The following is a 72,089-nucleotide window of genomic DNA, read 5'->3' as shown; positions in this document are numbered from 1 at the left end:
TTTTGTATGGTATCAATTGTTTAGGCTTAAAAATTTTTGGTGCAATTGCGGTGCTTTTAATGTCTATGTTGTTTCAATTGCTTCCGGTTGAGGTGAATAATTATGCAAGTTGATTTATTTTGGTTTGTATGAATTATTTATGGCTTAACGAAATAAAAAGGTGTACGAGATGAGTTGTTTAGTCCAATTCGATTCCGGATAAGAGAAACTAAGTTAATTCTGATCTTAGTTAGACTTATCGAAGTGAGGTTTCCGTTATTCAAGTCTAATCGAATGCCTTAACAAGAAATGATAGCTAACTAACCTAGTACTTGTCTTGTTTAAAACTGAAAGGTCTAAGTTTATGGATAATTAGAACCTGATGAGAAAAATAGAGTTTATCTTTATTTTGGACTTATCGAATTAAGCAGTTTTTTTTGAACAATCGGTTTAGCAAAGGGTCTAAAGTGCTTAGTTGATTTTTGGTTTGCTAAACTAAATTAGAAAAATTATTTCGTACAATTGTTTCCTTGATAACATATCAAAATAAAACTACTTGTAGTTTCGGTTTTGATATTGGTTATCAGAATATGATGTGTGGAACCCTCGTGCCTAATTTTACAGGTTTGCAAGTCTATTTTGAGATTTGTAAGATTCTTTTCGTGTTGTCCTTTATTTTTTTTCGTTTCTTTGTCATTTTTGTGAAAAAAAGGGGGAGAAATATATGGAGTAAACATGTGATACTTGCATTGATTTTATATTGATTGGTATCGCTAAGGAAAAGAACAATGGTGCTTGAACGTTTATCTAACGAAAGAGTGAAATCACAGAGTAACATGTCATATGAATTGGTATAACAAAGACGTGCGGATTGAATATCTAAATATCTTCCTTAGGGGGAGTAATAGTTTTGTTATTATAATGTCAACAACGACATTTTCAAGGATTTAATGTAAGCAGTTTTATTGTGTTGTTGAATCGGGAATCAAGCGGATGTGTAATGAATTGTTGTAATTTGTTTATCCATATGATGGAAGAGTTTTGTCATTAAAATTGACAAAGGGGGAGATTGTTAGAGCATGGTTCGGTTGAACCCACCAAGCATTGGTATGTCAAGGTTGGTTGTCATATTTTAGTGAATCAAAACTCATGTTAAGAGTCGCTTGATTATGTACTAGAGTCAACTTCGTATAGATTAGCTTGAAAGTATTAGGATATGAGACATTACAAGTATTGCGAAGTCTTGAAGATGTGAAGAAGCAAGGAGCTACAACGACAACAATCATCCTTCCACTTGAGGTTAGTGATATTTGACTTGAACTGTTTCATTCCCTAACGTATCTTTCAAGTCGTGCATATTGAAAACATAACTGCGAAGCATATTTGAACTCAGATAGACATAGTATTAAAGATTACAATACGAGGTTTATTGCTTAACCATAATCATTTGAATGCTATTGTGATTATGTATGGGTACGAGGTGAGGATTTCATCCTAGGGAACAATGTTTACATGTGTTCTAAGGAAGTAAGTTCATAAACTTGTTTGTGAACCGAAAAGAAAATTGCCAGGTGTTATTGGTTTTGTTATTCATTGCATATCTTATGAACAACCAATATGTGAGATTGAGTATAACCGCTCACAACTTGTTTGTGTACTTGGTAGAACTATTCACAAAGGCCTGACTTACGTATTGGTATGACTTTTATTAGTGAAACCGATCTTAAGTAATCACCTGAGATGGTATGATCGGGTTTGTGTTTTGTCTGACCAATTATGGGAAAGGGGAACCGATCCTAGTAAGAGGTGCAGTACATCACAAAGGGGAACCGATCCTTGTATATGGTTTTTTGTGGGTAAAAACGGTTTCCGTTGTTTTCGGTAATTTCGTGTGTGTGGATGAGAAACTAGTCTAAACCCAAAACAATGTACTGCATGTGAGTACTTTTGATTCGAGAGATAAATCTGTACTATCCTGGCCTAAACCAAGAAATGGCCGTTCCAGGCTTGCTTCGGTCACAAAGTGAAGGAGAAGGGTTGGTCTTAGGGAGGGAAGCGAAGAAAGTGTTGAGACCAGAATAGTTGATTCTGGAAGTGTGGGTGCTTCGTGACTTGTACCAGAAAGTTGAACTGGCTAGCTGGATGAAAAGCTATCAGATGATTTCTGGATGTTGTATTGTTCTCCTGACCAAAACTTGTTGTCTGGTGGAAATAGGTGAGACATATTTATACAAGTCGCAATAAAACGTACCCTGGTCTCGTAGAAGCGGAAACGTTTGAGTAATGGAAGAAAGGAGTAACGGGTAACGCCTGGAATTGATGTTTCCACAATGAAGGATGCGTTTTCACCATTACTTCTTGCCATTACTAACCGCCCCGCTTTATGACACTTTCTTGTAACGGGCGTATTGCACACCGCGTGCTGTAAACCGCCAGACCAATACCCTGATGAGTATCCCCCTGTTTGTGACATGTTTTGATGTCTCGAGAGTTTTCGAGGAAAACATGTAGCACTTTTCTACGTTTGGAAAGTTAAAATTGAGAGGCTTGCCGTAGGTAAATAGCATATGTGATGCAAGGCTTGTTTTGGCTAGTAGTTGTGGCATAGTGGCATGCCAGTGGCAGTGGCATAGCGACGTGCTAGTAGTTGTGGCACGGTGACATGCCAGTGGCCGTGGCATAGCGACGTGCTAGTAGCTGTGGCACGGTGGCATGCCAGTGACCGTGGTATAGCGGCGTGCTAGTAGCTGTGTCATGGTGGCATGCCAGTGGCCGTGGCATAGCGACGTGCTAGTAGCTGTGGCATGGTGGCATGCCAGTGGCCGTGGCATAGCGACGTGCTAGTAGCCATGGCATGATGGCATGCCAGTGGCCATGGAATAAAGACGTTCTAGTAGTTGTGGCATGCCAGTAGCCGTGGCATAATGACGTGCTAATAACTTTGGCATAGCGACGTGATAGTAGATGTGGCATGGTGGCATGCCAGTGGCATGCCAGTGGCCGTGGCATAGCGACATGCTAGTAGCTGCGGCAGGGTGGCATGCCAGTAGATGTGGCATAGCGACGTGCTAGTAGCCGTGGCATGATGGCCAGCCAGTGGCCGTGGTGTTGTAAGTGGCGCGTTTGGCATTTTTGGCATGCATGTTTGTCATACGTGTTTGGCATGTTTTGGCATGCGCGTTTGGCATGTGCACCTAGTATGCGCGTCTGGCATGTTTTTTCAGGTTTGGAAAGCCATTAGCATGTGGGCAAGGCAGGGTGCGTTTGGCCTTTAATGTACGGTGACAAGATTAGAGCAACTTGATTGGCCACGAAAAGGGGGGCGGCCAAACATGAGGCGTGACCACACTTATGGTAAGAGTGTGGCGACTTTAGAGAAACCTGATTTGGTCGATGGGAAGTGGGGCCGGAAAGCTAGGGCGTGGCCACACTTCCAGTGCGCTGTGGCGGATTTAAAGCGACCTGATTGGTCGATGGAAAGGGGGCCGGCAAGCAACAGGGGGACGGCATCATTCGGAATGTGTGTGGCGCATTTAGGGCGACATGATTGGTCGATGGGAAGTGGGTCCGGCAAGCTAGGGAGTGGCCACACTTCCAGTGCGCTGTGGCGAGTTTAAAACGACTTGATTGGTCGAGGAAAATAGGGCCGGTTTAGGATGGGGCGTGGCCAGTGGCGCCAGCTGGCCTAAAGCGTGGCCACGCCTCTCTTTGATGTTGCGGCTCCCTGTTTTTTCTGATTCTGGGCGAGGTTTTGCACCTGCTAATCCATGGCGGATTAATTACCTAGTTTGCCTAGGCTTAATTTTTGACAAGCAAGGTCTAGTATGCTGCGCGAGGCGCGAAACCCTAACTTTTGCAAGTTAGTAAGGTCTGGTATATTGCGCGAGGCGCCAAAACCATAACTTCTGCAAGTTAGTAAGGTCGGGTATAATGCGCGAGGCGCGAAACTCTAACTTCTGCAAGTTAGTCAGGTCTGGTATAATGCGCGAAGCGCGAAACCCTAACTTCTGCAAGTTAGTAAGGTCTGGTATAGTGTGCGAGGCGCGAAACCCTAACTTCTGCAAGTTAGTCAGGACAATTGATTGAATTCTATGTGTTACACAAAATTCTTTTAAGTTCATTGCTAGAGAGAAGCATGCTTTTCTGATTTGAATATTTTATGCAAAGACCTTATCCTTGATACTTGAAGATTCGTTTTACTCTGCTGTGAGTGAACACAAATCGTTATATATCAACATTAAAAGTTCAGCCGGAGAACATAGCATAAAAGGCATTCAGAGGAACTTATATTAAGTGAATATACGCGAGGCGCAGAAATTTACAGAACATCTGGGATGGTTGCTACATTCGCCAGTCTGGATAAATTTCATGTAAATACATTGAATGGCTCAATAAATATGTCGATGGAGAGTTTAGCACTCGCGATACCGTTTCCTTGCAGAGTGACGTCACATCAGATGCAAGGTTTTACGATTTTAACCCTAAGCTAAAAACCACCATCAAAATTAAGTCCCCTTCTTAGTACGTAATAGTGGCATTGTTGTGGAGTAAGCATGAGATGGTGACAGACAAGAGTAAAATCGAAAGAGCAAGACGTGAAGATATTGCGAAGGAAATTCAACTAACCTTTGGTGGAAGGCACGAGGAATTCATGATCCTTGTGTTGGCGGCTCTATGTAATTCTGACTTGGCCATAGGGTGTTGGCGTCAGCGCTGAAATTTTGGATACTGATTGGCAGAGATGGCATTGAAATTTGGTCCGCGAATCGGTGAATGTCACTAGCTGGCTAGGTCACAAAACGTATGGAGATAGTGCTGCTTTGAACGAACAAGATAGAACTTCCTTGGCTGGTGGAGATGGCGCTGCTAGATGGAGTAGAGGATGGGCGCGACTAGCTTGGCAGGGCGGATGGCGCGGCTAGCTAGAGTAGCGGATGGCGCGGCTAGCTGGCGTTTCCTTGGCTGGTGGGGATGACGCTGCCTTGAACGGCTAAGATGGCGCTAGCTAGGTCATGGAATGGTGGAAACTGGCTTCAGTCCATGGAATGGTGGAAACTGGTTTCAGTCCATGGAATGGTGGAAACATGGCACTGGAACTTTGGTTTCGAATGGTGATGGTGCTGCTGATAGCTTTGGTCCGTGGAAATGGCACTTGGAAGGCTTGTTGGCTGGATCACAGAATGTTGGAGCGTTGGCGCTAACTTAACCATAGAGTGCTGGAGTCATGGAGAGTTGGCTCGACCACGGAGTGTTGGAGCCATTGAGAGTTGCAGGTTGAGCGACTGGTGTTCCTCGTGCTGGCGCGCTGCTGGTTCGGTTATGGAGCGGAGATATTGGCACACTACTTGTTCGGCTATGGAGCATGAGTGTGGTGCGCCCAATCATCTATTCACGTTCATGGAACAGTAAGGAATCCTTATTCTGTTCAAACTATAGAAACTGCGTTCGTATGAAAAGGGGTATCGACCATATTCTGTTTTTGTTGTTCGTCCAGCTCCATGCTTTCATCTGTAGTATCTGCTGCTCTCCGTCATCTGTTAGCGGTGGTAGAGCGAGTATTAATGGTAACAAAGTAATCTCCAATAGTTATAATCAGCAACAAGGCGATCCAGGAGAACTCAAGGTAGGTGCTCTCGCATGTATCCACCCAACAATACCATCGATCTTCTCCAGAATGTGTAATAAGGTTCTGACTCCAGGAGAATGAGTATCTGAACTCTCCAGTGGATTTCAAAAATTTACCAAAATCTATTGCACTCTTGGGATGGATGGATGAAATAATGTAAGGGCTAATCTTGGAGATTGTGGTTGCATTGTTGGTTCATCCTTTACTTTAGGTTATTTGGTACCTAGACTTTCTGATTGAGATGATGATATGCCGTGGATGCTTGCATGGTCGAAATCTTCCGAGACCATTGGGTGAAGTAGATGAGTTAAGAGATGTTCCGTTGCCGATGTGCTGCTATCAAGTCCTCAAGGACTTCGTTCCAAACGACATCCTTTGAACCATCTTCTGAACCTTGGACTATTGTATGGAATGGGATGCAGTGAGCAGTTCCCGGAAATACTTATGTTAGATCCGATGGTGTAGCCGGATATGTGAGTGTATCTTTGTGGCGTGCTTTTGGATTCTTTGATGCACGTGTACGGCTTCATGTTGAGAAATTCTTGCGGCTCGTAAAACTTCGACAACGATGATGTTGAAATCGGGAATAACCTGGTTGAGGCCAGTGAAGGCATCCCATTTTGGTGGTCCCCATGTGTAATTATCCTGAGCCTATTTTCTCGTGGAAGAAGCGCTTCTATTGCATTCACTGGTAAGGTGGTGACTGCGTTTAAGCTTCTAAACATGAAGGAGGCTTCAGTCCCCAGGTGTAGTCCACTTTAATTGCATCTCCTTGAATCCACGCCTATGGGATTTGATACAATCTTATCATACTCTCCTGTATGTGATGCCGAGATGCTTGGAATATCACATGAATGAAACATTCTGGATAACGAAGAAGTAGAAGTGAGAGAGTCATGTCGTTAATCGTGGCTTCCTCTGTCTCTTCAAGAAAAATGTTTCAGCCGCATCTCTGGAGTTATCTCATGAATGCTTGATTGTTGTCGGGGATGGACCGTGATGTGCAGTCCCCAGTCGCACTTCTCTTTGGTTACTGAAGTTGTTTTCTCTGAGTAGGCTTGGGATCCGCAGCGGCCTCGTAAAGTGTTGCAGGCGCCTTCTAGACAGAGAGGTGATGATATTCTTACGCTACACCTTTGATGGGTGGATGACCTTGTCGTGGCTATGACTTTTTGGTTGACGGTGAAGGGACCCCGTGTAGAGCCTCAGTCCCCAAGTGTGGTTTACATGTTTCTTTGTGGTGATCGTTGCTACGGTAAAGCTCTGACTGGTATCAATAAAAGAGCATCAACAGTTCTTGGCAGCAAACGTGATCAGAAGAGACTACATTGTCGTGGAAACAAAATAGATTGGCAGGAATTGCATGGGCATCCATGGAAGCAAAGGGATTGGCTGAATGCGTAAGCGAGTAAACTGTTCACGACCACGAGCTTTGGGGAAATGGATCAAAAAGTGGCCACAACTGCGAACTTTGGCTGGCTGTGATCACGATCTTTGACAGGGAGGAGTGTGGTGGATACGGGCACGAACCTTGGAAGGAAGGAGTGTGGCGGCTACGACACGACCCTTGGCAGGAAGGAGGCGTTGAAGCGGATTCGGCTATTGGAGAGGGCGTTGAAGCTTATGGAGCAAAACGCTGAAGCTTCGGCTTCGGATCCTGGAGCATCTTATGGAGAGAATGCTGAAGCGGAGCGACTTCTGGAGAGAACGTTGAATCGGAGCCGCTGCTGGAGAACGATGAAGCGGAGCGACTTCTGGAGAGAACATTGAAGCGGATCCGCTGCTGGAGAACGTTGAAGCGGAGCGACTTCTGGAGAGAACGTTGAAGCGGCTCCTGGAGAGAAACGTCGAAATGGCTCATGGAGAAAACTCCAGTGAGGGCGTTATTAACCCTTGACTTCGAAAAAACGACTTGATACGATATGGCACATGGGAAGACGTCACAAATAATGCTGGTCAGTAAGTCGTGTTTTTCTCCTCATAGAAAAGAATACGCTTCTTCTGTTTGATTTTCCCTTGCAACTCTCAGAGCCTTGACGGTTACAATGTTGAAGTCGGAGGCCGCGTCAATCAACGTGCTGTCAAACTCGACATCCTTCAAGTGAACCGAGTCCCCATTTTCATCTATCAATCGTGCTTTCCAAGAGAGGTTGGGGTTTGGGAACAACTTCCGTGGCTGGAAACAGCTGCTTTCCTGATGCAGTGCGGTTGACGACTGCAAATATGTCTTGACGCTGCGCCTTGGAGAAGTACAGAATCTCACATGAATGTTTCATCATATATAGACTGCACGATTTTGTGGGCTAAGTCCCCAGAAATCATGCAGCTCCTGACGGGAAGAGGATCTCTGTGAACTCAGGAGGGTTGCTGATTTTCTTTGCCTCGATTTTGGATAAGTCATTCCTGATCTTCACGTGTGATGAAATTGGATTGCTGATTCCTTTCTACTGGGCGTCCAAGAGCAACGCGAGCCTCTTCATCTATAAAGGCACGTCCTGCTGAAGTGTCTGCGCCGGATGTTCAAAGTATTCCTTGTCAACTCCATCTGGGGTTGACGTGACTCTTGTGGCAGCCGCTCCGATAGTGTCTTGAGGAAAATAGGCATCTCTTTCGGAGTTGTAGCCATGTCTGTCTGAGCCTTACGAGAACCTCTTGTCTTCTTCTGGCTCCTCCAGTCTCTCGTGTTGATGGCGGAGCAGCTGTGGCTCTAGTGACGGTTGGAGGTACGAAACGTTAGGAGTGGAGGCACCAGCTCTGGCTCTGGTGATCGGCGGTGTAACACCTGAAGGAACACTTTCCGCGCCGCTGGTATTGGTAGGTGGCGTATTAATGCCACTGGAAGGAGTGTTAGTACCAGGGATCATTTCAGCGCCGGTGTTCTCAGGGTTTGTTGCTGATCCGGACCTGAGTTCTACCATCTTGAGATCAGAATTGAAAAATAAAATCGGGATTTGAGAAATTGATATTGTAACCGATAGATTAATCTCCCACCGTGGTCGCCAATTGTTTGTGTGTGAAAACGGTTTCTGATGTTTTCGGTAATTTCGTGTGTGTGGATGAGAAACGAGTCTAAACCCAAAACAATGCACTACACAGGAGTACTTTTGATTCGAGAGATCAATCTGTACAATCGCCTAAACCAAGAAATGGCTGTTCCAGGCTTGCTACGGTCACAAAGTGAAGGAGAAGGGTTGGTCTTAGGGAGGGAAGCGAAGAAAGTGTTGAGACCAGAATAGTTGATTCTGGAAGTGTGGGTGTTTCGTGACTTCTATCAGTAAGTTGAACTGGCTAGCTGGATGAAAAGCTATCAGATGATTTATGTATGTTGTATTGTTCTCCTGACCAAAACTTGTTGTCTTGTGGAAATAGGTGAGACCTATTTATACAAGTCGCAATAAAACGTACCATGGTCTCGTAGAAGCGAAAACGTTTGAGTAATGGAAGAAAGGAGTAATGGGTAATGCCTGGAATTGATGTTTCCACAATGGAGGATACATTTTCACCATTACTTCTTGCCATTACTAACCGCCCCGATTTATGACACTTTCTTGTAACAGACGTATTGCACGCCACACGATGTAAACCGCCAGACCAATACCCTGATGAGTATCCCCCAGTTTGTGACATGTTTTGATGTCTCGAGAGTTTTCGTGGAAAACATGTAGCACTTTGCTGCGTGTGGCAAGTTAAAATTGAGAGGCTTGACGTAGGTAAATAACATATGTGATGTTAGGCTCGTTTTGGCTAGTAGCTGTGGTATGGTGGCATGCCAGTGGCCGTGGAATAGCGATGTGCTAGTAGCTGTGGCATGGTGGCATGCCAGTAGACGTGGCATAGCAACGTGCTAGTAGTTGTGGCATGATGGCATGCCAGTGGCCGTGGCATAGCGATGTGCTAGTAGCTGTGGCATGGCGGCATGCCAGTGGCCGTGGCATAGCAACGTGCTAGTAGTTGTGGCATGGTCGCATGCCAGTGGCCGTGGCATAGCGACATGCTAGTAGTCGTGGCATGATGGCATGCCAGTGGCCATGGCATAGCGACGTGCTAGTAGCCGAGGCATGGTGTCATGCCAGTAGTCGTGGCATAGCGACGTGCTAGTAGCTGTGGCATAGCAACATGCTAGTAGCTGTGGAGTGGAGGCATGTCAGTGGCCGTGGCATAGATACGTGCTAGTAGTTGTGGCATGGTGGCATGCCAGTGGCCATGGAATAGCGACGTGCTAGTAGCTGTGTCATGGTGGCATGCCAGTGGCCGTGGCATAGCCACGTGCTAGTAGCTGCGGCATGTTGGCATGCAAGTGGTCGTGGCATATCGACGTGCTAGTAGATGTGGCGTGGTGGCATGCCAGTAGTTGTGGCATAGCGACGTGCTAGTAGTCGTGGCATGATGGCCTGCCAGTGGCCGTGGTGTTGTAAGTGGCGCGTTTGGCATGTTTATCATGCGTGTTTGGCATGTTTTGGCATGCGTTTTTTGCATGTGCACCTGGTATGCGAGTCTGTCATGTTTTGGCAGGTTTGGAAAGCCATTAGCGTGTGGGCACGGCAGGATGCGTTTGGACTTTAATGTACGGTGGCAAGTCTAGAGCAACTTGATTGTCCACGAAAAGGGGGGCGGACAAACATGAGGAGCGACCACACTTATGGTAAGAGTATGGCGGCTTTAGAGCAACCTGATTTGATCGATGGGAAGTGGGGCCGGCAAGATAGGGCGTGGCCACACTTCCAGTGCGCTGTGGCAGATTTAAAGCGATCTGATTGGTCGATGGAAAGGGGGTCGGCAAGAAACAGGGGGCCGGCCTCATTCGAAATGCGTGTGGCGCATTTAGGGCGACCTGATTGGTCGATGGGAAGTGGGCCCGACAAGCTAGGGCGTGGCCACACTTCCAGTGTGCTGTGGTGAGTTTAAAACGATCTGATTGGTCGAGGAAAATAGGGCTGGTTTAGGATGGGGCGTGGCCAGTGGCGCCAGTGGCCTAAAGCGTGGCCACGCCTCTCTTTGCTGCTGCGACTCCCTGTTTTTTCTGATTCTGGGCGAGGTTTTGCACCTGCTAATCCATGGCAGATTAATTACCTAGTTTGACTAGGCTTAATTTTTGACAAGCAGAGTCTAGTATGCTGCGCTAGGCGCGAAACCCTAACTTCTGCAAGTTAGTAAGGTCTGGTATACTGCACAAGGCGAAAAAACCCTAACTTCTGCAAGTTAGTAAGGTCTGGTATAATGCGCGAGGCCCGAAACTCTAATTTCTGCAAGTTAGTCAGGTCTGGTATAATGCGCGAGGCGCGAAACCCTAACTTCTGCAAGTTAGTCAGGTCTGGTATAATGCGCGAGGCGCGAAACCCTAACTTATACAAGTTAGTCAGGACAATTGATTGAATTCTATGTGTTACACAGAATTCTTTTAAGTTCATTGCCAGATAGCAGCATGTTTTTCTGATTTGAATACCTTATGCAAAGAACTTATCCTTGATACTTGGAGATTCATGTTACTCTGTTGTGAGTGAACACAAATCGTCATGGCATATCAACATTAAGAGTTCAGCCGGAGAACATAGCATAGAAGGCATTCAGAGGAACTTATATTAAGTGAATATACGCGAGGCGCCGAAATTTACAGAACATCTGGAATAGTTGCTACATTCGCCAGTCTGGATAAATTTCTTGTAAATACATTGAATGGCTCAATAAATATGTCGATGGAGAGTTTAGCACCCGCGGCACCGTTTCCTTGCAGAGTGACGTCACATCAGATGCAAGGTTTTACGATTTTAACCCTAAGCTAAAAACCACCATCAACAGGGGTGCATCAAGGTTTATAGCAGAAAGGGGAACCAATCCTATGGGCATGTGCAACACGTTTTTAGGCAAAGGGGAACCGATCCTATAGATATGTGCAACATATATATGTTAAATACCATATATATGTGGGGAACCGATCCTAGTACCTAGTCAACCGAATTTTGGAAAGCTAGTGTGACTATGCACAGTACTCACATGGAGGTAGAACCGAAACTTGTTTTGGTAGAACTGTTAAACCCATGATTGTGAATGGATGTTGGTTCGATCAATCACATAGTTCTTGAAAGTCAGATGAACCAATTCTAAACTTGTTTGGAAGTGTGGCAAATCGGTTTCAAGGTTGTAAGTGTGAAAGAGAACTTACAAAGTAAGGATGTCGACATACTTTGAAAATGTGTTTTGAATGTTTATTTCTTTAATTGTTCAAAGATATTCCTTAACGTCTAAAGGAAGAGAATCCCAGGATCGAAACATAAGTAAGTTAAGAATCTTTTAATTAAGGTTATTAATTTTATTTTATAGGGAAATTCCAGAATTAGTAATGTGCATTTACTAATTAGATTTTTCGAGAGATTTCGATCATTATTTTTGGACAGAACATTTCTAGGAATTATGAAAACCGAATTTGTGCTTTAATGAATATCTTGAGAATATTTTCGGTTTTGGAAATTCCTTGGTGTCCAAACTTCCTTGTCTATAAATACTTGAAGTTTGCCTTTTTAGCAAACTAATCCTTCGTAACAACAGACTTCCTCTTTTGTTGATGTTAATGGTGTAGCCGCCTATTCGGAGAGGAGAGTAACCTAATTAGGCGAAATCTCTTACGGCCGCTCAGTTTAAAGTCTTCTTTGGGATTGAGAAGCTCTAGCGTGTACCGTTGGTGGGAAACTAGATAATTGCGGTTTATCTTTTACTTTTGATTGATTTGATTTACTAATGGTGGTTGAAATATAATTGCACCTAGTTTGTTTATTCTTGAGAATCTTCTCTCCTGATATAAGATTCACTCAAACTAGTTCAGAGTTTCGACATGGATCTTTAGACTGTTGTGAGTTCTAAAGACGATCTTGTGATAATTCATTATTAACAGACTCCGTTTTGTGCGTGATTGATCATAAGAGTTTCAAGTGATTGTGTGCAGGTTTTTATTTAAGATTTAAGAAGATTTGAAGAGAAAGAAGATATTGAAGATCTGACTTGGATTTTATAATCTTTGGTGTGCACAATACTTGTTTTGGTAAAATAGGATCCAATTAATAATCGGTTTATCCTTGTGGTAGATTGGATTGATTAATTGAGTAGGTCGGCATCAACACAATTCTTTGGATTAAGAGTGTTGTTGGCTTAATCTTAAACGATTACTTTGGTAATTGAACATAAGATAGATCTAAGGACCTGACGAAGGAGTTTATGTTAAGATAAACGGAAGAGCCTTTGTTTGACTCATATCACTTGGTTGAAGAGAGTTGATACCAAACAAATTTTTTGTTCCTTTACTGTTTGGAATACAAACCAAAAGAATTGTTCCAAGTACGTGACTTATTTATAAGTTGGAGGCGTAGGAATACAGATGGAACTAGGTGAACTATAGGTTTAGTTGCTTGGTCTCAACTATACGAAGTTGGTGTAATTTTGTGTAGCGGCTTAATCCTGAGAGTATTCAATTCTGGACAAGGTCCCAGGGTTTTTTTGTATTTGCGATTTCCTCATTAACAAAATCTTGCTGTGTCATTTACTTTATATTTCCGCATTATAATTGTTTTATTATAATTAAAGTAAATTTCGTAAACATTAATTCATATTTACTTGATAAGTAATCCTATTGTGTTTGGTTAAGTCCGAACTTTTGTATCAAGTAAACATACTTCGTTGTGTATTGTCTCGATCTCGGATCCATAGACAATCACACAAAGTGTGAACCGATTAGTTGTATTTCCTCGACTCTGTCCATAGACAATCACTTTCGGAGAAAGGACTTATAGGTAGGAAAAGTTTTAGCTTGAGGTATATTTGGGTACGCTCGCCTTTTCAATTGGTATCAGAGTAGGCAAACACGAAAAGATCTAACAATCTGTGTTTGGTGCGACCCAACCTATAAGAATTGAATATAATGAATGATTCAGTTAACGTAAAGCAAGACATCAATAGTTCTGAATTAACACTTAATGATGGCATATACGATTCAATATCTGAAGAAATCATCTCTAGAGATTCTACGAGACAAATTAATCTTGTTAATAATGTAGAAACCGATGACGACTGGAAAATACGTCTACAAGAAGGGTTAGATGAAATTTCCGCTGATGATGACTCAGATTTTGAACAAGAAGTAGAAGAGGATATCTCAGAATACTCTAAACTGCTGGAACCTTTGAAAAATGAAAAGCTGAGAACTTCGGTTTTTCTTGGTTTTATAACTCCTCTTTGTCGTGAGAACAAGAAATTGAAGAAGGTTTTTCAAGGATATTATATTGGTTACCAAAACAATGATTATCTTCTTAAAGATCGTACAAACGATCTAAATTCTAAGAAATTAGAATGTGAAAATTTTCGAAGAGAACTGTTTTTGTCGGAAAAGAAACGTACTGAATCGAAAGCAATGTTTAATTCTCGACAAGTACTGGGTCTTGAAGAAAATGCCAGTGCTAGTCTCTCTCAAACAAAACTGTTAGAGAAAGAGCGTGATGTTGCTCTTGAAAAATTCACTCATTGTAAGAGAAACTTGTTGAATCTAATGCAAGAATTAACTTTCAACAAAAGAATTTTGATGAGAAAGAAGGTGAATATCTCTCCCGAGAAAAACGCCTTGAGGCTGATCTAGCTAGTGCTCTTGATAAAATCAAGATGTTAGAAGAATAAATCTTGGACGTTAAAAAGTTCAATTTTAGTTCAGACAATTTAACCTCAATGTTAGAAGCAAGTAGAAATCATCGTGATTCACGAGGATTGGGCTATAAGGGAATAGTTGCTTCAAATATTAGCAAAGAGGTAAAGTTTGTTAAAGCTACAAATTCTTCTAAACTAGAGGCTTTCACTGATGACAAAGATGCTCATATTTCTTGTAAAGAAGAAAAGTCTGTCAAGCCTAAGAATAGTGTTCAACCGGCGGTAATCAAAGAAGGCACTTCTGCTAATGTCAAGAAAGCAACAACGTTAAACAAGGAGAAGAAGAAGAAGAAGAAGAATAAGAAGAAGAAGAAGAAGAAGAAGAAGAAGAAGGAGAAGAAGAAGACTCGTCGAGCTCCAATGCAAGAGGATCTACAAAAAGGTAACATTAAAACTCATACTTCGTATATTTATACTAAGCATTGTTATTATTGTGGTAATAAAGGACACTTTCAATGGGGATGCAAAGTTCGTAAGATGCAACTTGCACTTTCTATTATATCAAACGAATTGGCTAAGTTTTCTCCTCATAAGTATTGTCCTAAGTTTAGGTAAAAGAATTATTATAATGATAATTCAAATTTTGCATATCACTCGACAAGGTCGTTTCATAAAAGGCTCAATTATAGAAAGAGAGATGACTTTTTAAATGCAAAAATAAGATTTGATGTTCCAAATTGGAGAAAGGGTGTTTTGCAAAATACTGAAAAGGACAATGATCCTAATGGTATGAAGGAGAAAGCTGCTCCTGCGAAAACCAACTCTAAATGGGTCCCGAAGTCCTCCAGAGCCAAGAAGGGACCAAAATTTAGTCACGAGAATGACTCTGAACTGCTAATTGTTGATGACAATAATTACAAAAGTTTTCTTGAAAGACTAAAGAGAGACATCATGTCTGAATTCTCTTGTACTAGTGGACGTTATGATAATGACACTCTTCATCACAAGTCAAAGAAGAAAAATAAGAGATGGAACAAGAGAAAACAAATCAAGCAAGAGGTCAAGAATGATGATTCTATCTTAGTCACTCGTGACGAACAAGACAAGGATCAACTCAACACAACCTAGTTGTGTTGGAATGTGCATGATCACCTTGGTGCTCAATCTTTTGAAAGGTGAGGAAGCACATGAAAAACTGAGCACATGATCTCTCGGTTATTATATCACTAATTAACATCTTTAGAGAGATTGCTTTACTTATATACTCATACCTTATCCTTATATATTTGAGATCTTTATAGAATCGGTAATTGTGAGTTTATGACGTTGATATCTACTGATCATATATGTGTAGCTATTGTTTTTACGGTTAAAACGAGCCAAAAATCACTGAATTCGGACATCGTATGCAAAAGTTATGTCGAAAACAGTTTAGTATTGTGATCTGTCACAACTAACTCTTGGGAACCGATCCTAGTACCATGTCATGGTGAGGGAACCGATTCTATTGAGAGGTCCCCTTACGAAGAAGTGTAAAAACTGTTTTGCGCATAACTTTTTCGTCCGAACTCGGAATGACCTCATTCTTTTTGCGTTGGTTTCGTAGTTAAATTTCCTACAAGAATGTGGTGATTGCAATACTTGAGTTTATGTTGAACATTTATGGTGTATTGCAAAGTAGTTTATGGGATGTTTGATTTCGGTTTTACTACCTTAATATTCGATCTCATATATTGTGAACCCTTATGGTTTGGGTGACTTTTTGATTTAGCAGGATTAAGTTCTATCCCATGTTGGTAGGCTTTATCAAAGAATCATGAGGGGTTCTGGTAGAAACAATATGTGAAAAAGTCACAATATGTTGAATCGGTTTTGGTTTAGCATAAAAGCACATGTGTTTCGACGGTTTTCAACTCTTGCTTGCAATTGTTAAAACCAGGTTTCAACCTTTCTCTGGTAAAGGTTGAGGGTTCTTATTCTTTTGTTTTGGCATAAGAATGACAATGTGATGATATTTCGATATCAATTCTCCCTGGACGAAGATGCAAACATATTGGAGAAGTGGATGCGAAATCTGAGGTAACAATCTTGTTAGTTAATTGTTTTCTTGTTTGAGAAAAGCCTGAGTTTATATTATATATATTTGTTGCTTTTGCTTAACAAAATTTCGGTACAAATGATGTTTATTCCATGATGTGTGTGTGGATGTGTGATTCAATTGGTTTCGGTCTCGACAAAAAAACTGCAAAAGAATTCTATACAACATGAACCATCGTCTTCAAGATTGGCACAACAAGATTGTCAATCAAGCAGGCAGAACAACTCAGGTAAATCATGTTCTCAGTTCCATGGGTATGTATCAGATGCAAATATTTAAGATTCCTGACTTTACCGTTCATCAAATGGATAAAATTCAAAGACAGTATTGGCGGAATGCTTTCAACAGTCACTCATAATGTTTCTCATTTTATTTCTTGGGATAAAGTTAAAGTTCCTAAACGCCAAGGTGGTTTAGGACTTAAAAACTTGAGTATAATGCAGTTTTTTTTAGCTAATATGGCATTGATAGACGCATTTATGTGTCTATTTTGATCTCAATTATCTATTTTGTTAGAGCTCATTTTATACTTATTTTGGCTTTTTATGTTTTTGTAGGTGTTTTCGGAGAAATAAGCTCTTGTGGAGAAATTGGCTCGAAAAGTGGCATTTGGACCTCCGGAGAAAATTACTAAAGGCACCTAAGACATGTGTTATTTACACCCCTCAAATGGATAAGGGGAACCCTGTCGATAAGGGATAAGCCATCGTTATTTGCACCCTAGGGCATCCCCAAAGGCGTCTGCTAAAGGCACCCCTACTCTGGTTAGGGGGCCACCCTTTTCTTCTTCGTACAAAGCCTATTTTGGCGGGAAAAAGTTCATTTGAAATTTCAGAAACAGCGAACTTTGCTGTATTGAATTTGGTCGAGTTTTTATCGAAAATTGACACGAAGTTGGATTGGTTAGGCCCTGTTTTGTCTCAGGGCAGGTAGTAGGGTTTGTTTCGAAAAAGGAAAAGATTTCCTAATTATCTCGGTAAAACAGGGTATGTGAGAATCTTGGAAAATCCTTGTTCTTAAATTGGAAGTTACGGAGATATTCTCGATGGATTTCGTTTGAGATAAACTAGGAAAGATTTAAGCAATTGAGTGGACGCGTAAACAATATAGGAAAGGGTTGTTCACGATAAAACAGAGGTGGGAAGTAATTCTCGGATATTTTTGGAAGTTACGAGCAAGATTTTAAAGGAGAGAATCTCTCTCTGGGATTTCTTTATATCGAGTATGGAGAACTAGCAGCTGCAGGGACATGTTGAAAAGGAAGGAAGATCTCGTACAAGAGATAAACCCGGGATTTGAGTTGGTTCTTGGTATTTACGTGGGAATGGAAGGAGATAGTATCCATTGTTAGCATTGTATCCATTTTTAGAGCTCGGATAAAGCAGAAACGGGTGAAGTAAAAAGGGAAGTAAATATCCCGTAACTTGGGTGGAAAGGCAGAGAGAAAGATTGGGAAGAAATTATCAGAATTTATTTGCCCTGACAGTATAAATATAGGTGTTTCGAGTCCAACAGGGATATCGGGAGTTTTGGGGACCGAACGGAGGGTTTGGAAGACCTGCAGAGCAACAACTCAACAGTTGCAGGCGAGTTCATCATCAACAGAGAAGGAAGAAGAAGAAGCACAGAACCGTCACCATTTCTTTCGAATTTGTAGCAGTTTTGCAACAATTATTTGTTTCTGTAACAGTCGGCTCTGTAACAATTATATCTGTTACAAACTCAATTTTTCTTCAATAAACCACTTGTTCAGCTATGCGTTATTATTTTGAGCGTGCTTTTGATATGAGGGGCTAAACCCCAACACTGGGACAACGGAGGAAGCCATATTTCATGCATGTGGTAATTATATGTAATTCTTTTACGACTACTTGCACTATTATAAATCGTTTTATGGTTTTTCTTAATTGATTGTGATGTCGTATGATGATGTATGCTTGATCTAAGTGCTTTTGATGCGTTATGCTAGTGATTTACAGTCAATTTTTTAAAAATCTACCTTGTCAAAGAATTACAGTCAATATTATTTGAGCTATAATTGTTTGGAATAAATATATGAATCGCATGAATGAGTTTATGGGGGAATCCCGAGTCTCAGTACCTCTCGATATTGTAACAATCCTTTGCATATAAGTCTAAAATCAACCTCAACAAGTTCGTGAATCGAAACTCTTTTTACCACTATCTACAAATCACATCAGGCATGGAATTTGATCCACAATCAGGATGCTCTGTATGCTAAAATCTTATAAAAGGGAAATATTTTGCTTTCTTTTGATCTGAAATACTCTCATCCTCCTGTGACAGAGAACTCAAGTTAGCTGTGGCAAAGTTTATGTTTTCGTATTCAAATAATAATGGAAAATGCTAAATGGCGCAAGTGGGTGATGGATCTACTATCAACATTTGGACTTCAAACTGGATACGTTCGATGTCTTCTGTTATTCAAGAGTAGGATGATCTGCATATTAACGACTTACAATGGGTTTCTCAATTGATTGACTTACCTGCAACTCAATGGAATATAAATCTTCTGCGACAACTTTTAAAAATGAAAATCTTATACATGTCGTCTCTGAGAAAGGTAACACTTCATGGGTCTAGATAGGAGTAGAAGTAGAATTATCAGTGCTTCAACAAATTATTGTATGGAAGTGAACAATGGAGAGAAGACTAGAATCTGGTATGATAGTCGGATCATTGGTCCAGACATTAAGCCTCATCTATCAAGTCCTTCTCTTCTCAATTATGTGTTTGTAAGTGAAATGATTATTACTAACCCTGCTTCTTGGAACTTCTCTCTGCTTGGCACTTTATTAGGTGGAGGCTTACTGTAGATGGCATTTTCATTGTCAAAAATGCCTATAACAAACTGGTAGAAAGAAGAGTTAACAGTCAAGCTACACTCAATACTATTCTTAAATATACTTGGAAATCTTTATGGAAAATGAAGCTGCCACACGCAGTCAAGTTATTTACATAAAAATGTCTCTAAAGTTATGTTCCCACATGACAAAGGCTTGCTCTATTCAACGGGATTCTGGAAACTCACTACAGTATTTATTATCATGAAGAAGAATCTTTATATCATCTTCTCATAAGCTGTGATCATGCTAGTGATCTTTTAAAAATCTACCTTGGTAAAGAATTAGAGTCAATATTATTTGAAGTATAATTGTGGAATCCCGAGTCTCAGTACCTCAAAAAGATAGAATTAGCAATATCAGATCATACAACTACGAGAAAGTAGTATCGGTCTGGCTTCACAATCTCAATGAAGTCTTTAAGTCGTTAACCTGGTTTTTAAGAAGAAACCAAAGGTTAAAGGAGAATCGACTCTAGCGAATACAACTAGTATCACACAGGAGGTGTGGGGATTAGGTTTCCCAGTTGCTAGAGTTCTCCCTTATATAGTCTTTCAAATCAGGGTTTGCAATCAATGTTAGCTTGGTAACAAAGCATTCAATATTCAGCGTTAGATGAAAACCTGATTAGATTCAAGCTAATATCTTTCAACCGTTGGATCGAAAACTTAGCTTGTTACACAAAAATGAAATGTACTATTTTGGGTTTATGTAACCGTATCCAAACATGAGCATTTGTTGGTTCAACAATAATTAAACAACTGGTTAGCCATATGAGCACTTTCATATCAACCATATTCTTCTTCACCATAACTAGTTCAAATGACTCAAATGAACTAGTTAGAGAGTTGTTCAACTGCAAGGAAATATTATGTAACTACACAAGACACAATTGAAGCAAAAACGATTTGATTCACTCGAATCGGTTCATGAACTTTATAGCCACGGTTTGCAATTTTCATTCCTTAGTTAATATAGATAAGTTCACAAACAATCGTCTTTAGATATAACCAGCTTAAGTTCGCAGACTTAGTTCGCGGACTTAAGTTCCCTGAAGGAGTTCTCAAACTCCATCAGATTTTCACGGGTCGAGAACTTCCGCCAGTTCGCGGACTGGGTTCGCGGACTGAGTTCACGGCTCTTGTTCCGGTTCTCTTGATCAACAAAGTTCGCAAACTTCGGTTCAAGAAAAAAGGACTTATACATATATTTGTTGCCACACAATTCTTATATCCATCATTGGTTATATAATCTAAACTCTCATTTCAATCATTGAAGCATTCTTAGAGGACGCTATATAGTTGTTATTCACAAACCATTTTTCGTCAAAGCAATTTTCAAAGTGATTGAAACATAACATGACTTTCGTCACTAGGTAAATATGAACTTGGCCAAAGCGAAAGCTTACCAACACATATTTCGAGAAATAGATAGGCGAGATAAACTCGGCTCGAAATAGCAAATGTGTATAATCAAAGTGTATATCGCAAAACGACTTTTGTCTCAAGATAAGAGATAGAGTAGATATACTTTTGAGTGATAGATAAGTTCAAGTCTCCACATACCTTTTAGTCGATGAAGTTCCACCAGTTCCTTGAGTAGTCCTTCGTCTTGTATGATGATCGCCATGAAGTTCTTGAGCTCAACTACACTTTCTATCCTAGTCCGAGACTTAGCTATAGTAGACTAGAAATCAAGACTTATAGTTTTGATCACTTACATTGACAATCATGCTTGAGATAGAAACGCATGCGAGTTCGACCGAGCAATGCTCTAACAGTAACACTACTTTTTTAGATGAGGTTCGACCATTTTCATGTTATTATGATGATTATGATGAGGATAGTGATGATGAAGAATATGAAACATGCAGGCATAGTGATCAAGAATTTGTTACTCCAGTTGAGCTTTATAATCATAATATTATTTCTAGTTCATATCCAAATAATTTTAATAATTATTCACCTATTCAAAAGAACGAGTATTTGATTAAAGATACCCACATTTTAGACGATGTAGTATTTCCTTTTTACAAAGCCCATGATAGTTTTGAGGAACGAGTTTATTCTGAGAATACTGTTTTAGAGTCTAGCTATTTAGAAACATTAGTCTTAGACAAAGAAGATAGACTCGTAGAGAGTTCAAATATGAGTGAAGATGCACCTCCCGATTATAACTTAGAAGAATCAATTGACCATTTTCAGGAATCTGATGACCTAGAAATTAGGGAAATTGTGACCAGTCTATCTAGAGACACTGAAAACTCTAAGTTTGGGGGTGATTATCATTCTCCATGTGCTTTAACTCTTAGAAAGGTCCCTCACTTCGGACTTAACATATGTGCCTCAACCATTTTACAAGATTATCTTCATACACGTTTTCCTGGACCTAGTGATGTCCATAAGGAAGTTCAGTTATTAGAAACCTATCCTATGGTTGATGTGGTTTTCCCAGGCTATGATACCCAGATTGATTTTGTTTTCCCACCAAAAACTTTTCTTCCAATTGTGGGAACATTTGAATTTCTAATGTGTCGGTTATTAAGTTTTAAGACTAAGCCTAAGTACTTTAGGAGATTAGAATGTACACATTTGCCTAAGAATGACCACCACTTTCATTGTGGTCAATTGTGTGAGTCAAACCCGATTGAATTTAAGGATCCGCAATTATTCAGGTTATTATTATGTGCTTCTAAGTTTTTACTTGAGTTTTTGCAGACTCTAATACCTGAACCGGATTTTAGCTTTGAGGAATTCCAGCACATGAAAATATTTTATCTAGACCCTTTCATAGAGCTTGAACCTGAACCACAACTAGATGTAGTTGTCTTAAACATGAAATATTAGACAAGGGTTTGCTTTGTTTGTCCATTTTATGTTGCAGATTCCTTTTATTTGTGATAGCTATATTTGGTTTTGATGACCCGCAGATATTTCGGCTATTACTTTATGATTTTATGAGGTGACTAATACTTTCTTAGTCTGTCTAAAGACGTTAAACTTAGCACTTCTTGGGATGTATCCCATGCTCACGCAACACGGTAATACCTTTCTTTTACTCTTTTGCTTCAAATGGTAACAATTTCTCCTTGTTCATGCTTTTAATTTCATCTTTAGAACATTAAGGACAATGTTAGATTTAAGTTTGGGGGTATGGGAGAAATTTTTTAGTTGCATTTTTAAACTCCAGAGCCTAGAAATTTATGCTTATTAAGGATGACACTAACCAATCTAAGTGGATGGAAGCATCTTGGTTGTAGGAGTTGAGGAACCAATCTGATTAGATGGAAACATCTAAAGAATCTATTCATAAAAGCACAGAGCTCAGGTGTTAGAAATAACATGGTAGTTTCGCCATATCTCGTTGAGTCCTTTTCACTTCTGTTTTTATTTCGTTTTCTTTTTAAAATATGTTTCTCTAAGTGATTAGGTGGGGCTCACGAATCAAGTTGTTACCACTGCTAGGGTGAAATAGAGTGATTGAGATACCAAAAAAAAGAAGAAGATTATTATGAAAAAAAATGGAAATTGAGAGCAGACCACCAGACCAACCGGAATAAATTCAATAAAGTCGACCACTGGTACCCTTGTATATGCTAGTTGTATTGACCTAGAGTTAGGATCATCGACCACTGGTTCCCTTGTATATTCCAGTTGTGTTGATATTAGTCAGACCAGTATCTCAGTCCATTAGGATAGGTTTATTTTGGTAGTGGCCTTCAGACAGATATGAGAAACACTGTTCACCTATTCAACATCGAAACCATCTATGTTTTTCTCTATATCCATCTCTTAATCTATCCATGTGATTTGTTGACTCCGGATATTGATGTCCATAGTGCGACTATCTGAGTATAGATCTGTCACTTATATATGAATTTTAGTATGCTTGAGTGCAAACTCGTTGTTTATGGGTGAAAACTATTCCTGCCGAATTTGGTAATTTGGGGCGTGTGGATGAGGAATGAATCTAAACCCTAAACAAATGCGCTGCACGGGAGTGCTTTGTGATTCGAGAAATCAATCTGTACAATTCTAGCCTAAACCAAGAAATGGTTGTTCCAGACTTGCTTCGGTCACAAAGTGAAGGAGATGGGGTTGATCTTAGGGAGGGAAGCGAAGAAGGTGTTAAGATTGTGAAGGTGTTGGCTGTGTATGACTTGTATCAGAAAGCTGAACTGGCTTGCAAAATGTAAGCTATCAGTTCTGGTGTTTGGATACGGTTGTATCAACACTTGGTTTCTGTTGTCTTGTCTTGTCGAAATAGGGAGGAGAACCTATTTATACAAGTCATTGAGCCTTACTCACGTATCTCGTGGGAAGTCGAGAAAGTGGAGTGATGGAGTAGTGGAATTGCGTGTGTTAGTGTTACACGATCAGTCTTGCCCACTTCTCCCATCATCACTATCCGTCCATGACTTCCTGACACGTTCTTGTGATGGCGCGTTGTGCGCTGCACGCTGTAAACCGCCAGACCAATACCCCAGTATGTATCCCCCAGTTTGTGACATGATTGATGTCTCGAGTGTGTGGATCGTGGGACCCACAAAAAGCAGCATGTGATGCTAGATTAAATAACTAAGTTATTTAGGAAGTCGATACTTGTGAAGTTTCGTGTGTATTCTATGCAATTAATGCATCGAATATACTCAGCATGTATGAAGCATTGTTGTTTGAGCGTCTTAAAATAGCTTCATGTCCAGCCTACTTCATGTGATGGTTTGGAGGCTGCGCAAGCAAGTCCTGACTTGGCCGACCACATGGTGTGGTAGAGTGGCGGATGGTAATCACCACAACACCTCATTGACCAGTTAACTCCTGACCAGGATTGTATAACCAAGCAGGTGAAGTTGAACGGACGATATAATCTTTGAGACACTCATCTGCGACCGTTAGTGGAGTTAGGGTTTGTGAAGAGGTACGCAACCATCACTCTTCAGCTTGGTGGAAATCAAGCTTGGGACGCAATTTTGGCCGGGCCGATCGTGCATGCGTGTAGACGGCATGTCGGCGTAGGCGCCCATACCTCATTGTCTCGTGAAAGTGTGATCTAAGCCACTCAATTTGTCCGGCGAAGTTGAGTGGTTGAGATCAATTTGCGACAGGAATCCGATGCCGCAAAAGCCGCGCGTCATGCCAACTTCGGGCGCGCGTTTCGAGACGACCAAGCTTGGTCGGTCTTGGCCGATTAGTCTGGTATACATATGGCGGGATGGTGTACACGTCCATACCTTAAAACCCCATAGAAACGTGATTTGAGCCACTCAATTTGTCCGGCAAAGTTGAGTGGTCGAGATTAGTTTGCAATTGGGAGGTGTGAGCACGCCTAGTTTGGGCGTGCGAATCGAGACGACCAAGCATGATATACCTTGGCCGATCGGGTGTGGAGATATGTGGGCCCACAGTGATCATGTTGACACTTACTGGACCTACTTAATCGACTCTTATACCCTTCATTCGATCAGGTGAAAATGAACGCTCGTGATCGATACAAACCCTAATTAGGGTTTTGTCGGTCGTGCGTCATGCCTTGTTTGGGCGCACGAGTTGGAACGACCAACTATGGTTGGTCCTGAAAGATTGGTCATGTATGTAGGCGGGCCCATGGTGATCGTGTTGACATGCTATGTCCCCTTTGAATCTACATCTACACCGTCCATCTATGCCTGCGAAGATGGATGGTTGAGACTGATTTGCGGCACATTACAGACCCTAATTTAGGGTTTCTCGTCCACGCTGCTTTGGCTGGACGTATTGGCAAGCCATGCTACCCTTTTGGGGAGGCCGACCATGCGGGGTACGCATTGGTCCGGTGTTGAACATTCCAATACCTGCTTGAGGGTTATGGATTCGATCTAAGCCATCCAATCATGCTGGTGAAGTTGGATGGTCGTGATTGTTTCTAAGACTGATACAGACAGTCCATATGCTCGATCGGGCTAGTATAACACTCCGAGAGTTATAACCTGTACGGGTATTTCGTATGTGCCTCCTTATTTAATGCTTGGAGATTCATGTTGCTCTGCTGAGAGCAACACTCAGTCGTCATGCCGCACCAAGAATGATAAGAGTGAAGCAGTACAGGAAATACAAGGCTGGTCATGCATTAATTGGTAATGCTATAAGTTTATAGTGAAGAAGTATTCTCCACTTCATTAGTGGTTTTATCCTTTGCAGTATGTTAGCGCATAATTTCGGCTTTTAAAATTTTAGCCTTTAATGAAAATCCACCATCAACATTAAGTCCCCTGCCTAGCATACAACGGTTACACTATTGTGGGGTAGGCATGAGATGGTGACGGTTACAGATAAAACTTATGAGACAAAGCTAGATGTTACCAGGAGAGACGGGTCGTCCTGTCCTTGGAGCATGTCACGTTCAAGAGGCGTCCAGGAGAGCATTCCCCTAGCATGATGTCGGTATTGCCTTCTTCGATCGACCTTGCTATGCCTGCTTCGGTCGAGGGCCTGCTCCGTTCTTGCTCCGTTTGAATGTCGGTCTTGCCGGATCGACTTTACTATGCCTGCTTCGTTCGAGGGACTATTGCGCCTGCTTCGCTCGATCGTGGGGTTGTGCCTAATCGACGGACTGCTGCGCCTGCTTCGTTCGTGGGAGTACGCCAGGTGTGACGACGATCTTGGTGGACATGTAACCCTGAACGGATGTGGACCCCACCATGTATATGCTTCTACCAAATGTCACCCTATTGCACCTGTTTGATAGGCATGTGGGGCCGCCTACTTCGCTCAACCGTGGGACTCATCATGCGCCCGCTTGATCAAACGTGGGCTTGTGGTGCCTGCTTCGGTTAAACATGGGTCCACTGTATGCGTCTATTATACCGGCCTTATGTCCTGACTAACACCAGCCTTGTGATTCGACCAATGTCGGTCTTGTTTGCTGACGTGGTATTCCTTTTGACTTGATCAACACCAGCCCTTGTGATTTGAGCAATACCAGCCTTTTGACCTGACCAATACCAGCCCTTGTGATTTGAGCAATGTCAGTCTTGTATGTTGTCGTGGCTTAATACCAGCCTCGTTTGAATCCAATACCAGCCTAGTGACTTGATGAATGCCGGACTTGTAACTTGACCAATACCGGACTTGTGACTTGACCAATACCGGACTTGTAACTTGACCAGGACTTGTGATTTGATCAATAGCAGACTCATTTGCTAACGTGGACCGATACCTGACTTTGACACCAATACCGGACTGACGTGACTAGTCTTGTCTTCACGTGAACCCATACCAGTCTCGTGACCTTGACTTGGCTACTATGAATTTATACCAACCTGCTTGATCAATGTGGGACCCGCCGCATGCCTGCTTTGCTTAAGGTCGGTTGTGCCTGCTTCGACCAGACACCAAACATGTTTCCTCACCCAACACCAGACTTGATCCTTGATCAACACCGGCCTTGTCTTGACGAACACTGGCCTTGCTGATTTGACGAACCCCGACCTTGCTGACGGACATCGCTGCCTCAACCGGCACCGGCCTTGATGTCTTGTTTCGTTCGAACACCGGCCTTGTCCCGTACACCAGCTTTGTTACTTCTACCAACACCTGTCTTGTTGTTGTGATCAACACCGGTCTTGCTGACTAACACCGGTCTTCCCTTTGCTCGAACGTGGGACCCAGGCGTGCTTGCTTTTCCAAAACGTGAACCTTGTATAAGCAGCTTTTGGAGCGAGCAGGTCATGGAGAGCGTTGAAGCAGCTTCTGGTGGAAGGAGCGTTGAAGCGGCTTCTGCTGGAGAGATTGTTGAAGTGGCTTCTCCTGGATAGACGTTGGAGCGTCAGAGAGCATTGAAGAGGCTTATCTTGGACAGGTGTTGGAGCGCCTTCCTCTGAAGAGAGCATTGAAGCAGGCTTCTGAAGCGAACGTGGAGGCGGCTCCTGGAAAGAGCATTGAAGCTAGATTCTGAAGAGAGCGTGGGTCCCGGAGAAAGCATTGAGGCGGCTCCTGAATAGACCATTGAAGCAGCTTCTGCTGGAGGGAGCGTTGAAGTGGCTTCCTCTTCAGATTTATTTACTCTTGCGAATTCTATGTTTCTTGATTGACTATCTCTCTCTTGTGTTAAAGAAGTTCTTGACTGAAGGCGAAGGAATTTCATGTTGAGCCTCAGTCCCCAAGCGTGGTCTTCGTGGATCTATCTTGTATACCCGATGGGTCTTTTGTACGTAATGGTCTTTGATATGGTGAAGCTCTGGATGGTATCAATCAACGAGCAACAATATTTCTTGGCAGCAACTGTGATAAGAAGAGGCTGGCAGGGGGAGGTGATAGCTACGGGCACGAACTTGGAAGTCTTCATATAGTGGTAGAACTCGTCTTATTGCTAGAGGGATAAACTGAAACCGATCTTACTTGACTTTTCTTCATGAAATAGAGAAGAAGGAGACAGTCCCCTGCCCACGAGTATCCAGAGCTTTCGACTTGATAGGTGTTGTCACGCTAGGTTCATGAGGATGTCTTTGAAATGGGCAGTGCTAAGCAGTCCCAGTCATACTCCTTTGGTAACGCAACTACTTCTTCTACGGTAGAGCGTATCTCATTGATGTAGTTACCATCGATCCAGATATGGAATATCTTGGACGTTGTTTCACCATTACGGAAGTCGTGCATATATTACTGGAGTTGGAGTTGGCGATTTTGGACTGGCAGGATGTTGTATCTCGGTGGCTTTCCTCTTGCTGCTTCAGCGAAACTGGTTCTTTCTAGCAGGGCAGATGCTGTTGTAGATGAGCGTTCAACAGCTTCACGAAGTCCAGAGGATGACCAAAAGCGCAGATTCTCCAACATAGCACGATAGACATGCATCATCGTCTGATAGAGTGATTCGCCCGGATCTTGATAAACATGACGCGCGGACATCGTTATCTTCTTGAGGCTGCTCCCTTGAGGTGTCGGCTTCAGGGGATCTGAAGATGTACCATCCTCGCTCTTGTCTGGACTGACATAATAGGAGAACCCTTTGTGATGATTCAGAGATGACAGTATTCATTGAATCCTCTGAAACGCTTCTTGTTGTAGTGCGGTCCAGACGAAACTTTCTCATTTCTTCAGCAAGGGGTGAATGAAGGAAAAGTTCACCTTGCCCATGAAGTTTTGGATCTCCTTCACGGTTTACGGAAGCGGCATTGTGAAGATATCTTGAGTCTTGGACTTGACTATTATATCAAGTATTCTTCGACTTGCTTATGCATCATGTCGTGGAAGATTGTCGTCATAGTGTGTTGATACGTCGCACCGGCACTTTTCAAACCGAATAGCATTACGGTATAACAAAAGTTTCCAATAGGGTTTGAAAATATGTCTTACTTGCACCATGCTCATGCATCCTTATCTGGTTGTAGACGGTACATCCATCCATGGAGGAGAACATACCGTGTTCGCTGGTAGCATCTACCAACATGTCGATGTTGGGTAGAGGAAATCGTCATTGGGGAAGCATTCGTTCAAGTCTCTGGAATCCATGCAACACCTGATCTCGCGTCTGAATTGCCTCGGAGATTGTTTGACCGGCTTGGATCGGAGATTGTATGAATGCTTACACAAGGTCGAGCTGATGGAGATAGTCCTAGGAGATTCCTCATCGTCGAGCTCATCAGTTGTGGAGTTGGTACCATCTTGCAGCTGTCATGGAGCGTCTAGCACTTCTTCTTGTGGCTGATCGTTGTTGTAGCATTCCGTTGGGTGGAGAGAAGAATTAAGATGCCTCGTCAGCAAGGATGCATCATGGGGCCTAGCCTTTGATGATGCGGGTCGGTATTCCTCTTGGATTGACGCTCACGTGGGGAGTGGGATGCAATGGACTTTGTCTGATCCTTCCCGCGGAGCTTTCCTCGGTTTGAACAGTTCCACTCCGCATATTTGTGCATAAGGAAACAATGATGCAGGAATACGAATGACTTTTTTATTCAGCATAGTCTTCAGGCATTGGTGACACGTTGAAGGGACGATCCTATATGTGTTGGTCTGGTTTCCTTCAAAGTCTGTCATTGTGGTAGGATGACGATCTTGCCTGAGCGAAACTTGGCCGTCCTGAGAGGCTTGAGAGTAATCACATTCGAAGACGCTCCCGTGTTGATGAGGGCCCTATTTAACTCCGAATCCTTGATGCGTGCAGTAACGTGTAGGGCCCGGTTTTGATCTTCTTCTGGTTGATTGCAGCAAAACGTCTCTGCCAGTTGATTCTTCGAGAGGTGTAAAAGTTCGCATAAACTTTCCACTAGAGAAACCGCTTCCTGATCCACCAGCCTCTGGCTCATAGTGAGACTATTGACTTGAGAAGGATCGTTGTGAGGATCAGTCCCCAGTGTAGGAATCTCCATGACAGGACCGTTCATATTTGGTGTCACTTCTTTGATCAGGTCCATGTAGGTCCGCGCCGCTGAAATACCTTCTCCGGGTGCGTTGAATGCGTTCCTTGTTGGCTCCAGGGGATGTCACGTCTCTTGTGTCAATCGATCAGTTAATGTCTTAAGAAAAGTAAGTACCTCTTTCTGTGTTGCAGCCATATCCGTTTGAGTCTTAGCAAGGACTTCCTGCCTCTCCATGCAATGGTATTGAGAGATGGTCCTCCTCTTGCTCCTCCATCTCCTCGTTCTAATGAAGGGGTGGAAGCTGTTGCTTTGGTGACCTCCGGAGGCGTTACACTTGAGGAGATGTCGGGATTTGCGGCTGCTCTGTCTCTGGTGATGGGAGGTGTTACACTTACTGGAACATCTCCTGCTCTGCTAGTGCTGATAGTAGAGGAAGCAATTCCACGAGATACATTGATGGTATTGACTGGCTGCACGGTGACACCTGGGATATCAACACCGAGAGTGTTGTCAATGCTAGTCCCGTCAGGATTGGCCGCTGATCCAGACCTAAGATCCACCATTTTCGAAATCAGTAAAATTGAATTGATATTGAAGAAATTGACTTCACAACCGAGAGATTAATCTCCCACTGTGGTCGCCAATTGTTTATGGGTGAAAACTGTTCCTGCTGAATTTGGTAATTTGGGGTGTGTGGATGAGGAATGAATCTAAACCCTAAACAAATGCACTGCACGGGAGTGATTTGTGATTCGATAAATCAATCTGTACAATTCTGGCCTAAACCAAGAAATGGCCGTTCCAGACTTACTTCGGTCAAAAAGTGAAGGAGATGGGGTTGATCTTAGGGAGGTAAGCGAAGAAGGTGTTGAGATTGTGAAGGTGTTGGCTGTGTATGACTTGTATCAGAAAGCTGAACTTGCTTGCAAAATGTAAGCTATCAGTTCTAGTGTTTGGATACGGTTGTATCAACACTTGGTTTCTGTTGTCTTGTCTTGTCGAAATAGGGAGGAGAACCTATTTATACAAGTCATTGAGCCTTACGTATCTCGTGGGAAGTGGAGAAAGTGGAGTGATGGAGTACTGGAGTTGCGTGTGTTAGTGTTACACGATCAGTCTTGCCCACTTCTCCCATCATCACTATCCGTCCATGACTTCCTGAGACGTTCTTGTGATGGCGCGTTGTGCGCTGCACGCTGTAAACCGCCAGACTAATACCCCAGTATGTATCCCCCAGTTTGTGACAGGATTGATGTCTCGAGTGTGTGGATCGTGGGACCCACAGAAAGCAACATGTGATGCTAGATTAAATAACTAAGTTATTTAGGAAGTCGATACTTGTGAAGTATCGTGTGTATTCTATGCAAGTAATGCATCGAATATACTCAGCATGTATGAAGCATCGCTGTTTGAGCGTCTTAAAATAGCTTCATGTCCAACCTACTTCATGTGATGGTTTGGGGGCTGCGCAAGCAAGTCCTGACTTGGCGGACCACATGGTGTGGTAGAGTGGCGGATGGTAATCACCACAACACCTCATTGACCAGTTAACTCCTGACCACGATCGTATAACCAAGCAGGTGAAGTTGAACGAACGAGATGATCTTTGAGACACTCATCTGCGACCGTTAGTGGAATTAGGGTTTATGAAGAGGTACGCAATCATCACTCTTCAGCTTGGTCGAAACCAATCTTGGGACCCAATTTTGGACGGGCCGATCGTGCATGCGTGTAGACGGCATGCCGGTGTAGGCGCCCATACCTCATTGTCTCGTGAAAGTGTGATCTAAGACACTCAATTTGTCCGGTGAAGTTGAGTGGTTGAGATCAATTTGCGACAGAAATCCGGTGCCGCAAAAGCCGCGCGTCATGCCAACTTCGGGCGCACGTTTCGAGACGACTAAGCTTGGTCGGTCTTGGCCGATTAGTCTGGTATACAGATGGCGGGCTGGTGTACAGGTCCATACCTTAATACCCCATAGAAACGTGATCTGAGCCACTCAATTTGTCCGGCAAAGTTGAGTGGTAGAGATTAGTTTGCAACTGGGAGGTGTGACCACACCTAGTTTGGGCGTGCGAATCGAGACGACCAGGCATGATATGCCTTGGCCGATCGGGTGTGGAGATATGTGGGCCCACAGTGATCGTGTTGACACTTTCAGCTTTTACAATTTTAGCTTTTAATGAAAATCCACCATCAACACTCGTGTACAACAATTGGAATTTCGCATCAGGGTACTTCCTCATGTAGTCAATAAGTATGCCAACCAAGGAGATTCTTTAGTGCCTTCCAAGGTTCTGCGCAGATAACTAGGATCTGGAGTAAAGGTTTTGTGGGTATATCTCTTGTAAGCCCTCCCGAGACTATAATTCGGCCATTAGGGCCACCTAGGGGTTTAAAGGCTTGTTGCACATGCTAAGTGAAATCGCGATGCCTGCGACAGTGAGTTAGGATTTTATTTTGTAGATTTGATCTGCTCGTGGACTAGCAAATAATAAGTTTGGGGGTATTTGATAGACGCATTTATATGTCTATTTTGATCTCAATTATCTATTTTGTTAGAGCACATTTTGTACTTATTTTGGCATTTTATGTTTTTGTAGGTGTTTTCGGAGAAATAAGCTCTTGTGGAGAAATTGGCTCGAAAATGGCATTTGGACCTCCGGAGAAAATTACTAAAGGCGACATGTGTTATTTACAACCCTCAAATGGATAAGGGGAACCCAGTCGATAAGGGATAACCTATCGTTATTTGCACCCTAGGGCATCCCAAAGGCGTCTGCTAAAGGCACCCCTACCTAACCGGGACCACCCCTTTTCTTCTTCGTACAAAGCCTATTTTGGCGGGAAAAAGTTCATTTGAAATTTCGGAAACAGCGAACTTTGCTGTATTGAATTTGGTCGAGTTTTTATCGAAGATTGACATGAAGTTGGATTGGTTAGGCCCTGTTTTGTTTAAACAGGGCATGTAGTAGGGTTTGTTTCGAAAAAAGAAAAGATTTCCTCATTATCTCGGTAAAACAGGGTATGTGAGAATCTCGGAAAATCCTTGGTCTTAGCTTGGAAGTTACGGAGATATTCTCGATGGATTTCGTTTGGGATAAACTAGGAAAGATTTAAGCAATTGAGTGGACGCGTAAACAACATAGGAAAGGGTTGTTCACGATAAAACAGAGGTGGGAAGTAATTCTCGGATATTTTTGGAAGTTACGAGCAAGATTTTAAAGGAGAGAATCTCTCTCTGAGATTTCTTTATATCGAGTATGGACAACTAGCAGCTGCAGGGACATGTTGAAAAGGAAGGAAGATCTCAGACAAGAGATAAACCCGGGATTTGAGTTGGTTCTTGGTATTTACGTGGGAATGGAAGGAGATAGTATCCATTGTTAGCATTGAATCCATTTTTAGAGCTTGGATAAAGCAGAGACGCGTGAAGTAAAAAGGGAAGTAAATATCCCGTAACTTGGGTGGAAAGGCAGAGAGAAAGATTGGGAAGAAATTTGTAGCGCCCCCAAAGCTAACAACTGACTAATCCAAGAGATTAACTAAATAAAGAGGCACTAAGAATTTAAATCATTTACTTAAACATTCAATCAAGAAATCTGCTACAAAACTTAACCCAAAACTATCCCCGCTCAGAAATATATATACAAGAACTCCTCTCAAATGATACATATACAATAGTCATTTAGTTTTCAAATATAATATACAACTTGATAAACATAATAGAAACAATCTAACAAACGGACTCAACGTCCTCGAAGCTTTCGTTGCGCAACTCTGATCTGACTCTGAAACTGAAAGTGGGAAAGGATGAGCACATCATCCCTAGAAGGGATGCCCAGCAGGAATAACATTTAACTTTGAAGAAATCATGAGCAAGATTTTGGAAAACAATACATGTTTTCCGAATATCAAAGTGACTAAGTCACTGGAAATACACAAACATGTATATGGATAAACTCCTTCGTCAAGCAATGTATAATAGTGATGTCGGGTTGTTCCACGCCTAATAATATATTGATGTCGGGTTGTTCCACACCTAATACGCATAAAAGCTGAATTCATGTAAATATAAATGTGAAGGAGCGTATCCTATATACCACGCGTGTAAATTCTCATTTCCCATAACAATTCATAATGACAACCAACATTACAAGTCATTTCCAATTCATGGAAAGATTCAAAGGATCAACAAAACAAGCATAATACAAACTAAACAAAGTATGAAATGCACAAACAGACAATGCATGAGTTTGTTAAACATAAACTTTTGTAAAAGAAACAACAATGGTTTCAGAAATTCCCACATCTTTTGATGACAAGCCACGCCTACCCCGAGACCGACAATCCAGTGGTTCGTCATTTGAGTCGATCGTAGTTAATAGAGTCTAACTGTGAATTACACAAGAACTCTAAGTATTTAGTCACAAGGCTCATAACATAATTCCATACAATTTTCTAGTTATAAGTTTAGTGAACTATCTAATGGTTCTAAGCCCATTTATTTTTCCACACCTTGTCATTCACTTACTTTAGTATGTCTAAAGTTTACTAATCCAATTAGGTTAATTCTATAAACCATTATCTAAGTCTTATGAACATCTACAACTTATAGAATAAACAAAAAGCTAATTCAAACCATAAGTGGTCCAGATCATCAAATAGGAACACTAGCCCTAAGCCCAAGTCCACTAAAATCGGCACGTTAACTTAAGGCCTCATCCGAATGAGTTAACTAACGGTCACCAACAGTCAACGTCTGGTCAGAGGGAGTCAACCAACGGTAAACGTCTAATAAAGGTCAAAGGTCAAGTCATTGGTCAACGGATCAATGACTCAATGGGTCAAACTGATTCGATTCAGTCAGGTTGACTAAGTCAACTAAACAAATTGAGTCAGCTAAACTGACTGGGATGACTAACAGGCTTCAGCCATGGTTTATAAGGCATCACAACTCTAGTTATTATACTTGCAACTTCAACAATTCATTTCATTCAAATTATAATTCAAAATTGATTTACAAAGATAACACAGCCTACCTGTAATTGCAGCTTTAAGCTATACTCAGATCATCTCAACAAATCGTCTAAAACTTATCACTTCAATTAACTCTAACAATCTATTTCTCTATCCCATTCAACTGAGTTCAGATCCAAACCTCACTGCCAAAGCTCAACAGCTCAACTGCAATGTCAGAGCTAAAACCTCCCACAACCTCAACATCAGTTCATCTCATTCCATTCCCAACAGTCACAACTGTATCTCAATACAAACAATCAACCAACAATAGCTAACCTGTCTCCCTGTAATTTCAATCCATATGTTCCTCCCGTTACCGACTCACATAACACCAACAACACATTCATTCCTGCCATTCAATTCTCAACACAACCACTTACATAATTTAGCACTAACAGTACCTCCAACTTCACATCCTTGCTATTGTGATTCGTTAGGCTCAAACCAATACAAACAGTCAAGCAACACTCTTGATCCTAATTCCAACTATAACACCACAGCCTCAACCCACTGGCAAGACTCATTCCTTCTACAAAACTCCAAACATTCATCTAAGTCCCAACTATTGCAGACATCAATAACACCCCTTACAATTTCCTATTCCAACACATAATCTTTGTAATTCATAAACCACTATGGTTCCAGTTCAACCAACCATTCAAAACTCAGTACCAATACCATCTTCAACAACCACAACTCCAGCAAAATCCATCACTTCTCAATAACCTATTTAAAATCTTAATATCCACAAACCACCAGTTCTACTAACTTACTTGCAAATTCAACAAAATCTAAACTATAAACTTCAGTTTCATTATCTAATCATCATCATCCATAAACTCATAAAATGAAATCAATAGCTTTAGTAAGTTATTAAGAAGACAATTACCTCAATCAGATTTGCTCAACATCAACCAGTTCATCACCAGAGATAACTCCATGGTTTCCTTATTAGCTGAATCAAGCCTTAGCTTTACAAACAACTTCAAAATCCCTAACTTCATCGAACTCAAATTACTCTTCATCTCTAACCCTAATTCATCCAATCGATCAATACCCATCTCAAATCCGCTTCTTAAAACATCAATTTTATCTTCTAATTCATCTTTTAATTCTTCCAGAACTCTAACTTTTCAATTCATCACTGAATCAGCTTCAGAACTTCAATAGAACACCAACCCCCTTTGTTCTTCATCACCAACTACCCAAATCCTTCTTTAATTAACCAATTCCTCCATATCTTGAACCTAAATCGAAACCCTAACTTCTAACTTACAGCAGCATCGACATCTCTTCATCTTCCAAGAGCTAATCAACTTTAGTACCACCAACAACAATCACTACTCAATCATACCCTACGTCTCTCGATCTAAAAATCTTGACTTCAGTTTTCTAAAGTCACCAGCAGGAGAAGAAGAAAGAAGAATGGAGAAGAAGAAAGAAGAGTTTATCCACTCGAGACTGGGTAGATAAGACCAAAGTTGCTAAAGGAAACCCGACCAAAATGATAAGGGAAGACAAGGAGGTCGATCTACAAGATGATTAATCTCCCCTTCATACTCATCCGATGATATCTTCTACGTCCGGTATCCAAACGACATGTTCGAGTAGTCCATTCCACATAACTTTTGAGATCTAACCAATGGTATTAGTTTCGTATATAAATCGTTGTTAAATTAACGTTCGTGTTAAACTAATCGAATTATAATTCGTCACTTGACCGGTCTAATAGCGTTGACGATCTTGCGGGTCTTTACATTCTCCCCACCTTATACATTTTCTTCCTCGAAAATGAAACTCCTTCTGGTCTTCAAAACTCCCCACCTTATAGAATAATTTCATCCCTTGTTTAAGCGCAAAGAACATAAAACAAAGCACAATCTATATGGCTCTACAACTAAAATCTAAATTTTGTAGCTCTAGGTTCAACTACGCTGATTTAAATTCTATCAAATATGAAAGTCTAAGTTTCTTACACTAATCTCTATATTGGAAAACTATAAGTTTTAGTCTCTAAGTTCCTTACGCTAATTTCTATTTTATAAAATATCTGACTCTAACTTCAAGGAAGGATCCTACAAATCTTTTTATGTGAAATTATATTTATAGATTTCTTAAAGAGTTATACCAAAATTCTATGATCGGTCATCTCTGAATGCAGTTGCCCTGTCAAGGTTGGCCAGGCCCAACAATGCCTTCCTACGAACAGAGAAAACACAACATTCACTATTCCCCAGTGCTGGATTAACTAAGTATTAGTTTATTAAAATCAATTAGTCTCTAAACTTTTATCGTAAATGGTGTAAGTCTGATAAGTTTGCTTCTTAAAATATATAAATAGTTTACTTAGTCCTCTGAATCTTTTTGTTTATTTCTTTTACCAATAATAGTAATCCCAACTCGATTTTACGCCAATTTATAATATTTGATAAATTTATCCTTACTGTAATACCATATATAAAATTTCTAAATATTATGTATTATAAATTTCCTACTAATTTAATTACTCAAATATTTTTATCAACTGTGTTATTATTCTCGTTATTCTTAAGTTGGTAGCCCGGTTGGTACACTAAGCCTTAATCTTCTATATATAATTTTACATTCACATAAGAATTGATATAACAAATTTTTATTTATTCACTTCGAATCCAAATACTATATCTTGTCAAAGATTGACGTTGATAATTTAATATGATTTAAATTTGAGTCTGCATAAATTATAGTATATCTTAATACTCTTTAGGTTTTAATTCTAATATTAATGTAAAGTATCATATTAATATATATAAATTTATTTTCTTTTAATTCTAATATTACACTAATCATTCAAATACTATTATTACTATTATAATATTTTTATCATTAACGTTGATGATTTCTAACTACTCTTACAAATATTACTAAGTCCCAAAAATATTATTAACATTTATGTGATTACAAATTGTTGAATCTTCGTATAAGTTAAGGTACTATATAAGTCCTTATGTGACTTTCAAGATTATCAGTATTTTTATAGTATTAGATTATCTGCGTGTTCATATTTTTTAGATTAATTATTCTCAAATCCTCATTAGCTAAAGTTATTGGCGTATCCTACAATTTTTACTTCAATACAAATACAAACAACTAAACAAACAAATTAATCAATCAAATAATTCTTTTAATTATTGATAGCTTTTAGTGATTAAGATTTATCTCACGAACCCAACCAAGTTCTAAACTAATCTATTTCACTAACTGGCACTGGCTAATTCTATCTTTTCCCATACAAGATCTAATAGTGAGCTCTGATACCAACACTGTAGCGCCCCCAAAGCTAACAGCTGACTAATCCAAGAGATTAACTAAATAAAGAGGCACTAAGAATCTAAATCATTTACTTAAACATTCAATCAAGAGATCTGCTACAAAACTTAACCCAAAACTAGCCTCGCTCAGAAATATATATACAAGAACTCCTCTCAAATGATACATATACAATAGTCATTTGTTTTTAAAATATAATATACAACTTGATAAACATAGTAGAAACAATCTAACAAACGAACTCAACGTCCTCGAAGCTTTCGATGCGCAACTCTGATCTGACTCTGAAACTGAAAGTGGGAAAGGGTGAGCACATCATCCCTAGAAGGGGTGCAGCAGGAATAACATTTAACTTTAAAGAAATCATGAGCAAGATTTTGGAAAACAATACATGTTTTCCGAACATCAAAGTGACTAAGTCACTGGATATACACAAACATGTATATGGATAAACTCCTTCGTCAAGCAATGTATAATAGTGATGCCGGGTTGTTCCACACCTAATAATATATTGATGTCGAGTTGTTCCACACCTAATACGCATAAAAGCTGAATTCATGTAGATATAAATGTAAAGGAGCGTATCCTATATACCACACGTCGAAATTCTCATTTCCCATAACAATTCATAATGACAACCAACATTACAAGTCCTTTGCAATTCATGGAAAGATTCAAAGGATCAACAAAACAAACATAATACAAATTAAACAAAGTATGAAATGCACAAACAGACAATGCATGAGTTTTTTAAACATCAACTTTTGTAAAAGAAACAAAAATGGTTTCAGAAGAGTTAAATGTATTCCCACATCTTTTGATGACAAGCCACGCCTACCTCGAGATCCACGATCCAGTGGTTCGTCCTTTGAATCGATCGTAGTTAATAGAGTCTAACTGTTAATTACACAAAAACTCTAAGAATTTAGCCACAAGGATCATAACATAATTCCATACAATTTTCTAGTTATAAGTTTAGTGAACTATCTAATGGTTCTATGCCCATTTATGTTTCCGCATCTAGTCATTCACTTACTTTAGTATGTCTAAAGTTTACTAATCCAATTAGGTTAATTCTATAATCAATTATCTAAGTCTTATGAACATCTACAACTTGTATAATAAACCAAAAGCTAATTCAGACCATAAATGGTCCACATCATCAAATAGGAACACTAGCCCTAAGCCCAAGTCAACTAAAATCGGCCCGCTAACTTAAGGCCTGATCCAAATGAGTTAACTAATGGTCACTAAAAGTCAACGTCTGGTCAGAGGGAGTCAACTAACGGTCAACGTCTAATAAAGGTCAAAGGTCAAGTCATTGGTCAACGGATCAATGACTCAATGGGTCAAACTGATTCGACTCAGTCAGATTGACTAAGTCAACTAAACAAATTGAGTCAGCTAAACTGACTGGGATGACTAACAGGCTTCAGCCATGGTTTCTAATGCATCACAACTTTAGTTATTATACTTGCAACTTCAACAATTCATTTCATTCAAATTATAATTCAAAATTGATTTACAAAGATAACACAGCCTACCTGCAATTGCAGCTTTAAGCTATACTCAGATCATCTCAACACAATCATTTAAATCTCTTTCTAAAACTTCAGTCACATAACATCTCTTACAACCTTAATCATTATCACTTCAATAAACTCTAACAATCTATTTCTCTATCCCATTCAACTGAGTTCAGATCCAAACCTCACTGCCAAAGCTCAACAGCTCAACTGCAATGTCAGAGCTAAAACCTCCCACAACCTCAACATCAGTTCATCTCATTCCATTCCCAACAGTCACAACTGTATCTCAATACAAACAATCAACCAACAATAGCTAACCTGTCTCCCTATAATTTCAATCCATATGTTCCTCCCGTTACCGACTCACATAACACCAACAAAATATTCATTCCTGCCATTCAATTCTCAACACAACCACTTACATAATTTAGCACTAACAGTACCTCCAACTTCACATCCTTGCTATTGTGATTCGTCAGACTCAAACCAATACAACCAGTCAAGCAACACTCTTGATCCTAATTCCAACTATAACACCACAGCCTCAACCCACTGGCAAGACTCATTCCCTCTACAAAACTCCAAACATTCATCTAAGTCCCAACTATTGTAGACATCAATAACACCCCTTACAATTTCTTATTCCAACACATAATCTTTGTAATTCATAAACCACTATGGTTCCAGTTCAACCAACCATTCAAAACTCAGTACCAATACCATCTTCAACAACCACAACTCCAGCAAAATCCATCACTTCTCAATAACCTATTTCAAATCTTAATATCCACAAACCACCAGTTCTACTAACTTACTTGCAAATTCAACAAAATCTAAACTATAAACTTCAGTTTCATTATCTAATCATCATCATCCATAAACTCATAAACTGAAATCAATAGCTTTAGTAAGTTATTAAGAAGACAATTACCTCAATCAGATTTGCTCAACATCAACCAGTTCATCACCAGAGATAACTCCATGGTTTCCTTATTATCAGAATCAAGCCTTAGCTTCACAAACAACTTCAAAATCCCTAACTTCATCGAACTCAAAATACTCTTCATCTCTAACCCTAATTCATCCAATCGATCAATACCCATCTCAAATCCGCTTCTTAAAACATCAATTTCATCTTCTAATTCATCTTTTAATTCTTCCAGAACTCCTTTTCAATTCATCACTGAATCAGCTTCAGAACTTCAATATAACACCAACCCCCTTTGGTCTACCCAAATCCTTCTTTAATTAACCAATTCCTCCATATCTTGAACCTAAATCGAAACCCTAACTTCTAACTTACAGCAACATCGACATCTCTTCATCTTCCCAGAGCTAATCAACTTTAGTACCACCAACAACAATCACTACTCAATCATACCCTACGTCTCTCGATCTAAAAATCTTGACTTCAGTTTTCTAAAGTCACCAACAGATGAAGAAACGAGAAGAAGAATGGAGAAGAAGAAAGAAGAATGGAGAAGAAAGAAAGAAGAGTTTATCCTCTCGACTGGGTAGATAAGACCAAAGTTGCTAAAGGAACCCGACCAAAATGATAAGGGCACCAAGGGGGTTTGTCTACAAGATGATTAATCTCCCCTTCATACTCATCCGATGACATCTTCTTCGTCCGGTATCCAAACGACACGTTCGAGTAGTCCATTCCACGTAACTTTTCAAGATCTAACCAATGGTACTAGTTTCGTATCTAGATCGTTGTTAGATTAATTTCTATTAATTAACATGCGTGTTAAACTAATCAAATTATAATTCGTCATTTGACTGGTCTAATAGCGTTGACGAGCTTGCGGGTCTTTACAAAATTATCGGAATTTGTTTTCCCTGACAGTATAAATATAGGTGTCTTGAGTCCAACAGGGATATCGGGAGTTTTGGGGACCGAACGGAGGGTTTGGAAGACCTGAGAGAAACAACTCAACAGTTGCAGGCGAGTTCATCATCAACAGAGAGGAAAAAGAAGAAGCACAGAACCGTCACCATTTTTTTTTTCGAATTTGTAACAGTTCTGCAACCATTATTTCAGTTAGGTTTCTCTGTAACAGTCGGCTCTGTAACAACGGGTTATGTAACAATTATATCTGTCACAAACTCAATTTTTCTTCAATAAAACACTTATGCAGCCATGTGTTATTATTTTGAGCGTGCTTTTGATATGAGGAGTTAAACCCCAACACTGGGACAACGGAGGAAGCCATATTTCATGCATGTGGTAATTATATTTAATTCTTTTAGATTACTTGCACTATTATAAATCGTTTTATGATTTTTCTCAATTGATTGTGATGTCGTATGATGACGTACGCTTGGTCTAAGTGATTTTGTCGCGTCATGCTAGTGATTTACAGTCAATCATTTAAAAATCTACCTTGCCAAAGAATTAGATTCAATATTATTTGAGATATAATTGTTTGGAATAAATATATGAATTGCATGAATGAGTTTATGGGGGAATCCCGAGTCTTAGTACCTCTCGATATTGTAACAATCCTTTGCATATAAGTCTAAATCAATCTCAACAAGTCCGTGAATCGAAACTCTTTGTACCACTATATACAAATCACATCAGGCATGAAATTTGATCCACAATCAGTTTTCTCTATATGCTAAAATCTTAAAAGGGAAATATTTTCCTTTTTTTGATCTAAAATACTCTCCTCCTCCTGCGACAGATAACTCAAGTTGGCTGTGGCAAAGTTTATGTTTTCGTCTTCAAATAATAATGGAAAATTCTAAATGGAAAGTGGATGATGGATCTACTATCAACATTTGGACTTCAAACTGGATACCTTCAATGTCTTATGTTATTCAAGAGTAGGATGATCTGCATATTAGTGACTTACAATGGGTTTCTCAATTGATTGACTTACCTGCAACTCAATGGAATATAAATCTTCTGCGACAACTTTTCACCACTTATCAGGTGAATTCTATCTTAATTATACCCATTCAGCTTGATCATCAAGACACTCTGGTTTGGTCTTTCACCACAACAAGTATCTTTAGCACTTCTTCAACTTATAAAATGTTGTGTGATAAGGATTCTCAAACTAGTATGTCTTTAAACATGTCACCTCAATTTTGTCTTAAACTTGGAAGTTGAAGATGTCGTATAAATTTTAATTTTTTTTTATGGAAAAGCCTTCATAGTACTCTTTTTGTAAAGGCTCATCTCTTTTGTCACATGGATTCTGCTACCCAACAGTGTGTTCTTTGCAATACTGGTTGTGCAAAGGATGTTAGTCATTTGCTGATACATTGTCCCTTTACTCAAGCTATCTGGAGAATTTTCTACCTCAGCACTTTCTTCTATGATGCAACATACTACTCTTTTGTCTTGGATTCAAAGCTGGCAGCTGAAGGATTCTCCTATAAATATCCATAGTACTTCAAACTTTATTCATGTTGTTGTCTGTATTATGCATTTAGTTTGGAAACATAGATGTAGAATAATCTTTGGTGATTTGACTCCTAACCCAAACACAGTCATTCATCAAGTCAGTCAATACATTACTCTGCATCATTTAGTAGCTTTAGATAATAGTCAGACTTTGCATCCTTCATTTAAAGTTAGAAATGCTATGAATAATACTTGGAAGCCTCCTCCTATTAATGTTTATAAAGTTAACATTGATGCTTCCTTCAGTCCTCATTCTTTACTAGCTGGAATTGCTGTTATAACCAGAAATCATGCAGGACAATATGAGGTAGGAAAATGAGCATTAAAAAGGGCAATCAATGTGCATCAAGCTGAAGCCTGGGATTTGTTAGAAGCTATGGAAATGGAAAATACTTGTGGTTGGACTCAGGTGATTTTTGAGAATGAAAATCTTAATATAACCTCTTATCTAAAGAACAACTCTTCCCTTCCTCCTCGGCATAGTGTACCAATTCTGCGAAAATGTGTAACTCAACGTAAAATTAACTATGTTTGGTCTTGTCAGTTTGTTTATAGAGTTTGTAATAAAGTTGTTGATGTCTTGGAAAAAGCTGCGAGGAAACAGAATCTATATGGAGAATGGTGGTTACATCCACCTGAAATCTTAATATCTCACATAGATAATGATGCAAGATTAAGTTTTGTTTAATACTATAGTTTCTCTATTAAAAAAAATGATGACCGTTTTTTTTTTTACTATGGCATACAAGAGAACTCACCTAGTAATAATTATCTACGTTCTTTTATCTATTCCTTCACTAACTGATCCTTCAATGGCTAGGTTGGTTCTTCGGCAAGCCTAATGACCAGGGAAAAAAGTTAAATATTCATATAAATATGTGGTTTAGTGAAGTAAATCCAAAATATTAGGTGGACTAAATAAAAAATATAAGAAGATTAAAAAAATTTAGATGGTTTTGATGATTTTAGTGGAAAGGGGTAGAGCCAGGGTTAGCCAACTCTTGGTTCCGCATTACCTAGTCGTAGCGCCCACAACCTCTCTAATAAGAAAAAAAAAAACTCAATCTCACGATCAAATTTGATACAGAACAACACAAATACCTTAGATATGGATCATATGCACAAAGTTCTTACCTTTCTAATCAGCAAAAAATGGAGTTAGATTAAAGAAAATCTATAGATTATTTGAGGATTCGTAAAATGAGATGAGAAGGAGTTCTTTTTGAACGCGCGATTGGAGGATAAAAAAAACAATTGGGGGATATGCATTACTTCTCCCGACCAGTAGTGTCTGTTAAGGGGTGATTTTTGGGTATGAAAATACTAAAATACCCTTTGGTTAATTCAAAAATATTATAAAAAGACTATACTGCCCTTTCCCCTAAAAATTAAAATCTAAAAACCAAATTCATTTATCCCCCATTCTCCACAAATCAGTACCGGCACTCTTAGGGTTAGGTTTTGAATTTTTTTTTCTTCCATCTTCTCCTTCATCCATTTTTCATCGACGATTAATCGTCGATTCAAAAATTTCTTCGTCGATTAACCTACCCGAATCATAACAATGCCTCCACGAAAGAAACCAAATGCCCAATCGAACTCAAAATCGATTGGTGAAAAGAAATTAAAACAAAGACTTGCTAAGATTGCTCAAGAGCAAGAAGAAGAAGCAGCGAACTCGGACAATCAACTTCTCGCAAAAACATGGCTTCTGTGAGAAAGTAAGTGATTTTAAACTACTTTATGAGTGTTTAAATCGATTTATAACAATGGGTTTAGGTTAGAATCGCGAACCCTAACTCAAAAAGTTGAGTTACAAAGAGTACTGGCACTGAAATATGTATGAATACAATGCCGGTATTGGGTTCCAACATTCAATCTAGAATGAATACAGTCCCGGTATTAAGTTACGACTTAGATGTTAGCATGAATGAAATGCCGTTTCCAAACCCAGAGTCGCATGAAACTGAATGTTATGTACCGGCATAGAAATTGGGTTGAATACTATGCCGGTTTTAGGTTACGACATTCCTTAATAATAATTCAGGTATGCCGGTAGTGGACTTAAAACTTACAGGAACACCTATTAATTAGTCACCAGTACCGGCATAGGTTTTAGGTTGCATTGTATGCCGGTACCCATTTACGGCATGGAATTGATTTATTTCGAGAGTGTCGGTAGTGATCTTTTGGTATCCAGGAGAATTACATATGATTACCGGCATTGTCGATAATTAATGTTCGCTGCCGGAACAGTGTACCGACAAGAGCTATGTACCGGAGTGGTTTGTTTAAGTGAGTCTATGCCAGTACTAAAACTGAAAATGAGTTATCTTATATTCATTTCGTGTGCTTATGATATAGGTAAAAAGCCAAGGAAGCTAATAAAAGAAAAACTAAATATGATGTCACTAAGAGAAGAAGGAAGGACGGTCTTGATACTCCTCAGTCTCTGCCTCCTCGAGGGAAAAATGGAGGTCGCAACAAGCGTTTGGGGGCTGATACAAGAGGGATAATTTGGAGACCGGTGGTGACCGTAGTCGACTTGTAATCCGTGAACCTATTGGAACTGTTGAGGACGATGAGCATGATGAAGAGGAAAGTGAGGAGGAAGATGATGAGGTTCATCCAAGTCAATTAGCAAGCCAAAGCGAATTTGGTGGGCCAAGTCAACAACCAACACAAGGCAATGGCAAGAAGTGAAAGGGCATAGTCAAAGTAAAAGTTAAAGGTTCTCACCTTCCTCACATTGATGACATGATACCTGACCTTGAACGTGGTAAAATTTGGGGTGAAGCTCCGGAACCGAAAAACTATTTGGATATAAGGACTCGTGGGCTCGTATTATCTATCAAACCTATGTAAGCATTTTTTATCTTATGCATATGTATTGTTGTATATTTATGTAAAATCTCTTAATTGTATTGTCTCCTAATTGTAGGATCATAAGAAGGTTGTGCGTGTTTGCCGAAACCAAGCCGCGGATGGTTGGAATTTGTCCGAGGAATGTGAAGAGGTCCAAACAATAGTAAAGGATTATGGTCTATATGCTTTGGTTCAAAATTATGTGAAGAATGATTCTGTGACTGTCAATTTCTTCGTCGAAAGGTATCATGGTGAAACTGATACCATGCACTTCCCTTTTGGGGAGATGACCTTCATCCCTGAAGATGCTCAGAACATTCTAGGCTTGAATGTTATCGGCAAATCAATTGCATAAGGAGTTGAGTGTCTGGACCTATAATGGTCGAAGTTGCACCCTCTGACTAACAAGCTATTTGGTTGGGACTACAAAACTTCTGTGGAGAGCTTCTATGTATCCAATTCTAGTAGGACAAAGACATTCAAGCTGACGCTGCTTAAGAAGAAGTGTGAAAAAACAAAGGAAAGAAGTTTGAAGGATGGATGGGACCCTAAACAAATTCGTTATACAGCCGCGGCGTACCTGTTATACATCTTGGGCACTAAGGTATTCCCCGACACTAATGGCAACAGGGTTAGTGCAAACTACCTTCAGTACTTGGATCCGTTGGAAGATGTCTTTAACTATTCTTGGGGTACCGCGGTAATGGCACATTTGATGATGGAGATGAGAAGGGACTCTAAGGCTAAAACAAACCAATTTGTCGGGAATTTCACTCTACTGCAGGTAATTTTGTTTTTAAACTTATGTTCTTATGTATATTGTTCACATATACCCTTATCATGAACTTAGAAACAAAACTTACTGATTCTTATATGTATCATTCCACATTGGTATAGGTCTGGGCTTATGAACACTTCCCAACATTGTTCAAGGAATGTCCCTTCTTGAAGATCACACACATTGACGACCTCGAGGATCCTAGATCCAAGAGATACAAGTTCAACAATATTCCCAAGCCCGGTAACAATAATTGACTGATCCATATGAGATTGGCTCTGGATGCGATGAGTACCAAAGATGTTATGTTCGACCTTTATAAGGATGCTAGAGGAAACCACCAACTTTTGAGGTTTGGTAACGTTTCATTTTACAATGGGCCTTTGCTCCACCCAAAAGGATACGTTATGGCTGATCCTACACATGTGATGCGCCAACTTGGATATAAGCAATTATCACGTTTTGAGACGGCCTCTCTTCAATGTTATGTTCTTGACCTTTCTCGGTGCTTTTCAACTCTCAATCGGTTGCATGTAGAGTATGATCCAAAAACAAACACATTGGAGGGATAGGGAACCACGTCGTTTGGTATATATTAGTAAGTGGGAGATTGCGGAAAACGGTGATGAAGTTGATGACGATTACATGGAAGATTACCTGGAATGGTCACATCCTTATGTCGTGCCCCCGGATGACGTCCAAGTTCCAGCCTAGAAAAACCCTCCCGTTCCAACTCCTGCAGAGGCACCACCTACGATGGCCCAACTTAGTAAGACCGTTGGATTGGTAGTAAGTATTGTTAATTGCTTAGTCGTTTAATGTACACATAATCTTATATTAGCATATATGTACTAATTATGTGTTTAATGTATTAAACTAGCAGCGTCGGCTTGGCAAGTTGAAGAAGATGTTTGGTTGCAAGTACCAGGAAGGAGAGGTGTTATCCCTTGAAGAAATAAAGGAAATCGAGGAAAAGATTGATAAAATTGAAGAAACCGACCCTAGTGCAAAAGATTTGTTCGGGGAAACTAGGAAGAAACCGGCCCAAAAGAAGCAAAAGACCAAGTGATTAAATCTTTAGTTGTGTTTCTTTATTTGGATGGTGGTTGTTACGTCTTGAACAATTCCGAACTTGTTTTCGTTTGTACCTCATGGTTACTCTTTAGTTGTTTGGTTTGCTTTTGGTTTATGATACCTGTATTAAGAACATTTAAGCACAATCCAGTTGTTTGGTTTATGTTGAACATGTTTAGATTTCTAGTGAAATTTTATCTTTGCAAGATTTATTTATGACTGTTGCCGGCGTAGATAAGTTTAGGTTTTACAGCGCCGGTACTGTTTCCGGCATGAAAGATGATTATAATTCCGTGCCGGTTTTTGGTACCGGCAATGAAATTGTTTTATAAAACCATACCGGAACCAGGCGATAAAAAAATTCATGTTCCTGTATAGATATTGGAAGGTACCGGCATAGTAGTATTTTCAAAAATCTATGCCGGAATTATGATTTTTTCAAATTTTCACAGTTGTCAGAAAACTGGCAGTGTAAGCTTGATTGAGTCTATGCCGGAACATTGCTTAGGATAAAACAACAATGCCGGTTTTGATTATAAATCCATTTAGAATGCTCTTTTATTTCATTCCTACGTAATCTATTACATTGAATTTGAAACTTTAAATTAAAACATAATAAAAAACATGGAATTGATTAAATTTGGTTAAAGATGATCTCATAATCTATTTCCATCATTTTCAACAATTTCGGAACCTTTGAGCCTTTCCCGAATCTCTTCGAAGACATCGTCCGGAATGGGGGTGTCAAGGACCATCTTCATTGGTTCTTCTTATCTTTCAACATATTCCTTTCCCTTCATATAACACCAATCACACCCATCGATAGGATTGCATTGGCCCTTGTGGTTTTCTCTTGATTCTGCTAGTTCAACAACTTTGTCAAACCATTGAAACTCATCACACTTTGGGTGATTCAAACACCTTAGAAACATTCTTCCATTTTCAGCATGATCAGTTTTTGCAATCCATAACCGGCGTGTCCCATCACAGCTTCTACACTTTGAATAAATAAAAGGACAGTCCATGGCTAGATGAGAAGGTGACTTGCAAATTTGACATCTGCAATGATGATTCTGTAAGAGAAGATTATATTAGTTATGCGTCATAGTAGTGAAGATTTTAACTTTCCATATATTGTTAGTAGTGTTCAATCTACTTACTTTGCAAATAGAGCTTGATGATGAAGGTGATTGTCCGGGATCTTCCGTAGGGGGAGGGTCGAAAGATAGTTGCTTCCAAAACGGATCGATAACCTCAATAGGTATCACTTCTTCATACTTCACAAGCATATGACGACACGGAAGCCCCAACGAAGACATGTAGGGACAAATACACACATCACCCGGTTTGCCGTAGTGTATCTCCCATATCATTTATCTCATCATATGTTTTATTGCCCATTGAGAGACGTTGAACTCTATTCCTTGGAGCAACTTAACATATGGTAAATATGAAGTCATCCTTTCCATTGAGCTTTTCTCAAAATCCTTCTTAAACCTATCGATATCACTCTTAAAGTATTGCTCTATTGCCTCGGTGACCGTAACCACGTTTCCTTGGCCGGACCGGATGAGATCTTTAAATCTCCCATGAGCGCACTCTGCTATACTAGTTGCTTCATTCCCGTAATTTCTATACCGGTTTGTCCATGGACGCAAAAAAAATTCCTTGAACTTATCCAACCATTGAGTCCGACAATACCAGACGGCAGTCGGATAAACTTCATTCTAATCGGCAATAAACTTGTCTAATCTCTTTTCATACATATCCTCCGTAAGATACCAATAAACTTTCTCCCAATCCCTTAAAAATTCCAACCACTTTTTACAATTTTTCTCATGTTCTTTGTCCACTCGCTCTTTGATCTTGCCTCTCACATCTTCTTCTTCTTCGGGTGATAGTTTGTTCTTGCGAACATCTTCCTCTAGTTGAACAATTATTATCTTCTTAATATCCGCCTTTGTGGGTTCAAACAAGGCATGACAAGTTTTTATCACATTATTACGTATATGGTATGTACATAGGAAATTTTGTGCATCCAGGAAGACGTCGGATATTGCATTCATCAATGCATCATCTTGATCGGTTATGATGACCCTCGGAAGTTGATTTTCCCGGAAGAATCTTTTCAATTGACGTAATGCCCAATGATAATTATAGTCCCTCTCGTTTTCCATTAAATACCAAGCCAATGTGAATGTTACCTTGTTCGATGTGTGCCCCACGATGTTCAACAACGGCATATTGTATTTGTTAGAGCATAGCTCGGTCGACCTCGCATGCGTTGCTATCTCAAGCATGTTTGTCAATGTTAGTGATCAAAATTATAAGTCTTTATTTCTAGCCTACATAGCTAAGTCTCGGACTAGGATATAAAAGTGTAGTTGAGCTCAAGGACTTCATGGAGATTCATCATACAACGACGAAGATCTACTCAAGGAACCGTGGAACTTCATCAACAAAAAGATATGTGGAGACTTGAACTTATCTATCACTCAAAAGTTTATCTCTTCTATCTCCTACTTCTTATGAGACAAAAGTCGTATGTTATATAGACTGGATCGTACACATTTGATATTTCGAGCAGAGTATATCTCGCCTATCTATATCTCGAAATCATGTGTTGGTAAAGAGTTTCGCTTTGATCAAGTTTATCTTCACCTAGTGACGAAAGTCATGAAAAGTTTCAATTACTTTGAGAATTGCTCTGACGTGAAACAGTCTGTGAATAACGGCTATATAACGTCCTCTGAGAATGTCTCAATGATTGGAATGATAGTTTAGATTACATAACCATGTATTCCTTAATCCGAAGTTTTCGAACTTTGTTGATTGAGAGAAACCGGAGGAATTGGCTTTGCCAAGTCCGCGAACCCAGTCCGCGAACTCAGTCCGCGAACTGAAGGAAGTTCTTGTACCGAGAATTTCTGCTGGGATTTTCCAAAAACTTGTTTGCGTGTAAGTCCGCGAACTCAGTCCGCGAACTGGCGAAAGTCTCTTTGCCGAGATTTTCTGCTGAGTTTGGAAAACTCCACCGGTTGTCTTAAGTCCGCGAACTTGTTTGTGAGCTTAAGAGGTTATGATCTAAAGATTTGCTTTGAACATGAAACTTAAATTACTAAGGAATGCTTTATGCAAACCGTGGATATAAAGTTCATGAGCCGATTCAATCGAATCGAATCATCTTTGTTTCAATTGTGTCTTGTGTAGTTACATAAGATCTCATAGAAATTGAACAACTCTCTAACTATTTCATTTGAGTCAACTGAACTAGTTATGGTGAAGAAGAACAAGGTTAATATGAAATGCTCATATGGTTAACCTTTTGGGTTATTATGTTGAACCAATATACACGTACACGTTTGGGCATGGTTTTCACAAACCCAGTAAACGTCTACCCAAGTGTGTGTGTGTGACAAGCTAAGTTTTCGATCTAACGGTTGAGAAATATTAGCTTGAATCTAAATCAGGTTTTCGTCTAACAGTGAATATGGATTGCTTTGTAACTAAGGGAAAATCCTAATTTGAAGACTATATAAAGGAGACATCTAACATTGTGCAAAACTAATCCCCACACGTCTGTGTGATACTAGTGCGCTCGCTAGAGTCGATTCTCCTTTAACCTTTGGTTTTCTTCTCTAAAACCAGGTTAACGACTTAAAGACTTCATTGGGATTGTGAATCCATACCGATACTACTTTTATCGTAGTTGTGTGATCTGATCTTGCATCTTCTATCGTACGAGTACAATCTTTGATTGGATTGAGATCGTGAGAGTTATCCGATAGGCAAGATAAAGAAGTCACAAACATCTTCGTCTCACTTTTTGTGATTACTCGAAAAACCGCATGTGTAGTCAGGAAGGATTGTAGAGAGGTGATTGATTAATATAGGCTGTTCATCGGGAATATAAGACCGGATTATCAATTGGTTCTTGTTCACCTTGATTTCATATCTTAAGACGGAACAAAACCTAGGGTTTATCTGTGGGAGACATATTTATCCTTTGATAGACTTTTCTGTGTGAGACAAATTTGTTTATTATCAAGTTTGCGATTTTGGGTTGCAACAACTCTTGGTTGTGGGTGAGATCAGCTAAGGGAATCAAGTGCGCAGTATCCTGCTGGGATCAGAGGCGTATGAGTACAACTGTACCTTGGATCGGTGGGAGACTGATTGGGGTTCAACTATAGTCCGAAGTTTTCTTGGAGTAGGCTAGTGTCTGTAGCGGCTTAATACAATGTGTATTCAATCTGGACTAGGTCCCGGGATTTTTCTGCATTTGCGGTTTCCTCGTTAACAAAACTTCTGGTGTCTGTGTTATTTCTTTTCAGCATTATATTTTATATAATTGAAATCATACAGGTTGTGCGTTCGTGATCATCAATTGGAAATCTAACCTTTGGTTGTTGATTGATATTGATTGATCCTTGGACATTGGTCTTTGGTACCGTCCAAGTTATTCCTTGTATTTGATAAAGACTCGCTATTGATTTTAGCTTGAGTAAAAATCAAAATCAAGAGAGAGATATTAACTCCTTGAGATACTTCTATCTATATTGAGTCTGACTGTCTAGTTGATTCTCTAGCAAATTATTTCGGAGTTAGTCCATACAGATTGCTAAGCGAAATATTGGGTGGTCTTTTTAGACCCCCCGCTTTTTCAGTATTTGTTTGTCTTGTAGGTGCAATCCATCATAAGAACACCACAACATGTATGAGCCAATTGTGAAAGCAAAGGATGCGAAATGAATATTTGAAGGGGCTTGTTGTCTGGCCCTCTTTTAATGATACGCGTGTAGTTGTAATACCAAACTATCTTCTCAAATTCTTGCATAACGCTCCTCCCTTCCCATTCCACCTTTCTAATACTTGCTTGTGCGCTATAAATTGTACTTATAGAAGACACGTTCGTCTTATACTTTTCCTTGAAGCCTCTGAGAATTTGTCTCGATTTGATAAATGCTTTGGTCAATATCTTTACATCCTCCATTTCATGAGGTTTTAGGTTCGCAACTAGGGAGTGACCAACAAAATCTTTCGGATCCCGGTGGTTACGAAGGCCGAACGAAACCTCACAATCTCATTCATTGTTCTTGTCATTTAAACCGAATACAAGCTTAAAGGGGCAATTATCCTTCCTCGTATGAGTCTTGTATACCCTATTAGTCTTCTTTGGATATACATAATCCTTTCTATTGTGGTTATTCTTCTCCTTGTATTGCCCACTTCTCTCGCAAACCATCTCAAAACGGCTTTTTGAACCTTGCGTATTCCTCACCAACACATACATGTTCTTTAGAGCAGTCTCTTTAACCTAAGCAATTGCTTCCTTTGGATCTTTTATTCCCTACATAAGGACAACAATGGGAGATTATAAGGTTCATTACAAGCAATCCATTAGTAATATTCAAGATACTAGGTGAAAAGAAATCTTTGGTAACATACCGGAGGCATTTTATAGTATTCCGACATATCCAGACCGACCGATTTTGCATTTGTTGGATCAATATATGTCACAACCTAAGGATCGAACGAAAAGAAAATAAATTAGTTCCAAAAAAGAAAAATTTAATACTATGCCGACACTCAGTTCCGGCATGCTCGATCACAGACCCGGCATGGTCGAGCTACACCGAAACTGAAGACCAATTTTGAGACGCTTCCGACATTAAAAATATATTTGAAAGCAATGCCGGTAATACGGGTTCCGGAATGCTCGTAATCTAAGTTACCACGCCGGTAAGAGGTTTCAGTGTGGAGCATACTTAGTATACCATGCCGGTATTTAGATTCGGAAGACACTCCTTCCTGTATGTTTTTTTGTAAGTACCGGCATGGTAACGTTAAAACTAAACAACACCGGTACATAGTTCCGGAATTCTCGTTATCTATGGTTCCACCCCGTTACACAGTTCCGGCGTGGTAGTTAATTAATTTTACATGCCGGTATTTAGCTTCGGAAGACACTGCTTCCTGTATGTGTTTCATGCAGTACCGGCATGGTAACCTTAGAATTCAACCATGCCGGTAGCATATTCGATAGAATATTCCGTGGTAGGTAAAAAGTAACTTATGTACCAGCATAGTTTTTTGGTTGCAAACTATGTCGCTTTTAGCTTCAAAATGGGGGATATCAAGGTACCGACATGGTCGTAGTATGAATACTATGCCGGTATTTGTGATTCCGGCATGGTATTCATACTTTTACCATGCCGGTAACGAGCATTTACAACAACAACAATGGTGGATTCAAAGAAAAAAATCAATTTTTCAACTTATTCGCAACTTTACCTGAGTATTGGGAGTGCTTATATGTTGAGCTAGTTTACTCTCTTGGGTTGGTTCTTCACGAAACACTTCATGCTCATAAAATTCATGTTCCAAAGGTGTTGGTTCCACAAAAACTTGCAATTCTGAGTTGTTGCCATTGGATGAAGATTCAAGATATGCTCCTTGTTGTAGTTGAGCTAAAGATTCAGCCGCAACAATTCTCTCTTCACAATCATCCTACATTGTCACAATTCCCTCTCAAATTTTCTTTCCCTCCTTCTACTCTACCTCACTCACCCAAACACAAATAATAACACACACTAATCATTTATCAAAAAATCTTAATATTTTACTAATTATTATTAATCACTAATCCTGATTAGTGAGGGGTATATTAGGAATTACATAAAATACTTAGATAAGGGGTGACCCTGATTTGATATTTGGATCCGTTTTTGTCATTTTCCTATATCCCAATTGTTTTTTATATCCTCCAATCGCGCGTTCTTTTTTTTCATTTTTTTTTGCGGGAATATTTACCTTTTCTTAGAAAAAACAAAAATATGGTAGTATCCACAACTAATTTAATTTTCGCCATCCACGATCAGGTGCACTTTATTTAACTGTTTCGTAGGATTTCAATTCCCAATACAATTCTAAAATTATGTGCAAGTAAATATACAAAAAAAAATTTAAAAAAAAAATCATAATAAAAAAATATATATATATACAAAATTTCATAATCCTGTTGCTATGAGAAATCCTCTTTATATATATACCAACAAGGAGGAAGATCTTTTTCCAATAAAGTAGGCAGATTTGAGTAACCAACTTCAGAACTTCTGCTAGCACAATTCTAAAACTTTTTCTTTTCTTGTTTTCTAAACATGGAAAACAGTAGTTTTCAAAAGGTTTTAGCAAATTTTATAGGTGAAAGTTTATTTTTTCGTCTGAGTCTGTTGTTCACCAGTAAAGACGGAGTTGTTCAAAGGTTGATATCCTCTATACGTCCGTTATGTAGGCGTGATGATACTGATGAATTGTCCTCAAGAATTATTATCGAACGGGTTAAGGATTTCATGAGTATGATCCCTAGGGATGACGAGCATAAAGCTATGAAGTATTTCCAGCAGTTTTGGTTATCTCATGTGAGTCAAGATTTAGTGTCGTTGTTAGAATCACCCATCAAAGCTAAAAGAGAAGCAGGTGAGGAATCCATCAAGGTTTTTCTCACTCCAAATATTAGGGCCTGTTTGGTAGTGTTTTCCAAAACAGTTTTCACTTTTCAAAAACAGGGAAAACAGAAAACGATGGGAAAACGTGTTTGGTAGCAGTTTTTCTAAAAACGTTTTTTACCCGTTTTTTGTTTTTGAAAACACCTAAAACAAAAACGAGTTTTCCTCATTTTCATTTTTTCCTTCTTCTCCTTCAGAAACGAGCGGAGAATTTCCCAGAGGAGGGTATGATTTTGTTTCGATTTCTTTTAGGCTATTAGTGAATATCCCTTTGTAGTAATCGGGTGTATGATTTGAAGCAGATGGGTTGATTGATTTGGTATCAAGTTCTAGGGTTTGCAGCAATTTTTAGGTATGAATATCTATTTCAATTTCTGGGTTGCATGTATGATTTCTTTTCGATTTCTCTACGATTATTAGCTAATCTCTTTTTGGACTAATGGGTATATGATTTGAAACAAATGTATTGATTGATTTGGTATACGGTTATTAGAAACCACCATTCCTGCATCTTTTAATTGTTTGTATGTTACTGCAGATTCGATTCATATTGTTGCGTATCTGGGCAGTTACAATGCTCCTAATCTAGAATGTAATGATTCTGTAAGACATATTGTTAGTCATATTCCATAAATAAAAGTCTATGTTACATGCTCAGGGTTCTAGAATGTAATGATTCTATAGGATTGTACAAGCATATTCATTCGAATGAAGCTTAACTCTCAATTTTCTAAGGGGTTCTTATACCATAATGATGTCATCGAAATTATTATCATTCAAGTCAATTTATAATGCTAGAGTAATGCCAATATCTTGTGCTAACAAGGGCATAGGCCTATGGGCATCCATTTGTCTGTAAACAATTTTTATAATGCTAATGTAGTTTAAAACTAACATACTTTTGTGTTGTACGCCAATTGATGCTAGAGTTTGTTCTTGGTGATTATACTTTCCAAGCAAAGGTTAGTTTATAACCGTTCCAATCCATCACCATGCTGTGCCACGCGTGTAATGCGCATAACTGATTTACAACCGTCAGCCTAGACCATTCTCGCATCATCATGTAAAATCCTTATGTAATAAGCACACACGTAATCCTCCTGCACGCACACTTGCAGATTTTAACCGTCTTAACTCACTGTATTTGATGAGTAACCAAGAAATTTCCTTCTTGATTTTTATTCTGTGATTTTGCATACCTGTGAGCTTTAAAATTCTGTGATTTTGCATACCTGTGAGCTTTAAGTTTTATACAGTATGTATTCTGTAGAAAAAAAGATGGCTTCTCTATCAAGTGATGATAACGTAGATGATATTCTCACATGGCCACAGTATATTGTGGATTACTTTGTTCAATTGGTTCATGATGAAGCCAAAAATGGGTTACAAACCACTACATTGGAGAAGAAGAAATGGGGAGAAATAGATAATGCTCTCTTTGCTAAGTTTGGTAAGAGATACAGCATTCCTAAGTTGAAAGCTAAATTCAATCGACTGCGTATAGAGCATAGGGAATTTGCAAGGTTAGTGAGTGATACCGGTATGGGTTGGGATCCAGTTGCAAACACGGTCACTGCAAGTGATGATGCTTGGAAGCGTTACTTGAAGGTATGCTCATAAATGTTTACACTAAGATATTTACTTGTACATAATATAGGTACATAATGTAGGTCAAGAGTATAATGCATGTGTAACATTCCCAAATGCAGAAATATCCTGGTGCAAAATCCTTCCGTAAAAAGGGGTTAGACAATTATTATATGCTTGGGGAGATATTTAATAGCACAACAGCATCTGGAAGCATGTCTAATGCATCAATACGGTCTCCTCCTGACTCAGACACCGAAAGAGACTTGGAAACAGAGTTCATTGGCAAAGGGGTACATGTAGAACCTGCTAGCTCTGGAGACACGAGTCACCCTTCATCACACACAAAGTCAAACATACAGCGACGTGCTTTAGAACTTCCTATTGATCTCCCTCAGCGAAAGACGACTAAATCATCAAGGTTTGATGATGCACTTGTAGCATGGACTGAAAATCTTAAATCTAAAGCTGAAGTAACAAAAGCGAAGGCTGAACGTAAAAAAGATAAGGAAGTAACATCTCCTCTTTGTACCAGCACCGAGATATCATCTATTGAAGATTGTATGGATATATTGGACAACATGGAAGGAGTGGAAGATGATGTATATCTCAAAGCCATTGACAAGTTCAGAAACCCTGACTATAGGAGAATTTTTAAGAAAATGAAAGAATCAAGGAGAATTATGTGGCTTAAGAGTTTGTAATATGTTTTTTTTTTAGAATCTGATCTCGGTTAAGGGTTGTTGAGTATTGTGATTTAGAACTTGAAGTTACACTGTGACACAATATTTATGTTAATGTGAGCTTGGTTTTGTGTGATTTGATTTTTTTGATAGTAAGTAGTAATGGGTTTATGTTGATATAAAGTTGCTTGTTTATTGTTATTCATTGTGCTTGTAATAACAATATGTATTTGCTTTGTGTAGGGACTGTAACAAAGGGAGTATTTGGAAGAGATTTGGTTGTTAACTGGCATATCAAAAAGTTCCAGGTATGTAGCTTTACTTTTCCATTATTCCAGCTTAAACCTATGAATAGAATATTCTTCATTCGCCACTGCACATCATCAGGACAAGTGTAGGATGAATAGAAAATCCCTTGCCATTTGCAGAAAACTAGACGCAATTAGCCCAGAACCTATTAGCTTTAAGGTAAGAAGCATCAAATATGTATTTTGTATAAGTTCTAACTGGTGGTTTCCATGGCATTAAATCCCTTGAAGTTTGGATGCCGTGACTGTTCCCATTGCTGGATTTTCTAGTATTAATCCAATCAGACCTTTCCTAGTTAATAAATCTGACTAGGCTATCTACCTGCATCTGAATAATGGCAAAAGCCATTTCGCATCTGGATTTCCAGATGTGCCACATAGTGAAACCTGCAGAAATTATTAGGTTATTCTGATCCACCATAAAACTGTTAGGAATTGACTATACCAGCTGGTTAATCAATCATTGGTATCCATATGTTTTTATAACAGCCACAGTGTATACATAGTGGTATGAGTCTCAGACCATTGACCCTTGGATTGCTGTAATAAATTTAAAGTGAAGCTCTTTTTGTTGAAAGATTAGTCGTCAAAAGTAACTTTTTGGAGTTACTGAATGGACATCCAAGACGAATGTACAACTTGATGAGAATGGATTCTTCTACATTTATGCTGTTGTGTTCAACTTTAAGGACCAATGACTTCTTATAAGATGATAGATCAGTAACTGTCGAAGAGGCGGTTGGAATATTTTTGGCTACTGTTAGTCAATCAATGCGCAATAGAGTGGTTGCAGAGATGTTTCAACATTCGAATGAGACCGTATACAGGCACTTTAAGAAGGTTTTAAAAGCATTATGTCGCCTTGGATGCCTTATAATTAAACCTCCCAATATGGATGAGATACCTCCAGAAATTATGACAAATCCTAAATTCTATCCATGGTTTGTGGTATGACTCTGATTCCCATATTACTTGTTAATGTATCTTATATGCATGTTTGTTTCTTTACAGTTGATATTTATCTTGGTTTTAGCATCATTAGCTTCGCCTTTACAGTTGATAATTCAAAACATGATTGTGTTGGTGCTATTGATGGAACTCATATTAGTGCCTGTGTACCTGCTTCTAAACAAAATCCATTTCGAGGCAGAAAAGCTCAAATCACGCAAAACATTATGTGTGCTTGCTCGTTCGATATGTTGTTCACATTTGTATATACGGGATGGGAAGGAGCTGCCAATGATGCAAGAGTACTCATGGATGCCATATCGAACGAAGAAAACAAATTCCCAATGCCCAGAGAAGGTATTGAATACATATTACTTTAATTCTTGTTATCTTACATTTAATACTTCAGTAGATCAATCTGTCCATGCAATATCTGAATTGTTGTCCCTTGAGATAGTGTTTAAGATGATAAATTTTCCAACTGTCTGTTGAATTGATGAAGTTATCAACTGGTAATTTGAATGTAGGAAAGTATTATGTTGTTGACTCCGCTTACACAAACATGCCTGGGTTTTTGACACCTTATCGTGGAGAACGGTATCACTTGCGTGATTTTAGGGGAAGAAGTCGACAAGCAAAGGGTCCTATGGAATTATTCAATCATAGGCACTCCTCTTTACGTAATGTTATTGAACGTTGTTTTGGAGTGTGGAAAAGTAGGTTCCCAACATTGAAATGCATGCCAAATTATCCACTTCGCAGACAAAGACTCATTCCCGTTGCATGTTGTACTTTACACAACTTCATTCGCTTAAATTCAAGGAATGACGAACTGTTTCGTCAATTCATGGCAGAAGATCTTCTAGTGGCAGATGAAGAAAGTTCAAGTACTGGTCAAGAAAGCACAACAATTGACATTGATGTTAGCACAGCGAATATTGAGCTGATGAATAATGTTAGAGATGACATAGCAGGGACAATGTGGATTTATCATCAACGCCGACATCACCACCAACGCCTTTAGCTTATACAAATATGTAAAATTGTTGTTATGTGTAAAACATTTGTGCAAGCTCATAACTACTTTTTGAATTGTTAATTTTAACATACAACTAATTTTAAAAAATATGTTTTTGAAAACAGCCATACCAAACAGTTTTTAGAAAATGAAAACAATGAAAAAGGATGTGTTTTAAAAACAGTAAAAAACTGTTTTTGAAAATGCTACCAAACAGGCTCTTAATTTCTTACCTAAAAACATCAGAAATTATTGTGCTCACATAGTGGGTGACTTTTGTATGCATCTTCGTCCACCTGACGGTGCTACTGAACTTCCCTTATACCTGTCTTGTCGAAACACCTACAGATTATTACTTAAATCAATTGGCTACAGGAATAAGAAAAAGTATCTCTATGGTGAAGAACCCCATCATTCAATGGCCGACTTGAACCCATTTGTTACCGAGTTGGCAGATAAACTGTGCGGATTTAAATTTCATCCAGGAGTCACCTTTGTCGTTAGAACTGACTAATTCTTTTAGATTAAGTTTTGAGAACAATCTACGTGAATTCACTTTGTTTTCACTCCATCTACGCAAGGCAATTGAGTATCATATCAAGTCTAAGGGACATTCAATACCAGTGAACTCCGACTAGCAGCTTTCTTCTTCAGCATATATCGAATCTTTCTATATTACAACATCTAGGTTAAACCGCAGTCTCGGCAGTTGCCTTCGTAAATTAGAGCTTGCAATTTACTATTCAAAATTGAAGTGCAATTTTAATCCAAGATGGTTATATTATCTCTCGATTATGAAAGAAGTGAACTACAATTCCAAACTATATCGAGAGAAAGATATACAAATATCAGAACATGTGCGCTACTATCGCTTGGCGATGGCAATGCTCATAATATACTCCAAAAGAAGTGGTGAACACCAATGGATTCTCGAGTATAGGAATTTGATAGACGCTAGATTTAGAAGATGGTTGGTTACTAGGATGTTCCCTAAGGTGAACTTTTATACCGAGAAACAGCACAGTGTCCTCATTGACAGGTCACAGTTATTGAGAGCATCATCTGAGCAAATAGCTCATGCAAGCCCCAAGCTGTTACGTAGTTGCCTTGAGGTGGAATTCGAACACGAGACAGCTTCGGGCCCAGGTGTCCTACGGGAGTGGATTTTCCTCGTATGTCAAGAATTATTCCATCCAGACAATTCCCTGTTTCTAGCATGCCCAAGTGACCGTCGAAGGTTCTTTCCTAATCCGGGTAAGATTTCACATCTTTTTGTACACTGTTTTACGTAATTTTTTAATAAACATAAAATTGGGTAATAAGACCAAAATCAATAATTCCTGGGCGAAAAAGATATGTAAAATTTGATATTGTTTAAATGGACGAGAATGTAAAAATAGTCAGGATGTAAACAGTTTCATCCCACCCATTTTTAAATACTTTTTCTTATTTTTAGTTTACATCAGGATGCATCCAGTTTTATCATCACTCTTTTTTAAGTTTAAGCCAGGATAAATCCAATTTCATTCTTGCTATTTTTTTGGTGTCCATTTCACCCATATTAATTTTTACTCGTCCATTAAAATCATATCTTAAAAATATTTAGACAAATGACTCATTTTACGTATTTTAAATCCTCTCTAATTCGGTTATATCTATTTAACTTACAGTTACTCTAGATCAACGACGACTTAAGTATTTTACCTTCTGTGGTCAAGTGATTGCTTTAGCTTTGATGTATAAAGTGCAAGTAGGCATTGCATTTGTGTTTTTTTTCAAGCAATTATCTAGGGAGGCAGTTTCATTGGAAGATGTACGCTATGCGGATCCATGCCTATATAACAGTTGCAAAAGGATATTGGAAATGGATGCTGATTTAGTGGATTCGGATATGATGGGACTGACATTTATCAATGAAACCCAAGAGTTTGGATTCAAGAGAGTCGTGGAGTTATGCCCTGGAGGAGAAGCCATTGCGGTGAACAGCAACAATAGAGAAGAATATATACGACTTCTTATTCAAAATTGTTTTGTCAAACCTATGTCTGACAAAATCGCCTATTTTGCCCGAGGTTTTGTTGAGATTCTTCTAAACCGAGCCTCCAAGAATTCTATTTTCAGAGCCTAGAGCTTAACGATCTTGATGAAATGTTGTTGGGAACCGACACAGGAATTTCTATAGAAGATTGGAAAGCGCACACTGACTACAACGATTACGATGAACTTGATGACCCAATCTGTTGGTTTTGGAAGGTATATATGTAGTCTAGTATAACCAAATCCTAAGATGACCTGTTAGTATATTTACTGTGAGGTTAATACTTACTGATATATGCCATCTGTTACAGGTTGTTGAGGGTATGTCTGCGGAGCAGCAAAGGGGACTTCTCTACTTTTGGACGTCAGTGAGATACCTTTCAGTAAAAGGGTTCTCTTCTTTGGAATCTCGTTTGTGCATCTGCAAGACATCGTCTTCGCCTTTTCATCTGCCATCATCTCATACATGCGTCTACAGTTTGGACCTCCCACACTACCCTTCCCTGGACGTAATGGAGGAGCGGCTCTTGCTTATATGCCGAGATTATGCCTGCTACAGTTTCGGGAATTACTAAAGCATTATATATGTGTGTGTTGCACAATTTAAAATTCTAAAACTGTTACGCTTACTGTAAAGAATGATGTCAAAAGTCTGTGAAGTAACCCTCCGCCTCAGATGGTTAGCACTAATAACCTTGAATCTGGTTAATGGTGTTCTTGATTAACATAAGAGGTGAACCTCATTAAATTTAGTGACATACTATTAGTGTTTATATATCACACTAATAATTGACATTAACTGACAAAAATAAAAGAGTGTGTCAGGCTTAGTTTGGTATTGCTGCAGTTTTTGTAAAAACACTTCTCTGTTGTGCGTTGCTGTGTTATGCTGTCAGAAAAAAAAGCAGTTTGACGTTTGGTAAAATATTAACTAAAGTTAAAGCTGATTAAAGAAGCACTCAAAGTGTGTTTGGTAAAATATCAGATTCAACCATTGTTGTTGTAGCAAATGACAAAAACAGACATATCTTTGAAAATAGTTTTATCCAATTTTATATGGATTAAAAATAATTAATTTTTTTACTGTTAAAAACACTTTCGTTGGGCCCGCACGGCGGGTTATTAAAAAGTAATTTATTATTATTATTGAATTTAACATGAAAATCAATCCATAGAATCGTACAAGACTTTCGTTGGTAGCCTAACAACAAGCTGAGCACCAACTCCCTTCTGAATAGCAACACCTATTACTTTTTATAATAGTTGTTAAAAACTTTATTTTACTTAAACCAAACAAAAAATCAAACTAAAAAAAATAAATAAAGTAATTATTTAATATTTGTTTTTGTTTTTATTACTAATAAATGAATTGAAATGATATATAAAAAAGTATGAAAATAAAAAATAATAATATTTAAAGAATAAAATATAATAATAAAAAATTGATTGTATATAAATTTAAGGCTAACTTTTGTCATTTATATAATAAAATAGGGACAAAAAAGATAGGTCAGCATTAAAAGAAACCTATTATAACCTGGCTTGATTGGAGTATACTCAGATTAATTGGGGTATAACTAATGAGACAAAAGTTAGGTCATTTTGAAGTAAAAGAAATCACCCCTTAACCATGTTTTTTCTAAATGGCTAATATACCCTTGTTTAGTTAACACTAAAAAAATCTGATTAGGTTAATTAATTGAGTTTAGATTAATTAATTGAGTAGATTAAAACTTATGAATTTAAGCTATGAATTTTTTTTTATTGAACTTATGTAGGAAGATTTTTGATGAAAAAAATTTGTTTTGAGAATATCTTTTGCAACGGAAATGAAAGCACACTACCCAAACACTTCTAAAAAGGGGATTGCAAAGCTGTTGTATGAAATCAAACTCAAAATTAAAGAATTTAATCAATACTTTTAGTTCTGAAATTATGAAAAGTCGGCAGGGTCGACGAATGAAGAAGATGCTGACTAACTTTGACCGCCATGCTTTTGATTTCTTACCTTGCCGGCTAACTTATAATCGGCAAGGTCGACAAAAAATACCCTGCCGACTATAGGCTCTTTGACATACAGAGAAAGGTGTTACAAATGCATGATTAGTCGACAAGGTATAAAGATGAATATTGTGCCGACCCTGTAAATGCTAATTTCATAGATGAAAAGTCGGGAAGGTATAAGGATGAATACGTGCCGACCCTGTAAATGCTAATTTTAGAGATGAAAAGTCGACAAGGTCGACAAGAAAACACCCTACCGACTGATACTAGTTGGCAAGGTCGACAAATAAATACCCTGCCGGCTGTTGATAAGAATACGAAATCATACCCAATCTCAAATACCGTAGCCACAATTTTTTTTAGTTTCGTTTTGAGTTTTGATTTTTGATTTCATCACATTCCGATAGAGTTTTGAAGATATATTTTGAAAATTATTTGGGTGATCAGTCGGCAGGGTATCAATAGTAAGGGTGATTTGGTATTTTAGCATCTTTTAAACACCCCTTAGCACACTATTTTGGATGGGAACAAAATGGGTATACCCAATTAATCTGAGTATACCCCAATCAAGCCACTTATTATAAGGGCTCAAACTTTTTGTTTTTAGGAGCTCACAAGATGATAAAGTGGGATCATCAAATAGCAACCAACAAAACCCTTATCCTTATAATTTTGGTAAATGGCTAGAGTATCCTTAATTAGGTAGTGCTAATGATTAGATTAACTAAATTAAATAAGATTAATAATTACATTAATGATGATTTATAGTTATTCTTTAAAAATCAAAAATAAAAAAACTTAGATTTTTTTTGCGGGAAAATAGAACATACGGGTAGGGATATACGGTTGGGAGTTCATATTTTCCCAACCATAGACAAAGTCAGGGTAACTTACGGTTGGGAAAATTTTGAAGATTAACTACCTATGGTTGGGAAAAATCTGGAAAAAATATATTCATAATTTAATATTAGGTTAGGTTTTCTAACCGTAAATATTATATACGCTTGGGAGTTCATATTTTCCCAACCATAAGTAGTTCTGAAACAAATTTTTAAAACTCTAATTTAATTAAATCTAACCTATTGATGCAATTAGAAGGCATAAAAGAGGATGAGTTTTTCGATTCTTACCCGATTGATGTCATCACTAGCTAAAAATAGACGATTGATCATCGGTGAAGAAAAATATGGAAGAAGAAGAGGCGAGGGAGGAGAAGAAGTGAGGAAGAAGAAGAAGAAGACACGATTTTTTTTTTTTTTTCTGGGTTTACTGTTTTATTTTAATTAGATTTAGTTTTGGTAATTATGTTAGTTGTCAAAGGATATTATTGTAGTTTTGTTGTATATTAGGGTTCCCCTCATCTACAATTTAGGACATTTGGATCCATAAGGAGCTCTTAAAACCAAATGTTTGGAGCCCCTATAATAGGTTTCTTAAATTTAGGTGGGACCAAAGCTTATGCTTTTGTAGCTTTTAAAAGCTCCTCCACCCCAGCTTTTAAAAGTTGGGGAATTTAGGAAGTGCTTTGGATAAAAAACACTTTAATATTTTTTTACCAAACACTAATTTCAGAAATTATTGACATATATAGGTTTTGAAAGTGCTTTTGAAAAAAGAAAAGCATTACCAAACCCAGCCTCAAACAAGTGCAGATTAATAATACAGATAGAGGAGTATGTGAAACACAAGAGTGCAGTAAAGCTGTAACAGAAAACTGAAAAATTGTTACCCTACACTGTAGTATTTGCTTATGTTGCACCACTACTATAACTCCCTGTCAGTCTGTGTCATTATCTTCCCTCAAGCACAAGGTAGGTGCAACCACTTTGAGCTTGGATATGAGCATAGAAAACCTTGAACCATGCAATCCTTTGGTGAATATATCTGCAATTTGATCCAAAGTGGAGACATGGAACACATCAAGAGCTTTAGTATGAACAAGCTCTATGATGAAGTGGTAATCAATATGACCATGCTTCATCCTTGAACGATGAAAAAGATTTGATGCTAAATAAATTTATGAATTGATGTTGTCACAACCAAGTCTAGGAATAGCAGGAAAAGAGAAACGTAGATCCATACAACTTCAGAAGCATTATGAGCAAGAGTCTTATAATCAGATTATGTAGAACTTCTGGTAACAATATAGTTTGCTTCTTAGATGACCAAGAGACTGGATTATCTCCTAAAAATATACATTACCCTCCAATAGATCTTATATCATCAATATTACTAGCCGAATCAACTTTGAGAATCCAAGAAGAAAAGAAGATCATTTCCTAAATTTTATTACATGACTAAGAGTACCCTTAATATATCTCAAAATCCTTTTAGCAGCTGCAAGATGAGAGGTAGTTGGATGTTGCATGTGCTGACATACAAGATTGACTGCATAAGATATTTCAGGCCTTGTCCAAGTAAGATAGTGCAAAGCACCTACGATGGACCTGTATTCTGTAGAATTTTCTAGCAGATCACTATCTGATTAGAAAGATTAAAATTTGCAGCAATTGATGTCTGACAAGGTTTGGCACCCTCCATGTTTTTCCTTTGCAGAAGATCAAGAGCATATTTTGCCTGACTAAGAAAGAGTGTTGAATTTGTTTTTTGCACTTCAAGACCCAGAAAATAGTGAACATTCCCCAAATCTTTAATAGGAAGTTTCTTTTGCAGATTAGAAATTACATTCTGTAAAGAGCTTGAATTTGAACCGGTCAGGAAAATGTCATCCACATAAACAAGTGCTACTTTAATTTGATCATATGTATGCACAAAAAAAGACGTATCTTCTGATGAAGAAACAAAATGAAAATCTGTAAGAGCATTCTTCAACTTCTCATACCAGGCCATTGGTGCATGTTTTAGGCCATATATGGACTTGTGAAGTAAGCATACATGATTTGGCGTGTCTGCATCTGCATAACCTGGAAGTTGAGTCATAGAAACGTTCTCTTTTAAGTCACCATGCAAAAATGCATTACTGACATCTAGTTGGTGAATTTTCCAGTCATACTGAACATCCATAGAGGGAAAAATTCTAATTATTGTTGGTTTAGCTACTGGACTGGAAGTCTCAGCAAAATCAATACCTTCTTATTGATGAAATACCTTTGCAACATGTCTTGCCTTATATTTATAAATAGTACCATCAAGATTATGTTTTATCTTGAAGAACCACTTGCAACCAACAACATTTTGATCTGGAGAAGGATCAACTAGTGACCATGTACCAGCATCCTGTAAATATTTGTACTCATTATCTAAAACTGGTAGCCAAACTTTACTCTTCTTTGCTTGTCTCACACAAGTAGGTATAGTAGATCACATAGTGATGCAACATGTAATGGATGTTTAGTTGCAAAATAAGACTTTGGTTTGAAAATTTCATTTTTACCCCTAGTAACTATACTATGATCATTCATAATAATTGGATTTTGAGTTATATATGTGGTAGATAAATTAGATAAGGGCAGTGGAAGTGAACTAGCAACAGGAGGAGTAGATGTAGAGACCAAGTATCAGCTTCAGAGTGAAAAATAGATGAAGTCTCTCAATTGACAGAAATGGAAGATGACATCGATGAAAGATCTGAAAAAATAGACTCATTGAACTGAACATATCTAGAAATATACACTCTTCCGGTAGTAGGATCAAGACACACATAGCCTTTGTGATATTGACTATCACCAAGAAAGACACACTGTTTACTACTTGGTTCAAGTTTATTAGCAGTATAAGGTTTTAAACATGGAAAGCAAGCACAACTAAAAACTTTAAAAAATGAGTAATCTTGCTTTTTGTGAAATAAAAATTCAAAAAGTAAAATAAAACCAACGGACCTTGCAGGAAATCTGTTTATAAGATAGTTTGTTGTATGAAATACGTCAATCCAAAATTTAATTGGAAGACTAGATTGTTTAAGTAGACTTCTAGCAACAGTTAAAATGTGCTTATGCTCGATCGTAGCGACTCCATTTTGTTCTGGAGTGTGAGGACAAGTCATCTCATGATGAATTCCTTTTGAGCGAAGGAAATCCTGTAATATATTATTGACAAATTCACCACGCCCATCAGTTCTAATACATTTTACAATAAGTGATAGAAAATTTTCAACATAAGCAACAAGGGAAATGAAAACACTTTTGAAGTCAGATTTATTTATCAATGAGAATATCCAACTAAACTTGGAATAGTCATCTATAATGTTAGCATAGTAGAAAGACCCTGGAACAGAAGCTACAGATGAAGGACCCCAAAGATCCATATGCAACAACTCCAAAGGTTGAGATGCATAGTTACATGACACTTGAAAAGGTAATTTCTGACTTCTGCAAGTTCTACATTCATCACAAAAGAAAGGTTTATTTGACAGATGAGAAATGTTGAGATGATGTTTTAATCTCTGTAGTTTTTGAAATGATGGTCGGCCAAGTCGCATATGAAGAATGATTGTGTCAGGAACTTGAGCAAAAAGAGCACGATTGGATATGAGTTGAATTTGATTGGATAAAGACCATTTGTATGCGACCCTTGTAAAAGAGTCCTCCCATAGTTTACTTCCTTCACAATGAAACCATGAGAAGAGAAATTTATCTCACAATTATTATCAGATGTGAATTTGTGAACTGAAAGTAAATTATGAAAGGCATTTGGAACAAGCAAGATGTTATTTAAGCAAAATGAATGATCATTAGCATGTTTTCTAGATGTACCAAGTATTTGTGGATGAAAACTGTTTCTGCTGATTTTGGTAATTTTGGGTGTATGGATGAGAAACAAATCTAAACCCTAAACAATGCACTACACGGGAGTACTTTTGAGTCGAGAGATCAATCTGTACAATCCTGGCCTAAACCAAGAAATGGTCGTTCCAGGCTTGCTTCGGTCACAAAGTGAAGGAGAATGGTTGGTCTTAGGGAGGGAAGCGAAGAGAGTGTTGAGACCAGAATCGTTGATTCTGAAGGTGTGGTTGTTTATGACTTGTATCTGAAAATAGAACTGGCTAGCCGTATTGAAAGCTACCAGGTGATTTCTAGATACTGTGTTGTTGCCGACCAAAACTTGTTCTTTGGTGAAAATAGGTGAAGCCTATTTATACAAGTCATATTGAAACGTACACTGGTCTCGTAGGAAGTGGAAACGATTGGGTGGTGGAAGAAAAGAGTAACGTGTAACCGTCAGTCATTATGATTCCATGATGAAGGAAGTGAATTCGTTTACACCGTTACTTTTTTACCACCACTAATTATCGTGCTTCATGACACTTTCTTGTAACGGGTGCATTGCACGCCGCACACTGTAAACCGCCAGACCAATACCCTAATGAGCATCCCCCAGTTTGTGACATGTTTGATGTCTCGAGTGTTTTCGTAGAAAAGTGCTACGTGTGGAAAGTCAAAGTCAAGGGACTTATCACAGGAAAATATCATGTCATGCTATTAGGCTCGTTTTGGCTGGTCGCCTAAAACTTGCCACAAGTTTGTCAGTTTGGTGGTGAACTTCGAAGGCTGAGATCGCATCTCATGAAGGAGGGTAGCCGTTCATTATGGCTACCTTGTGTTGGCGCCTGATAATGGTGCGGTGGTGTTTTGGTGTACGCCAGTGGAAATGTGGCATGGCTGGCATGACTCGTGCATGCTAGTGGCACGGTGATGCAAGTGGCGCCTGGCGTAGCCATGGCCACTAGATTTAGGCAGCTGGTCGCCTGAAACTTACCACAAGTCTGTCAGTTCGGTGGCGAACTTGGATGGCTGAGATTGCATCTCATGAGGAAGGACGGCCATTGATTATGGCCGCATCTAGTTGTATAGCGAAGTTGCGCCATTGACATAGTGGCGCCTGGCGGAGCCATGGCAGCTGTTTTGGCATATTGGTGTTAGACCCAAATATGGCTTCTGGCAACATTGGCCTTGTTGATAAGTTAATCTTGAGGTCTCGGGAGAGTCACTGGACCCAGTTGGCATGGAAACTTTTAGCCAAATTAGGGTTTGGCGCATCGCAACTCTATTTAGCACGTGCGGCATGACAGCGGCATGGCGGCGTGGCTGGCATAGTTAGCACATGTCAGTGGCACGAAGTAGCGTCTGGGATAGCCATGGCCGCAAGACTTTGGCACCTCGGTGTTGGACCCACATGTGGCGTGGCAACATTGGCCTTGTTGCCACCCAACGCTTTTGGGAAACGTTACTTGGCTTGGTTGGCGTAGCAATTTTGCCTAAATTAGGGTTTGGCATGTCGAAACCCTAATTGGTGCGTGTGGCATGCGGCCGCGGCATGGCGACACTTTTTTGTGCAAACGGTGCCATAGCTATGCCAAAGGAACTGTGGCAAGGCCGTAGTGTGGAAACTGCCACAGGAGTAAGGATTGTCGTGGGTGGCTATGATATGGCGCCATTCCTAGGGCTTCATGGGCCCCACACGGCTCGTGGCATGTTGTGGGGCCGAAGTGGCATAATTTGTGTTGCGAAAATTAGGGTTTTGGTTAATGTAGGGTCGTGCTTCTGACTAGAAAACTCTAATTTGAGCTTATTATGGTGTTGGCCCCGAACATGAGGTAGGTTAGCACGTAGGGCGCTATTTACGGAATGTTGCCACGAAGTGGTATGTTTGGCATGTTGGCGTGCCGCTCAACTTATTGGCACAACATGGCATGTTCGACATGTTGGTGCGGATTTTTGGAAAGCCAATTAATATGTTGTTGTGGCAGGGCGTGTTTGGCTTTCCAGTTAGTATAGTGGCGCGGTAGGGTGTGTTTGGCCCTTAATGTATGGTGACGAGTTTAGAGCGACTTGATTGGTCAAGGAAAGGGGCCACATAAGGCGCGACCGTACCTATAGTGCTCGTGGAACATTTTAAAGTGACCTGATTGGTCGGTAGGAATGAGAGGGGCCGGCCAAGCATAGGCATGGCTACACTTCTGGTGTGAGTGTGGTGGCATTAAAGTGACCTGATTGGTCAATGTGAAGTGGGGCCGGAAAGTAAGGGCCCAGCCATAACTTATGTGCGCGTGGCGAGTTTGAGGCGACCTGATTGGTCGAGGGAAATAGGGTCGGTTTAGGATGGGGCGTGGCCAATGGCAAGTGGCGCCAGCTGGCCTAAGGCATGGCCACGCCTCCCTTTGCTGCTATAGCTCCCTGTTTTCTGATTCTGGGCAGGGTTTTGCACCTACTAATCCATGGCGGATTAATTACCTAGTTTGCCTAGGCTTACTTTCGACAAGCAAGGTCTGGTATACTGCGCAACATGCTTTCTGATTTGAATACCTTATGCAAAGACCTCATCCTTGATACTTGGAAATTCGTGCTACTCTGCTGCGAGTGAACACAAATTGACATGCCATATCAACATTAAGGGTTCATCCGGGGAACATAGCATAGAAAGCATTCAAAGAAACTTATATTAATCGAATGTAGGCAAGGTGCCAAAATTTACAGAATACTTGGGATTGTTGCCACATGCACCGTTCTGGGTAAATTTCATAAGAAAATATTGAGTTGCTCAATAAATGTGCCAGTGAAGAGGTGGACACTCATGGCTCCGTTTCCTTACAGAGTTACGTCACATCAGATGTAAGGTTTTACAATTTTGACCCTAAGCTAAAAACCACCATCAACATTAATTCCCATGCTTAGCGCGTAACAGTAGCATTGTTGCGGGATACGCATGAGATGGTGACAGACAAGAGTAAAATCGAAAGGGCAAGACGTGAAGAGATTGCCAAGGAAATTCAACTAATCTTTGGTGGAAGGCATGAGGAATCTGTGACCCTTGCATTGGTGGATTTGCATAAATTTTGCTTGGCCATGGGGTGTTGGCGTTGAATGATGGATGGCGCTGCTTGCTCGACTATATCCATGGAATGGTGCTGCTGGCTAGATCCGCGGAATGGTGGGAACAACATTTGGAACTTTGGCTACTAAACAGTGAGGATGAAGCCGACTAGGTCACAGGATGAACGGAGATAACACGGATTTGATCATGGAGTGTTGGAGTCATGATGCTGCTTCGAGCGATGAAGGTGGCGCTCCTTTGGCTATCTGACCGTTTTCTCCCGATCCTCATTAGGGTTTCGACAAGAGACTTCATCTGGTTGAGGCTGCTTTTTTGGCTATCATGTAAACTCATTGTGTTTGCCTAACATCCGTTTCTCTTTAGGGTTTCTACAGTATATATGCTAGCGCAATTACGTTGTCCTTCTTAGTTCAAAACAAAGACTTTCTCTGTTTAATCCATATTTCCTTCATCATGTCGAGCAGAAGCGAATCATCTTTGAGTCATCTAGATTCTTCAGTCAAACGCAGGCGTCTTGTACCCAGAGTATGTATTTAACCATCTCTTAATTTTCGAAATAATGAATCTTCTTTTCTCCTAACATTCCTTCTCTTTTCTTTTCTCAGTGTGGACAAATACCTAATTCTGGAGACAACTCCCCCGTCCGGGTCATCCGAGTTAAGAAGATCATACCGGTACCTTTTTTTA

At 39.3% G+C, this 72,089-nt stretch overlaps 1 protein-coding gene and 1 long non-coding RNA gene across 2 annotated transcripts; one reads left to right on the top strand and one right to left on the bottom strand.

Moving 5' to 3' along the window:
* Positions 1–38,466: 38,466 nt before the first annotated feature.
* On the bottom strand, positions 38,467–40,854 carry LOC113300214. The gene is made up of 2 exons (XR_003335603.1): positions 39,399–40,854; positions 38,467–38,751 (listed from the first exon to the last, which is right to left on the bottom strand). It is a non-coding gene; the product is annotated as an uncharacterized LOC113300214 (long non-coding RNA).
* A 19,594-nt stretch (positions 40,855–60,448) lies between these two features.
* On the top strand, positions 60,449–62,182 carry LOC113350616 (E3 ubiquitin-protein ligase UPL5-like). The gene is made up of 4 exons (XM_026594755.1): positions 60,449–60,824; positions 61,241–61,642; positions 61,741–61,823; positions 61,919–62,182. Exons 1-4 carry the CDS (start codon positions 60,449–60,451, stop codon positions 62,180–62,182), a joined length of 1,125 nt encoding a protein of 374 aa, XP_026450540.1.
* Positions 62,183–72,089: the final 9,907 nt, after the last annotated feature.

The sequence above is a fragment of the Papaver somniferum genome, chromosome 1 (assembly GCF_003573695.1).
Source record: "Papaver somniferum cultivar HN1 chromosome 1, ASM357369v1, whole genome shotgun sequence".
Lineage (NCBI taxonomy): Eukaryota > Viridiplantae > Streptophyta > Magnoliopsida > Ranunculales > Papaveraceae > Papaver > Papaver somniferum.
This window is presented reverse-complemented; position numbering and strand designations above follow the sequence as displayed.

Coding starts and splice junctions, on each gene's coding strand:
- LOC113350616 (XM_026594755.1), top strand. CDS start 60,449: ATGGCAATGCTCATAATATACTCCAAAAGAAGTGGTGAACACCAATGG. Junction 61,643..61,740: donor AATCGCCTATTTTGCCCGAG/GTTTTGTTGAGA, acceptor GAACCGACACAG/GAATTTCTATAGAAGATTGG. Junction 61,824..61,918: donor CAATCTGTTGGTTTTGGAAG/GTATATATGTAG, acceptor CATCTGTTACAG/GTTGTTGAGGGTATGTCTGC.